The following is a 72,089-nucleotide window of genomic DNA, read 5'->3' as shown; positions in this document are numbered from 1 at the left end:
AGATGTGTCAGAATGGGAGCGTCTCACTCCAGTGGTCTGCTCTAAATGAAAATGAATGACTTTTAAAGAGCGGTAGTAACTCTGTAGACACACCATATGGCATCACCTCTTCCATGGCACTAAAATATTGACTCTTGAGCTGCACAGGGAGGCTTACCCATCTTTTGAGATAGCAGTAAGATGTTTTGTGTGCATGTTTTGTAAACAAGCTCTTTCTCAAACCAATGGGAAGACATTGATTTGAGAAAATTGGTGTTTCTGTTGCTGCTATACTTCCTTGTCATTTGATGCTCATGTCGTAGTATGAGTTGACTGTTAACGACTAAGTCACAAAAATATATTGCATAAACACATTTTAGAATGTAAAAGAGTGGGAAGTGAAACCACCTTTATACTGTTCATTAATAGACCCCAAGTGTTTCTGATTTGCCTCACTGGAATATTGTAAAATTTAAATTTTTACTCAGAATGTCATATTCAATGTTAACCACCTGGTGATTCATTGTTTGGACTCACTGTAATTTATTCCAAGAATAATAAGGTAATATTATTCAGACACTACTAATCTTAGTAAATAAAAAAGAGATTCATTTGGATCAAATGTGGTACCTTTTTTTACTCGCGTCTTAAAAGTTGGTGCTAATTAATTAGAAAAGAATATGTGCCAAGAATGAGGAATAATTGTAGCCTTTTTGTTATTTATGTCCTCACGTTAATTTTCTGTTGTATTAATATTAATTACACATCAGATATAATGTATACATATTGATATACATATGTTATCATTTTTAGATAAAACATTCCTGTTTTAATTAAAAATGTTTAGGATAAAACAAATGAGTGTGTGATGTGCTTTAATCGGTTAAAGCATGGATGTCCAAACGTTTTGACATGGGGGCCATATTGGGCTGAAAAAATTTGGCTGGGGGGCAAAAGCCGACTGCATGTAAAGTAACAATATGTATAGCCTATACATATATGTGTACATAGTATATTAAAATAATAGATGTATAAATAATAATCAATATAATTGAATATCAAGAGTATGTGAAAGTTCAACTCCTACCTTGTTTACTTACTTCCGTGATGACCTCCTTATAGTTTTGTAATCAATCAGAAATATCAAGCAGCTACAATTTGCCAAACATGGATACGCTTGGAGAGAGTGCCTTGCATTTTTCCCATCATGCATTGTAATGGATTTAAACGGGTGTGATTTCAAATTTTTTATGCTGCTTGGACATTTTTTATCATGTCCACAAAATTCAGTGAGCAGGTTGTGTTATGTGTGACCATGTGTTTTGACTTTTTGTGTTGGTTGCATTTTTTTTTGTGCCATGAGTGGGTAAGGTTGTTTGGATAATAAATAAGTAAATAGTGTGCTATAGTCACCTAAATAAAGCACAGTTCATGGTCATTGAACTAATGTACTTGCATTGTCCACAACATGGTGACAAATTTGCAGCAATCAGATATCTAAAATTTTTTTCACTTGGTGCCGCTTGACCGAGGGTGGAAGAGCCAATTTGACAGATACAGGGTTTATGATGGACAAGATGGCAAAAGGACCAACGTAACGTGGTGCCAATTTTCTAGATGGTACCTAGAGGCTGAGGTCCTTTGTGAGTAGCATAACTTGTTGTCCTGGCCGATAGGACGGGGCCGGAATGCGATGACGGTTGGCGTTGCGGCACATTCTCTCGGAGGCCCTCTCTAAGGCCGCACGAGCGGCTCTCCACACCCTCTGACACCGCCTAATATGAGCCCTAGTCGAGGGCACAGCGATTTCCAGTTCCTGTTGGGGAAACAAGGGGGGTTGATAGCCCAACGAGCACTCAAATGGGGACATACCGGTAGCGGAGCTCTTCAAGGAGTTGTAGGAAAATTCCACCCAAGGCAAAAACTTGCTCCAGGACGTGGGTTGACGACTGGCGACACAGCGTAGCATGGTCTCCAAGCTTTGGTTTGCCCTCTCAGCCTGCCCGTTGCTCTGGGGATGGTATCCCGATGTGAGGCTGACCGAGGCCCCGATTCCCTTGCAGAAGGCTCTCCATATTTGTGACGTAAACTGAGGCCCTCGGTCAGAGACGATGTCCACCGGGATACCATGTTGCTTGACGACGTGTAGTGTGAGAAGATCAGACGTCTCTGAGGCAGAAGGTAACTTGCGCAGAGGAATGAAGTGGGCTGCCTTGGAGAAACGGTCAACAATAGTAAGAATGGTGGTGTTACCTCTGGAGGCTGGGAATCCCGTGACAAAATCCAGGGCGATGTGTGACCAGGGACGGGCAGGAATGGAGAGAGGGTGAAGGAGACCAGCAGGAGGCCTGTGTGACGTCTTACTACGGGCAAAAGTAGTACAAGCAGCGATGAACTCACGTGTATCCTTGGCCATGGATGGCCACCAAAAACGTCTTCGCAGCAGCGATAGGGATCGTTGAAAGCCAGGATGGCAAGAGAACAGACTGGAGTGCCCCCAATCCAGGACCCTGGATCGTAGCTCCCGGTGGACATAAAGCTTGTTGGGTGGTCCACCTCCCGGTCCTGGATTGGCGCGCAGCGCAGACTTGACCAGGTCCTCCACCTTCCAAGTCACCATTCCAACGATGCGAGTGGGAGGGAGGATGGGCTCCGCCACTGACGGACAGGTGGTCTCTTTCACGAATAACCGGGATAGTGCGTCAGCCTTAGTGTTCTTAGACCCAGGCCTGAAAGAGAGCACGTAATTGAAGCGGGAGAAAAACTGCTGCCACCTTGCCTGGCGATTGTTGAGTCTTTTGGCAGCTCGGATGTGCAGAAGGTTGCTGTGATCGGTCAGGATCTGGAACTGGTGTCTAGCTCCTTCCAGCCAATGTCTCCATTCAGCCAGGGCCTCGTGGACCGCCAATAATTCCCTATTCCCAGCGTCGTAGTTTAGCTCGGCCTGGGTCAGGCGCCTAGAGAAAAAAGCCACAGGGTGAATCAAATTGTCACTTCTGGACCGTTGTGAGAGAATAGCCCCAATCCCAGAGTCTGAGGCGTCCACCTCCACCAGGAAAGCACTGTCTAAGTCGGGGTGGACGAGAATGGGGGCTGAAACGAAACGCTCTTTTAAGTCCTCAAAGGCCTTTCTAGCCAAAAGTGTCCACACAAAGGGCACGTTAGTTGACGTGAGGGAGTGGAGCGGTGCAGCAACCCTACTGAAGTCCCGAATGAATCGCCGGTAGAAGCCGGCGAAGCCAAGGAACCTCCGAAGTTCCGTCCTAGTAGTAGGTTGAGGCCACTCTACTACGGCCTTAACCTTCTTCGGGTCGGGTCTTATGTGCCCCTTTTCGACCACAAATCCCAGGAACTCCACTGAAGAGGAGTGGAAGCTGCATTTCTCTGCCTTCACGAATAGACGATTCTCCAGGAGACGTTGCAGGACACGTCGGACATGTTGCTGGTGGTCAGAGAGGTTACGGGAGAAAATCAGAATGTCATCCAGGTATACTACCACGAATTGGTCCAACATGTCCCGGAGGATGTCGTTGACAAGTGTTTGGAAAACTGCAGGTGCGTTGGTAAGACCAAAAGGCATTACCCGGTACTCATAATGCCCCATATGGGTGTTGAAGGCCGTTTACCACTCGTCCCCCTCTCTGATCCGTACCAGGTGATAGGCGTTACGGAGATCCAGTTTGGTGAAGACGGTAGCAGGTGCCAAGGACTCGAAAGAAGAGTTGAGTAGCGGAAGAGGGTACTTGTTCTTGATGGTGATGTTATTTAGGTGACGGTAATCAATGCAGGGCCGAAGGGACCCGTCCTTTTTGGCCACGAAAAAGAATCCTGCGGCCAACGGAGACTTGGACGGGGTAATGATGCCCGAGGCAAGGCCCTCCGTAATGTATTCCCTCATAGCCTCCTTCTCTGGAAGAGACAGATTGTAAAGGCGGCTAGAAGGCAGAGTAGCGTCAGGGAGTAACTCAATGGTACAGTCATAGGGTCTATGAGGGGGTAGTCCCTGTGCACGTACCTTGCTGAAGACCTCGGCTAAGTCATGGTAGCAAGCAGGGACCAGGGATAAATCGGCCGGGGGAGTCGTGGTAGTGGAGTGGTGGACCGGAAGGGACGCTGACCTGAGACAGTTAGCCATGCAGGGTGTGCTCCAAGCCAGGATTTTTCCGGAAGTCCAAGAGATATGGGGGTTGTGGAGACGAAGCCAAGATCTTCGAAGAACCAGTGGGGCTACTGGAGGTTCCAGCACCCAAAAGCTGATGGTCTCCCTGTGGTTGCCGGAAATGGTCATGGAGAGGGGCTCCGTGCGGTACTTGATGGGGCCCAACGGCCGTCCATCCAGGGCTTGTGCAGGCAGTGTCTTGTCCAGGGAGATCAGGGGAATGCCCATCTGCCGGGCGAACTCGTAGTCCAAAAGACTCTCGTCTGCTCCAGTCCACAAATGCCTCCACTTGTACGCTCCTCTTGTCCCAGGCCAGAGTAGCGGGTAGCAGAATGTCTGGGTTTTCTTCCTTACGGGGAAATAAAGTATGGCTCACCAGGATTCCCTCCGCCTTGAAAGAGGGAAAAGGTTGGTTTCTAGAAGCTGCTCTCTGGCCTCGCTCAGCTGCACGTTCACAAAGTCTTAGATCAAATTGGAGGGCCAACTCGATGAGGTCTTTGCAGGAAGTAGGTCTGTCTCTCAGCAGACCGTCCTTAATCTCCTCAGAGAGGCCGCGACGGAACGCGCTTTGGAGCGCCCGGTCCTCCCAACCGCTGTCCGCCGCCAGGGTCCGGAATTCCAGGGTGTAGGCTGCCACGGAGCGTGAGCCCTGCGAGATGGAGTGCAGACGTCCGGCCGCATCCCCCCCATCCTTGGGGTGATCGAAGACGGCCCGAAATTCAGCACAGAAAGCACAGTAGTCAGAGTTGAGACCCACGGTCCTGTCGACGGCGGCCGTAGCCCACTCAAGTGCCGGTCCGGAAAGCAAAGCAAAAATGAATGCAATCTTGGCGCCATCGGTGGAATAGCGGGAGGGCTGATGACAAAAAATGAGGTCACATTGTACCAGAAAACCTCTACATAGCTCAAAGTCTCCCTCAAAGGGCCTCGGACTGGAAATCCTGGGTTCCCGTTCCAGACTGCAGTGTTCAGGTCTCCGGACTTGGGACGCATGTGGGGGTACCACGGGCCCGGGAGTGGCCCCAGGGCATAGGCTGTCCAGCCTAGTATACAGTCGGGAAAACGCTCTATCCAGACTGTCCTCAAGGGCAGAAAAACGAACCTGATGCTCGCTCACGACGGAGCTAAGGATAGCCAGGTCAGAAGTTCTGGATGGCCGGGCCTGGGGCTTGCCGTTGTCGCCTGGTTCCAACATGTTGTGGCCAGAACGTACTGTTATGTACAGAGAAGGGAAGGAGGCGACAACCAGGGCACAACTGCGGTTCACAAGGTTTATTCAAACCTTTGATGATTACGTGGCGTGTGTATGCTACTCAAAGTGAATGAGTGTAGACTATGTGTAATATTAATAGTGTAAATGTTACCAGGGGTTGTTGTCTGTGAGTGTTGGTTGTATCTTTCGTCGAGTCCAGAGGGGCAAGGCAAAGAGGCAGTTCGTGAACAGGCAAGAGGTCGAGGGCAGGAGCGAGGCAGCGTGGTCTGGGTCCGAGCAGGGAGGTCGTGGATCGAGGAAGTCAGTCACTGCGGAAGACACAAGGGACATGAACAAGGGAAACACAGAGAGAGAGCAAATAGCAAAGCACAGGGGAGGGAATGCCAGACGTGATGCTTACTGGGAAGATTAGCGACGTTCTGGCAAAGGTTCCTCGGGTCCGCTGGTCTTTATGCCGCTCCCCCTCGTCAAGTCCAGCTGTGCTGATAAGTGATTGTTTGCAGGCTTGTTGCTGTGTGGGTGTGTTGTGCTCAGCGCGAGCAGAGGCGTGTCTGAGCATGCTGCCAGCAGAGGGGTTAGCAGAGGTGCCTGCAGCTCCAGCTGCAGAGGAAACGCGGGTTCGACTCCGCGTCATGTCAAATATGAGGAAATGGAGTGTGACAAAATCCAAAGGTGTGTATGATGTGAGACTATGTGTAGGAATTAATGAGTATGTTACCGGGAGTGTTGTGCGAGAGGCGGTAGATCAGGAAGGACAAGGCAGAGCTCGGAGTTTCGTGATACGTGCGAGTGGTCCGGGGGCTAGAGAGAGATGCGTCAAGGTCCGTGTCCATGCGAGGGGGTCGAGATCCGGGAAGACAGTCGAGATCCAGGGGAAGTCCAAGGGACCGTGACATTGAGGTTAGAAATTCCCAGCTGCACTCGGACGGAAGGTAGGGTACACGCTGGACAAGTCACCAGCCCCCCCCCGCAACCCCTAGAGGTCCAAGCGGTAGAAAATAGATGGAGGTTAGAAATTAATGGTTTGATTATTTAGCCAGTATAAACTTTTTAGATTAACAGACCAGTGGGCCTTACTGGATGCTACATCCTTTTTAATACTACTAAAAATAATGCTTTAATTTTTAAGATAGGGACAGTGCAAATTAATGAACATTGATATTGCATATCTTTGTAAATATGTGTAATTCCAATGTGGTATTTTCCTTAAACCAGCTCTTTGAATCGCTTGTAACAATATTGCCATTGTTCTGTCTGAGACAAATATTGTTCCTCACTCCAACTTACAGAACAAGTCTACTCTGAAGAAAAATTTTCAGGTAATAGTGCCAACAGATCGGTAGGTTGGAGTTCAAATCCCAGCCGAGTCATACCAAAGACTATAAAAATGGGACCCATAACCTCCCTGCTTGGCACTCAGCAACAAAGGGTTGGAGTTGGGGGTTAAATCACCAAAAATGATTGCCGGGCGCGGCGCCGCTGCTGCCCACTACTCCCCAAGGGGATGGGACAAATGCAGAGGACAAATTTCACCACATCTAGTGTGTGTGTGACAATCATTGGTACTTTAATCTTTAATCTTTAAAAGATCAGTTTTGTGGATTGAAAGCCAAAAACAAACATCAAAATTAATGATCCAGTTGGTGGCAGCTGATATCTAAATTAATCAAAAGCAAGGAGCTGCTTATTTCTGTTTTGAATGACACTGGAAGCAACAGCATGTGTCTAACATTCAACGCACAGTTTGTGGTATGCTATTTGGTGAATGAACGCCAAAGGATATGAGTTGCTGTTATTTTTTTAGTCTGTTGTTTGATTTTATAAAAGAGCCAGGGGCCTGAGCATATTATTGCTGACACCGTAAATCAATACCTTTATTGCCTCTGTCTGATGAGTTTGGAGCTTTGGGGTTAGAACTCTGAGACTTTTGGGGTAAACTTGATGTTTCTAAACCCTGCGTTAGGTTCCATGGTTTAGTTAGTGGCTGATGGTGCTGACAGATATGGCTGTATTATTGTTATCCTAACCACCTAGGAAGGAAAGTCTTGTGGTTTTTTCGTGCCAGATACAGTATGTGAGTGAACGTTACAAGCAATAGGAATTAGTTTGATTTGTATCTCTCCCCTGGTAGGCCACAGACCTTGAGCATACGTCTACTAAGTTCATGGCAAGACACAAAGCAACAAACAGCGAGGGAGGTGATTGCTTTCCTCAAGGAAGAGAGGCCAGCATCTCACGGTTGCAACTCTCATGCTATTAATGATTGATTTCAAGATTCTGAGCGCTACAGTCTCCCAAGGTCTTGACAAAATGTGTGGAGTCATGAGTAAAGTATACCTGATTGTAACACCACTGGGATTTTAAGTGGGCTTTTGGGGAAACTTGAGTGTTTTTACTGTTCGTGCTCACTTTTGGGTCGTTGACCTTAGGCCAGGCTTGTGTGCATAGAAAAGACAGCAGGAAAAAGCCTTTTACACTAAATCACATTTTCCCATGCAGCCAAGAAAATAAAAAGCTTAAAGTCAATTAACAGTAAATGTCATCTCTGGGAAGAGGAATGATAAATCCAATACATGGTCCGTCTTTAGTTGGTCTAACTTGGCAAACATAATATTCAAATGCTTTAATTAAAGGACACTGTTAAAAATAATTCAAAGTCAATATAATGGCACTTAGCAGATGGAACCATGACAATATGGCTTCTTAAACAATTATTCGACACCTCTGATGTGGATGACCTGTGTGACGTATGGGGAAATATGACTCTTGAGGGGAATATCAATGCCTTTTTCACACTTAAGCAACATAAAATAATATTTGTTGACCCTCTACTCCCTTTGTATTTGTTAAAAGTAATGAACAGTCATAAATACAAGGACATATTGGTTATTTTTTGTACGGTAAATAACACAAGAGGGATCCAGACTGGTTAAACAATATTAAACCCTGACTAGACTACTAAAGCAGGGCATATATTGAGATCCAACAGGTATAATTTAAGGCAAAGGTTGACATGAGGTTTGAAATCTGAGGCGTTTCTCCCACCAGATTATCTCTGCAGGCTGGCATGGCTCTGCTTGTATCAAGGGCAAACAGGATGGTTTCCAGCACAGGGAAAAAGCTCACAGTATGCTTCTCAATGGAAGCCTGTAGAGCAGGAGTCACCAACGTGGTGCCCGCGGGCACCAGGTCGCCCGTAAGGACCAGATGAGTCGCCCGCTGGCCTGTTCTAAAAATAGCAGCACTTATCAGTGAGCTGCCTCTATTTTTAAAATTTTATTTATTTACTAGTGTGAAAGTCCTAACTGTCGTGCGGGTTCTCAGGACCATCCAGGGAAGACATTGTTGTGAGACGGTTTAGACTTCTTTATTATTTCAATTAGAGTCTTTTGCGTGCTTTTCAGCAGCTGCCTTTTTTTCTCACGTGAGCACATGAATGGTTTCCTACCGTCCGCCGTCTGCTTTTCAGCAGCACGTCGCCGTCGTTTGCGTGTTAGCAGAGGATGGTTTCCTCCCGTCCGCCGTCTTTCTCCGTCTCCTCCCTTGATGTTCACGTCTCTCGCACTTTTATACGGTCCGAGAGGGTGATTGCACTGTCCACAGCTGCGCGCTCCACGCACCTTATGCTGATTGCGGCGTCGCTCCCAGCGCGCCCCACCTTGCCGCTCGCTCGTCCACGCCTCCTCGCCGCCATCTTGGAGCGGGCGCCGTCAGTCCGCCGGCCCCGCCTCCCCACAACTAGCAAGCTGGTCTCGCTTTGCTCGACATTTTTAATTCTAAGAGAGACAAAACTCAAATAGAATTTGAAAATCCAAGAAAATATTTTAAAGATTTGGTCTTCACTTGTTTAAATAAAAACATTTTTTTTTTACTTTGCTTCTTATAACTTTCAGAAAGACAATTTTAGAGAAAAAATACAACCTTAAAAATGATTTTAGGATTTTTAAACACATACACCTTTTTACCTTTTAAATTCCTTCCTCTTCTTTCCTGACAATTTAAATCAATGTTCAAGTACATTTATTTTTTTTGTTGTAAAGAATAATAAATACATTTTATTTTTTTATTTTTATTTTTATTTTTTTATAATGTCCTGCCCAGCTTCTCGGGCAAATCATATAGCAGATGTAGATGCCCATATCGGCTGTTCAGATTTTCTTTACAAAAGAGAAGTGTAGGATACTTCTCTTGTTGCCTTACTTGTATTTTGACTTTATTAAATGTATTTATATTATCATTTGGTGCAGCCGGGCCGGAGCAGGAGGGGATAGAAAGAGAGAAAAAGGAAGACAGAGGGGGGAATTGTGGGGACAAGAGGGGGATTAGACACAATGGTATATACATTTTAATTGAATTCTTCATTTTAGATTCTGTTTTTTCGACGAAGAATATTTGTGAAGTATTTCTTCAAACTTATTATGATTACAATTCAAAAAAAATATTCTGGCAAATCTAGAAAATCTGTAGAATCTGAGGCTTTTGACAAAGTTGCAGAAAAGTACTCTCAGGTCATAAACACAGTTGGGCAAGAGTTTGAGAACAGGTTTTGTGACCTGGATCAGCTTGAGCCATGTATGTCGTTCATTTCTAATCCTTTCATGAACGTGGACATATCATGCATTGCTGAGCAGTTAAGTGCAACATTCAGCCTGGATGCTAAACAGGTGGAGATTGAAATTGTAAGACTGCAAAATGACCTGCACCTCAAAGCCCACCAGGCTGCATCAAACTTTTGGTGCCTTGTTGACACAGAAAAGTACAGTGGTGTATGTGCAGCAGCTATGAAGGTTGCAAGCCTGTTTGGTTCAACTTATCTTTGTGAATCAGCCTCTTCTGGCATGAACTTCATCAAGAACAAACACAGAACACGCCTCACTGTTGCACATCTGCAAGACTCACTCAGAGTTGCAGTGTCAAGTTACACACCAGAGTACAACACACTAGTTAACAGCATGCAATGCCAGGCTTCCCACTAACGGACAAAGAAACAGATAACATATTTCGTGTCCAGTTCAAAGTGTGACATGATTTATTTAAAAATTTGAGAGTTGACTTTTGTATTTTACATGAGTTATTATTTGTACAAACATGGTGCAAAGTAATTCATGATTTGTTAAAAAAAATGTTAGTGGCTAGCTAGTTAAAATGGGATATTGTGATTTCACAAGACTGTCTTAGAAGTGATCATTTGAAAATGTTCAATTTGAAAAATGTGCACTTAGAGAAAATATAAAAATAAAGTGTTGCATATTGATATTTATCTGTTTCTATATATATTTATTGTGAAAAATCATTAAGATGATCAGTGTTTCCACAATGTGAATGTGTGTGTGTGAATGGGTGAATGTGGAAAATAGTGTCAAAGCGCTTTGAGTTCCTTAAAAAAAAGGTAGAAAAGCGCTATACAAGTACGACCCATTTACCATTAATTATTAATAATAACAGAGTTAAAGGTAAATTGAGCAAATTGGCTATTTCTGGCAATTTATTTAAGTGTGTATCAAAATGGTAGCCCTTCGCATTAATCAGTACCCAAGAAGTAGCTCTTGGTTTCAAAAAGGTTGGTGACCCCTGCTGTAGAGTCTCCCAGCATGCACCTGTCCAGCCATGACTTACTCACAGCTTGGTTCCCAGATGCCACCTTCAGGGAGAAAATATGGTAAAGCACTTGCTGTTGTTCCATTTGTTTTCTTTGCAGGTGTATCAGTAAAAGAAAGAGCAGAAAGAAAAAGAAATGAGAGAGAAAATAATCATTTCCTATTAAGAACACTGTATGGAATGAGAGTATTACATAGAAATTGGTACACCAATTAAAACTGGACTTTAGTTTCAGCAAAGCATTAACAATCTGCTAGAATGACTCAAATGAAATATAAAAAAAAATTCCCAGTCAAATTGTTGAATATATTTACATTGACTGCATTACATTAACTGGTTTATATAATTAGCGTCCTTTCATTCTCGGCCTCGACAATAATGCGGTGTAGTGGGACAAGGAACTAATTATTACTTGCCTAAGCTTCTGCACGGCACACATGATAGATACACTCGCATCGTTTCAGCAGATTCTGGGCAATTTGGCTGATCAGCCAGTAAATTGCTTTGTGCAAACTCTATCAAGCCAATTTAGAGGTCGATAAGTGCCAATGCAGTCTAATTGTTATGGTAGCTCACAATGGTATCTGTGTACATACACAGTGGAACCTCTATTGACGGAACTCTCATTGTACAAACTCTTCAATTTACCGACTAAAAATATGCTTTGGTTTACGAACTTTTGTCTGTGTATGATTGTTTCATCAACCCATTGTGTGCCTGCAGCCCAGTCATTTTGTGCCATGCAGCACAACCATTGTGAGCAGGCTGATTGATCTCCGGTGCTCATTCAGTCAGGTAGAGCATTATTGTCTTTGACTTTCAGTGTATTTCAACCTTTTTACAGCATTATTCGAGTTTTGCGAGCTTGACATAACTCCAAAGAAAGCAATGGACAAGCGATGTGTGGTTTGAAACATTCAATAAGTATTCACAGCGTTGTCGACACATTGATATCCTAAAATTGACACTGTATAAGTAAAGTGAATACATATAGTTCATCATGTACAGCAGGGGTCCCCAACCTTTTTTCCACCAGGGACCGGTTTAATGTATGCATTATTTTCACGAACCGGCTTTCCACGTATGGCAGATAAAAACAGCAAAAAAATTTGCACGAAAATTCAACTCATTACAATGCTAAAGTAGGGACGTTGATGACATATACTGTATACCAGTGTTTCTTAACCATAGGGCATGGGCCCAGTGTTGGCCCGCGAGCGCCCCCTAGAATGTACTAAATCTTTTTTTTTTCAGCTGTAGTCTACATAGGCCACAGCGGTACTTAGTTGTAATACACTTTTCTACCACTTGTGGCAGCAATGACAATATATAACAAACAAAAGAAGTATGGCGCTTATGTCATAGAGAAATTTCTTAAGCGCAACAATTATGACTAAAGTGGTGAAGCTGTATTTTTATTTGCACTTTAATTTTATTGACAGTTTAGTTAAGAAACATATTTATTAATAATTTACTTTATTTGTTTTAGCACAACATATTATATATTGTTTGTAAATGTATTTTGTCTAATCAGCCTAACTTAAGCCTAAGGTTTATTTGTTAAATTAATTATATGATTTTTGTGATTAACACATGCTTTTATATCATTTTATGAGGTAGTAAACTTTAAGTAGGTTAGATATTTTGTTTTAATTGAATATGATTAAAATCAAGAGTAAGATTACTAATTTAGTGTTAATATTGGAGTGGTCCCCGGGTCCCTCTGTAGTGGAAAAGTTGGGTCCTGAGGTCAAACAGGTTAAGAACCCCTGCTATAAACAACGACCCTGCAGATGGCAATTAGCTCTTGGCTACAATCTGGCACATTAAAATGTTATATGTTCATTAATGTGCATTAATGTACTATAACAAATGGTGACTTCTATCAGGAGTTGTAGTACACATTTATAAACAAGCTTATTGGTGTGTTTAGGGACAGGCCAAAGTTAAGTTGGAGAAAATGCGTTAGTTTATAAATGAATTAATGTTTATGTGCGGCCCGGTAGAAACTGCGTCACGGACCGGTACCGGTCCACGGACCGGTGGTTGGGGACCACTGATATACAGTATCTTCGGTTTCATACTTTAAAAAATATACAACTCTGGACTGATGAATACAGGTACGATCTTGAATGCACACTACGTTTTAGTAAAAATATGAAAAAGGAGATATTTTTTGTTGCCAGAGGAAATGTTTTTGTTCAAGTCGATAACTCAGTCGTTGACTAATTAAAGCACAGCATCTATACACATTTCCGGCCTGTCAATCATTGTGAGTATTTCAAAAGATGAGACTGCGGGGATTTCACAGTGCCCTCCTACTACAACCAAGCAGCCATTTTGTCCCCCAAACAATTAGACGTGGGCATCGAGACGGACATTGAAAATTAGTACAATTGCCATTTAAATGGTTCTTAGATGTGCATAAAAAAGCACAAAGCTGTTTGTTTGAAGGTTTAAAAAAAAAAAATTGAATATAAAATCAATGTTCAGAGAATCCCTTAGCTACAGCATTACGTCCATAAATACAAAGGATTACACAATTCACCAGTTTTCGGGACAGATTCCCTCTTAAAGGTGCCATATGTAGTAATGTGGCCAGAAATGGTCAACATTCACGGTCAAAATTCTGTAGTTCCCTCCCACTCTTCATGACTGAGGTTGCCAGATACACAGCCGGATCCGAATCCTACTCCAAGGAACTTCAAATGGCAACCTGTAGGTTTCTCTTGTTTATGCTTCTTGCAAGATGGTTTACCAAGTAATTATGCCACATTTTACTGATGTTGATTATCCAAATGTATTTGTAAAGTTTATTATTGTCGGGAATCGGGACAAATAGTTGGCATTACCCTGCTAAAATGTCTAGTTTGACCGCACAGACCACCATCGAAATCAATTCTATATAATAATACTGTATATAATATATTATATATCGCAGAGGCCTACTTTGATGGCAAGGGCCAACAGTAAAATTACCGCCACATTTCGTTCAGCATAACTCCATGTGGTTTACTGAGGGCTGGGGGGCGGGGGAAGTGGGGGCTTGTGTGCACTGACAGTGGAGGGACAGCAATGAGGGAAGATGATAATAGTGTATCGTGTCCTTATTCAGCGGATTTATTCGCTACTGCCGATAATTTTATCAACCCCACCCTTGCTCTCTGTATGCAGAGAATGTGTGCCAAAATCCGACACCCTGCGCTTCATTCAACCAAACTGCAGTAACGCGCCACTTCACATTCTCAGTAACGGCAACGGCGTTCAAACGATGGCAACAGTAATTAATTAGATTACTCGTTACTGAAAAAAATAACGCCGTTATACTCCAACACTGTTTAAGACACCTTTAATTTCCACAGCCAGATTTTGAGCAGAGCTGTCAAAACACTGTGGATTATATATACTTTTTTAACAGCTCAGAATAACACCTTTGAATAGTTCAGTACTTATAATGAGTGATTTGGCAATTATGTAGAACCAAACATTCTTCAATTTAAATCTTATGTCATTTAAAATCCTGGAAGGCTGCGAGTCGCTAGCCGTTGCCCGGATCTCACCCCTTCACAAGTAATTGGGAGACTAATTACCAACGGATGACATTGACAAAGAGTTGTGTTGACTTAGGTTTATCAGAGACACGCCACAAGTTTCAAATACTCCCACTCTCATTCAATTAACAATGACCCGTTTGAGTAGTTAAAGCACCAAGACATTAACCTTCATATTTTGACATTAAAGCCAAAACATATCAACATTAGCCACCCACCCCACGGAAAACATGAGACAGAAAATAGTCCTACTTGACTATGGGTTTTTATAGTTCATTCTGAGGAGACCCAGCCCCCCATTGACTACAAATTGACACAGAAAGACGGCGCCCGTTTGTACTTTGTTTGTGCTCTTTTCTGCCATTTAAACTTCCTTACATGTGCCATTATTTGTATTATAATTTTTAACAATTTTTTCCTTAATTTTCAATCAATTTCATCTGACCGAAGAGAATAAAGCAAGTTATTTGTTCTACAGTGTCCTGGCCTCGCTTGTCTGTGTCGATGAGGTGTCCCAGCATAACCCCCTAAACAACATATTACAGGCTGAAGCTATTGATTATTTTAGTAATCGAGTAAAGTCATCAAGTCCCAAGAATTTTCTTCTTTTGAATCACAGATGGTCAAGGTGGAGTTTTCATCCCCCTTTTATTGTGTTTTGATCTACCGCCCCGCTGCTGTCTTTTTAAAGGATTTTAGTGACTTAATGTCCTCAATAATTAAGTTGGAATCTGTTTTAATCCTTGGGGACTTCAACCTTCCTGTTGATGATTGCTCATCCTTCTCCGCAATGAAACTTCTAACATTGACTGAAGCTTTTAATTTTGAGCAGAATCTTTCTGAACCCACTCACCAAATAGGGTAATTTTAGACTTTTTTTTTCTCAAGAACAGGAACGCTGATGTGTCGCCACTCACGGCGCCCCGCGGAAGGTGGGGAAAAAAGGTAGACGCTTTTTGATCTGCACTTTAGGTGTGATATCACTGCTAATACTGAATACATATTTTCTAAAATAGGTTTGATCCTCTTTTAGTTATGGATTGTCTCGATGTAGACGATCTCATTTGCTGTTTTAACGACCACTGTGTAACAATTCTGGATCAGGTGCCTCCTGTTAAATCAAACTTGTTACATAGAAAAAGTGTGCTCTTGGACAGATGATGATATCCTAAGACTTAAAAGACTACGTCGAAAGACTGAGCGCCTGTGGAAATCCACTAACATTGAGGTGCACAGGCTCAATCTCAGCAGTCTTGTGTCATCCTAGAATGTGACGGTTGAAAATGCCAGATCTGACTATATCCGTCAACATTGAATAACAAAAATCCCAAAGTGTTGTTTGACACGATAAACTTTCTTGTATTTAGTTACTGACAGTGGTTTTCTGAAGTGTTCCTGAGCCCATTTGGTAGAGATGCGCGGATAGGCAATTATTTCATCCGCAACCGCATCAGAAAAGTCGTCATCCACCCGCCATCCACCCGAACCAACATTTTATCAAAACCACACCTGCCCGTTGTTATATATCTAATATAGACGATGCAAGGCATTAGTGAGGTTAGAAAGCTTTTGCCTGTTAAAGAAAGGAGACTGATCCAATGCAGCAGAGACATTCAATGAGTGCCACGCGTTAATATCTCTTGGCCACGCATTAGTGGCTAAAAGATATTAATGCGTGATAATATTATTTATCATTATTATAATATTATTGTCATATCCATTAAGAAAGTGTTTGACTATTGTTGCCAATGCCCTCAGATCAGGAGTGCGTTCCTCACACTTTGTGTGCGCAGTTGCAGCAAGCAGAACAATGCTTTTAAGAAGTTAAAAAAATGTTTTAGAAAGACTAGGCCTATATTTTCGTTAGGTAAAAAAAATGTTCTGAATTTATTTCAATGAATATTAACTTGTTAACGTTATAATGCTCAAATAGGGACAAGGGCGGGGTGCACAGTGAACAATTTCGCGACAAAGATGAACCTTTATTGATTGATCTGCAGCCATGACAAAATATCAGACAATCTCCATTGTCAACGACAGGCAGGAAAATAAAGATAAACACATAGCCTATGTTGTAGGCATAGGCATAGGCTCATACGTTTTTAAGTTGAAATAAAAAAATTAATAAAAAATGTGCCTCATAAGCCTTAGGCTGTCAATCACACGCACAAAATTAAATTATACAATAACATATGTATGTCATCCCTATTTAAACAAAAATAAATAAAATAAATAATAATAATAAATTACCTGCAACTTATTGGCCAAGGCAAATAGCTGAAGGGGGGAAATCAAACCCATCAGACTGCACTCAGACTGTTTCAAAGAGTGCTGCTCGTTTTTCGTATGTGGGTAACAACATTTAACTATGTATATATATTTCCGAATTGGTTCAACCGCCACCTGCCCGAATCTATTTAAAATCTATTTTTTTCATCATGTCACCCGCCCGACTCGCGGTTTATCTGCGGACTCCGCGGTTGTGTCCGCAAACCGCGCATCTCTACCATGTGGTGATATCCTTTATACACTGATGTCGCTTTTTGATGCAGTACCGCATAAGGGATCGAATCATTCAATGGTGGTTTTCGGCCTTGCCGCTTACATGCAGTGATTTCTCCAGATTCTCTGTACCTTTAATGATATTACGAACCGTAAATGGTAAAATCCCTAAATTCCTTGCAATAGCTCGTTGAGGAATGTTGTTCTTAAACTGTTTGACCATTTGCTCACGCATTTGTTCACAAAGTGGTGACCCTCGCCCCATCCTTGTTTGTGAATGACTGAGCATTTCATGGAAGCTGCATTTATACCCAATCATGGCACCCACCTGTTCCCAATTAGCCTGTTCACCTGTGGGATGTTCCAAATAAAGGTTTGATGAGCATTCCTCAACTTTCTAAGTCTTTTTTTGCCACTTGTGCCCGCTTTTTTGATAACATGTTGCAGGCATCAAATTCCAAATTAGTTAATATTTGCAAAACACAACAAAGTTTACCAGTTCGAACATTAAGTATCTTGTCTTTGCAGTCTATTCAATTGAATATAACCGGAAAAGATTTGCAAATCATTGTATTCTGTTTTAATTTACGATTTACACAACATTCACTGGTTTAGGGTTTTGTAGAATATGGGTCCATCCATTGATCCATTTCTTGAAATAAAATCGGACTATTTTGCCTTTTTCGTGCCTACCAGCAAAATGGTACACTGTGTCGGATTGTAAACATTGTTATTGATTTTGTTTTTGTGAGCGTCGACTTGTGTGTCTGCCTTTCAATGTTTTCCTGTATGACAACATCTGGAAATGCTGCATTGTCAGCAACACTTCCTGGTTTGGCCAAAAATATCAAGACAGCTTCAGTTAAGTAATTATGATGCCAGAAACGATATCAAGGCTGATGTGCACACTGACTTGTCCAATACTTGTTTTGTGTATTCGTTTGTTCAGGTCGAAACACATGATTGGGAAAGGATTCAAATTGCCAGTTAAGGCAGTGTGTTCCTTGTCCCTTTGTTTGAGTAAGAAAAAACACTGAAACTTGTTTAAGAGTCTTTTTTATTGTGCCATCTAACTTTTAGTGGAAACATTTTTACTTTTGTGAAAAGAGTCAAAGCAACAATTAAAAGACACTTTGGACACAGTTAATCTTATTATCTTTGCTTTTGTTTTGTTCCAATTAAAGCGATTCAGTGTTTATTTTGTGAGAATGTCAACTGTAGAGTTACAGTGACACATGCAGAGCCGAGTCAGCAAAGTGACGGCAGAGGCTTTAAGTCGTGTATTGTAGCAAGCAAATTTTAATTTCTGTCAGACTAATTATCCCCACTCAAGTACTATTGTGCCTTGAAATCTCATTATTGGGAATGAAAGTTCCTTCGTGGAGGAAAACATAGCTGAAGTAAATGTCTACTTTAAAGCTGAAGTCAAGGATAATTGGGTTTCCTCCTCTCCCCACCCACACCCCTGAAGTAATGTTATTTTATGCCACTATGGTAAAGGCAGCAAAATAGTAGAAGTGCATTTGTTAACTCTCTGGTTTGCATATAGTTAGCTTGAGAGCAAAGTACCAGACAGTCACACATGTATTATGACTGTTTTTTGTACATTTAAAACACTTCTTTGTGGTCTACATAACATGCAATGGTGGTTCTTTGGTCAAAAATGTTGCATAAATGATGTTTTACAGATCATCTTCAAGCCGCTTTCTGACTGTCTCGTCAGGATGTGCCAATTGTTGGCCGGTCTTATTTACGTACCGAAGCTCTCCTCCAAACAAGGCCTCCTTCGACAGCATCTCCACTCTGCCAGCCATGTTGTAGTTTTTAGCGCTTCCATACGGAGTCTACTGACAAATATAAGTCAGAACTATGCGCTACTTTTTATTAGAAATGGCAACATCAGAGGATCTTAGCCTGCATGTGCGTATACGAGCCTGTTTGCCCCACAACAAAAGGATAGAGAAAAATAAGGAACTTAATGACTACAACTTTGAACTACAACTGAATAAAATGGCGGACTCTCGCAAAGTCCTTCAGGTAAATCTCTACCATATATAGAGATATCCGCTGACATAACTATTGCAAAATATGTCACAATCATCTCAAATTCCAAACGGCTCATTTCGAAATAGGCAAAAGTGTTTAATTAATATCTCCACCACACCTCCATGGTTTGGAGTCAAATTTTCGGGAGTTATGGGATCCCAAATACACAAAAACAGGTGAGAAAAGTAGCTTTGACACTATAGCACCCCTTTAGGGTGCGAGAGAGGAAGGTTTACCAAAGTACAATTTAACGTAATCGAACTTCAGAAAATTGGAAAAACATGCAAATATTTAAATTAGCTCATTCCAAGTCATCTGTCCAAGTCATGTCTCAAGTAATAAAGACCAAGTCAAAGTTAAGTCCAGTCATATCAGTATTAGTCAAGTGACTGGAGTCTGACACGAGTCAAGTCATGTGACTAGGGTCCCCCACCTTTACTAAAGAGAAACCGTTGCTTTTTTAGGGCTGCCCCGCCCTAAACACAGAATACGCGCTCTGCGTAGGGCTGGGGCCTCGTTTTGCGCAAAGAAGCCCAGGTAAAATGTCAGTTAATGAATGAAAGGGCACTTCTTATGAAATTTTACAGCAAAAGTATTCCTCGCCACTCCGTCACTGATTTTAATATAATGGCAAATTTCCCCATTTTGTCACTTGTGGCGGAGTGGAAATGTACCGTATTTTCCGGCCTATAAGGCGCACTTAAAAAAATACATTTCCCCTCAAAACTCAACAGTGCGCCTTACAACCCGTTGCGCCTAATGTACGGAATAATTCTGGTTTTGCTTACCAACCTCGAAGCAATTTTATTTGGTACATGGTATAATGATAAGTGTGACCAGTAGATGGCAGTTAAACATAAGAGATATGTGTAGACTGCAATATAATGGCAATATGACTCAAGTAAACAACACCAACATTTTAAATGTTCCATTGAAAATATAGAAAATTACACACGGCACTCATTAATCTATCAAAATGTTTTAGTACGACTTTAGTAAGCTATGAAGCTGCACCGCTTGATGGTTTGTCGGCGCATTCAACATACGAGTATTATTATGGTGTGTGTATAAGGTAAGACATATCATCTAGCGTTTTGTTTTGCAACATTACGCAAAAGCAACTTTTCTTACCTTCTGGTACCTGCTGATCTGTATTTGGGATCTGCATAAATCCTGAAAAATTGCGCCTTTGTAGTCTGTGCCATAGTCGATAAGCTTCTTCTTTTTCTTTATCTTCTTGTTATGTGACATTCATCCTGCACTGTTGCCATTTCTTATATAAAGTAGCGTAAAGTTCTTACTTATATACGTCAGTAAACTTGCCATGAAAGCGCTAAAACATACCGGTGTAGTGAGTTTACATTATTCACCCAAGGAACTTTAGTTATTAGAGTTCCGGGACACATTTCCGATGTTGTTTCCGGATGAGGAGATGCTGCTCCGTTATTGATTTAAGTAAAGTCTGAATGTCAGTAAAACATTTAACTCCATCTTTTGACACTTCTTGCACTCCTGTCCTTGCACGCTACACCACTACAACAAAGATGACGGGGAGAAGACGGTGTCGAAGGTGATTCACGTAAATAAGACCGCCCACAAAATGGTGCATCCAGAAGCGACTGTCAGAAAGTGGCTTGAAGATGATCTGTAAAACATAATCTATGCAACATTTTGACCAAAGCACCACCATTATATGTTATGTAGACCACAAGGAAGTGTTTTACATTTAGAAAAAAAAATTATAATAATATGACTCCTTTAATGCGCCCAATAATCCGGTGCGCCTTTTATATGAAAACAGATCGAAAATAGACCATTCATCGGCAGTGCGCCTTATAATTCGGTGCACCCTATGGTCCAGAAAATACAGTACGGTACATGTTTTGCAAACCAGCAGGCACTGGATTCAAATCCTAGTTGAAGTTAATATTATAAGGTTGGCAATTTTAAGTTAATTATTTTATATAATGTGTATAATATACATACGAGGAATAATGATATCTACTCATCACAAAATATTGAGCAGTGGAATTAATAAAATAAAATAATGAAAGTCTGTATCGAGACGCGTCCTTCAAGGTTTAGCGGGATAAATGGGAGACAGAACCCGGCGAGAGTGGACAGGCATGTGAATTCAAATTAAATTCAAGTTGTATTAAAAAAATATATTAAAAATGTTTCAAATAAATCAAAAAGTGTGAAAAAAATGTTCAATGGGGAGGGGGGGTCTCCAAATAAAATTCTGCTTAGGGCCCCAAGTACGCCCGGGGCAGCCCTGTTCCTGCTATATGTAAAGGCAACAGAGATCACACTACTTTTCAGTAAAGAAGTGTTTCTTTATTGTTATCATTCACAGGTACGATGAATCATACATTTTTGGAGGAATTACATAAAACCACACTGTGTACTGTCAGAGGCAGGCCACCTCAAGGTCTACTGAATTACTCTTTCAAAAACTAACTTTAATATGCACTCAACGGATGAATTGAGAAACAGAAAAACTATGATAAAAGTAGAGGAAGAAAGCATGGTGCTGCTCTTTGTGAACGCTCAGAACTATGGAGGTTAATTTGTGTCTTTATTACGAAAGCTTTTATTTGACACAGAATTTATTCAACTAAATTTTTTCCGTTTGAATTTTGTGAACCAAATATTTTTACAACAAATGATGCTGCAATGGTTAGAATCTGCATTTTTGAGTGACATACAACGCTCTGGGGACGAGCAGAGTGCTCGTTTGAGTCACACATTAAGAGTGTTACTAAAACGGCCTTCTTTCATCTCCGTAATATCGCTAAAATTCGTTCCATTTTGTCCACTAGCGACGCTGAGATCATTATTCATGCGTTCGTTACGTCTCGTCTCGATTACTGTAACGTATTATTTTCGGGTCTCCCTATGTCTAGCATTAAAAGATTACAGTTGGTACAAAATGCGGCTGCTAGACTTTTGACAAGAACAAGAAAGTTTGATCATATTACGCCTATACTGGCTCACCTGCACTGGCTTCCTGTGCACTTAAGATGCGACTTTAAGGTTTTACTACTTATGTATAAAATACTACGTGGTCTAGCTCCATCCTAGCTTGCTGATTGTATTGTACTATATGTCCCGGCAAGAAATCTGTGTTCAAAGAACTCCGGCTTATTAGTGATTCCCAGAGCCCAAAAAAAGTCTGCGGGCTACAGAGCGTTTTCTGTTCGGGCTCCAGTACTATGGAATGCCCTCCCGGTAAAAGTTAGAGATGCTACCTCAGTAGAAGCATTTAAGTCCCATCTTAAAACTCATTTGTATACTCTAGCCTTTAAATAGACCCCCCTTTTTTAGACCAGTTGATCTGCCGTTTCCTTTTCTCCTTTGCCCCCTCGCCGGGTTATTCCGGTTCCGGTGACCATGGATGAGGTGCTGGCTGTCCAGAGTTGGGACCCGGGTTGACCGCTCGCCTGTGCATCGGTTGAGGACGTCTCTGCGCTACTGACCTGTCTCTGCTCGGGATGGTCTCCTGCTGGCCCCACTATGGACTGGACTCTCACTGTTATGTGGATCCACTAGGGACTGTACTTAGAGGGGGGGTTACCCACATATGCGGTCTTCTCCAAGGTTTCTCATAGTCATTCACATCGACGTCCCTTGTGTGGGCTCTGTGCCGAGGATGTCGTTGTGGCTTGTGCAGCCCTTTGAGACTTTTGTGATTTAGGGCTATATAAATAAACATTGATTGATTGATTGATTGTTTACAGAGCAAAAAAGCCATAGAAGTGTCAGATGGAGGCAGAATTCTACAGCAAAGTTCTGCAGAACAGTGATATTATAACAAATATGTGGATGTTTTTTACCCTTGGCGTTTAGGTTTCGCCGTGTTTGTTGCATCTTTGTTGTTCTTGCTAGATTATAAAAGATGTCGATCAAGGAGGTGGTCTGCAGGAGCACAAAGCACATTCTCAACATCCAGTTATTGTTGTTCATAGTTTATATTGTAAATCCCACATTCTATATTTTTATGTACATTCTGACTGTCATATAATTCAGTAAAATAACTAAAGTTAATTCCGTTTTTTGAGATGGTCTGTTTAAGTTTTTACTAGGGATGTCCGATAATGGCTTTTTGCCGATGTCCGATATTCCGATATTGTCCAACTCTTTAATTACCGATACCGATATCAACCGATACCGATATCAACCGATATATGCAGTCGTGGAATTAACACATTATTATGCCTAATTTGGACAACCATGCATGGTGAAGATAAGGTACTTTTTAAAAAATAAAATAAAATAAGATAACTAAATTAAAAACATTTTCTTGAATAAAAAAGAAAGTAAAACAATATAAAAACAGTTACATAGACACTAGTAATTAATGAAAATGAGTAAAGTTAACTGTTAAAGGTTAGTACTATTAGTGGACCAGCAGCACGCACAATCATGTGTGCTTACAGACTGTATCCCTTGCAGACTGTATTGATATATAATGTAGGAACCAGAATATTGATAACAGAAATAAATGGGGGGAGGGAGGTTTTTTGGGTTGGTGCACTAATTGTAAGTGTATCTTGTGTTATTTATGTTGATTTAATAAAAAAAACAAAAAAAACACAAAACGATACAGATAATAAAAAAAACGATACCGATAATTTCCAATATTACATTTTAACGCATTTATTGGCCGATATTATCGGACATCCCTAGTTTTTACTGAAAAAGACACTTGAATGTTCATGAAAATACAGAATGTGGCATTTACAATATTAACTATGAACAATAGAACACTGAATATTTTAAATATATGAACGTTGCTCCTGTACTGCAGACCACAAATACGGTGGAAAATAAAAGCAAAAGATTAAAAAAACATCCGCTATGTGGGGTGCCGTGGCTTGGTTGGTAGAGCGGCCATGCCAGCAACATGAGGGTTACAGGTTCAATCCCCACTTTCGCAAACTGCTGTTTTGTCCTTGGGCAAGACACTTTACCCACCTGCTCCCAGTGCCACCCACACTAGTTTGAATGTAGCTTAAAGATGTAGATAATGGGTTTCACTATGTAAAGATATTTTAGTGTCTAGAGAAAGCACTATATACATATTATTCACTTCACAATTCACTAATCCACTTATTCAATGTAATATCACTGTTCCTATGGTCACCGTAGTGTGTTGTTCAGCTATTAATGACCAAACTTTGTCTTGTGAACAACGAGCTTAAGCTCAAACATTTATTTCTCCCTCCAGTAATGCATCCAAACATAATTAGCTGTGTCTTCTTACGTTTACATTATCCAGCAAAATCTGCTGGTAACATTGTGTATCACAGTCAGCTTAGCTGCATATTATGACACATAGTATGTGACTCATAAGTGCAGATTTTATTCATTGGAATAATTTCTCTTACGCCTGGGCCACATGGTTGCAGTGGTTGTGTCCCCAAGATGCAGAAAGGACGCCAGGAAAGTAGCGTGCAGGTAAGATGCTTATTCATTGTCAATAAGCGAGGGAAAAAATACACATAAATGGCGACATGCCGATGGCACGGGAAACTTCGGCAAAGCTAAATTCAGGAACAATCAAAGGCTAGGGACAAGTCGGAGAAACCAAAAACGCAAGCTGTCACAAAAAGCGAGTGACACTACCAGATAGAGTGCGGTGCGAGGCAGGAATAAATAGCTCTCTGATTAGTGACCAGGAGCAGGTGAGCGTCCCGACCACTAATCAGAGGCAGGTGACGAAAATCAGCACCCATGACAACTAGGAAACCCAACGAGGGTGCTGAAACAGAAATAATCAACTAAGAAATACCAAACAAAACATGACCCGGGCAACGGATCAAGACAATTTCTATAGTGTTTGTTATGTTGTATTATGCTCTTTTGCAAAACCTGTGTCACCTGACTTCAAACTTGACACCTCATTGGCTAGTTCTGAGACAGGATCCATTGCTTAATCTTAATTTACCAGAAGTGAGTCTTTCTTTTTGAAGCAGAACATTTTTCAGCACTGAATTTTTATACACTGAATTGTTTTACACTGCAATTTTTTACACTGAATTTTTTTAAACTGAATTTTAATACGCATATTTTTTTTCACTTAAATTGTCAGCATAATTTTATGTAAAAAAAATTCAGTTAAAAAAAAAGAACATGCCAAAAATTCAGTGACAAAAATTCACTGTCAAAAAAAAGTTCCGTTATAAAGACAACAATTAACCGCCATACAGAACGCTTGCTGATGGCAGTGCTTACTAATTAAAAGCAACATTTAAAAATAATATAGATTAATTGCTTATTAATGTTTGCTTTGTTGGGTTGTTGGTCATTTAAAAAGTTCAGTGCAGTCTGTATTTACAGAATGCTTTCATCGTGTCTTCCATTGAAAGATAACTAGTGTTGGGAAAATGACTATAAAAAAAAGTAATTGTCAGGTGTCATGAGGCATGAACCCTCGATGCAAGGCAGATAGGATGCAAACAATTAGATTAATTATTTCCCAGAAGCAGACAAGGCAAACTGGCAGAACGCATCAACAGAAAATACAAAAACAAAAATACATATTGGAAAATACAAAGTACAACTGAGGCAAAAAAACAAACAAAACTGGGAATAAACAGTAAATAGTCCAAAACAAAAAGCAAAACAACACTGCTTGGGAAAGTGTAACAAAAAAACATGGTGCAAAGCCATATAAAAGTAGCAACAAAAGACTAGAAACAAAAAACAGGCGAGGGAGCAAGAAGCCAGGAGTAACAATATATCATGAAATAGTTGTGATACCAGAAGAGCAATGACAAGAAGGTCAGAAAATCCACGCAAAGATCAACAACAAACAAACGCAGCACACTGCACAGGTAGGCCCAATGGCCTGATCACTTCCTGGTTGTCACTCCTGGCTCCGCCCCCTCATCAGGCCCAGCAAGGTCTACAAAAAGAAAAAACTGAACAATGGCCAAGATGACAGTAACAAAGAAACACTACAAACCCAAAATTCACAAACATAACAGTTATTAGTTATATTTTCTGGTTGCTTTTATAAAAAACATATTTTCTTGAGAAATGTTCCATGTGATCAGAGTAACACAGAAATACCTCAGCTCATAAGTGCTGCAACTTGTACATTTTTTTTTTTACAAATGAGCTGTCTGTCCGCTATTTTTTTATAATTTAAGTATTTTAATTCATTTGTATATTTCATTGTATGCTAAAACACTATCACATAAATAAAACACATAAATTACATAACTAAAACTGAATCAAAATCATGATCTTGGTATATGGCATATAATAAGAGTGGTAGTACTGCACCTTGTCTTATGAGTGCCCCACCTTGTGAATTTTTGGACATACAAGCTTTATTTAGCTATTTTCATGCTAAAGATTTTGAGTTCTGAAACTTCCCCACCGCTAGTTGACATAGCGAAAGCCACAGTGAACCCTTAAGGATCCGGCCAATATCCGGTGTGTCACTCCCTAGAACAAGAACTAGCTACTAACTAGACCAGTGGCTCTCAAAAATGTTTCACCAAGTACCAGCTCAGAAAACACTTGGCTTGCCAAGAACCACCATAATGACCAACATTAAAATAGAGTAGCATAGTAGGCCTTAGGATTAATTAAAAACAAGGCAGCGGTTTTATTTAACAAGTATATTTAATATTTTTGGCCACTGTAACATTACCTACATTTTGAACAGTAACACTCTGTTTGTATATTTAATTTAGTGATGGAGCCCGTGTGTACCACAAGTGAGAATCACTGAACTAGACACACAAAAATGTGTTTTTCCAACCATGGGGATGAAGAAATAGAGTATAAAAGAGAGTGCTGAGAGAAATATGCGAATGATAGTCATTGAATTAAAGAAATAAATCATTCACAAATATGATCGAAATGTGCATGTATCCAACTAGGTGACTTGAGGTCAGAAGGTCAGAAAAAAGTAGCTACATTTACGTCGTTACTACAAAACCCAAATTTATGTAAATCATAAATAAAAACAGAATACAATGATTTGCAAATCCTTTTCAACGTATATTCATTTGACTAGACTGCAAAGACAATATATTTAATGTTCAAACTAAGAAACAATTTTATTTTTTTTGGCAAATAATAATTAACTTAGAACTTAATGGCAGCAACACATTGCAAAAAAGTTTGCACAGGGGCATTTTTACCACTGTGTTACATGGCCTTTCCTTTTAACAACACTCAGTAAACGTTTGGGAACCGAGGAGACCAATTTTTGAAGCTTTTCAGGTGGAATTCTTTCCCATTCTTGCTTGATGTACAATTTATGTCGTTCAACAGTCAGGGGTTTCAGTTGTCGTATTTTAGGCTTCATAATGCGGCACACATTTTCAATGGGAGACAGGTCTGGACTACAGACAGGCCAGTATAGTACCCGCACTCTTTTACTATGAAGCCACGCTGTTGTAACACTTGCAGAATGTGGCTTGGCATTGTCTTGCTGAAAAATACGTTGCTTGGATGGCAACATATGTTGCTCCAAAACCTGTATGTATCTTTCAGCATTAATGGTGCCTTCACAGATGTGTAAGTTACCCATGTCTTGGGCACTAATACACCCCCTTACCATCACAGATGCTGGCTTTTCAACTTTGCACCTATAACAATCCGGATGGTTCTTTTCGTCCACAGTTTCCAAAAACAGTTTGTAATTTGGACTCGTCCGACTGCAGAACAATTTTCCACTTTGCATCAGTCCGTCTTAGATGGGTCCCGGCGAAGCTGGCGGCGTTTCTGGGTGTTGTTGATAAATGGCTTTCGCTTTGCATAGTCAAGGTTTAACTTGCACTTACAGATGTAGTGACAAACTGTAGTTACTGATAGTGGTATTCTGAAGTGTTCCTGAGCCCATGTGGTGATATCTTTTACACACTGATGTCGCTTTTTGATGCAATACCGCATGAGGGATCAAAGATCACGGCATTGCCACTTACGTGCAGTGATTTCTCCAGATTCTCAGACTGTAGATGTTGAAATCCCTAAATTCCTTGCAATAGCTGGTTGAGAAATGTTGTTCTTACACTGTTGGACTTTTTGCTCACACATTTGTTCACAAAGTGGTGACCCTCGCCCCATCCTTGTTTGTGAATGACTGAGCAATCATAGAAGCTGCTTTTACACCCAATCATGGCACCCACCTGTTCCCAATTAGCCTGTTCACCTGTGGGATGTTCCAAATCAGTGTTTGATGAGCATTCCTCAACTTCCTCAGTCTTTTTTGCCACTTGTGTCAGCTTTTTTGAAACATGTTGCAGGCATCAAATTCCAAATGAGCTAACATTTACAAAAAAATGACAAAGTTTACCAGTTCGAACGTTAAAGGCCTACTGAAACCCACTACTACCGACCACGCAGTCTGATAGTTTATATATTAATGATGAAATCTTAACATTGTAACACATGCCAATACGGCCGGGTTAACTTATAAAGTGCAATTTTAAATTTCCCGCTAAACTTCCGGTTGAAAACGCCTTTGGATGATGACGTATGCGCGTGACGTAGCCAGTGAAACAGGAGTATCGGTAGCCCATTGATGCCAATACAAAATAGCTCTGTTTTCATTTCATAATTCAACAGTAATCTGGACATCTGTGTTGGTGAATCTGTTGCAATTTGTTTAATGAACAATGGAGACTGCAAAGAAGAAAGTTGTAGGTGGGATCGGTGTATTGGCGGCTGGCTGTAGCAACACAACAAGGAGGACTTACTTGGATAGCAGATGCGCTAGCCGGCGCTAGCCGACGCTAGCCGCCAACCGCATCTGTGATCGGGTGAAGTCCTTCGTCGCGCCGTCGATCGCTGGAACGCAGGTGAGCACGGGTGTTGATGAGCAGATGAGGGCTGGCTGGCGTAGGTGGAGCGCTAATGTTTTTATCATAGCTCTGTGAGGTCCGGTTGCTCAGTTGCTAAGTTAGCTTCAGCGTCGTTAGCAACAGCATTGTTAAGCTTTGCCAGGCTGAGAATTATTAACCGTGTAGTTACATGTACATGGTTTAATAGTACTGTTGATCTTCTGTCTATCCTTCCAGTCAGGGATTTATTTATTTTGTTTCTATCTGCATTTGAGCCAGATGCTATCACGTTAGCTCAGTAGCTAAAGAGCTTCGCCGATGTATTGTCGTGGAGATAAAAGTCACTGTGAATGTCCATTTTGCGTTCTCGACTCTCATTTTCAAGAGGATATAGTATCCGAGGTGGTTTAAAATACAAATCCGTGATCCACAATAGAAAAAGGAGAGAGTGTGGAATCCAATGAGCCAGCTTGTACCTAAGTTACGATCAGAGCGAAAAAAGATATGTCTTGCACTGCATTCTAGTCCGTCACTCTAACGTTCCTCATCCACAAATCTTTCATACTCGCTCAAACTAATGGGATAATCGTCGCTTTCTCGGTCCGAATCGCTCTAGCTGCGTTGAAAACAATAGGAAAATATGAGGATGCGAACAACTGACTACGTCATGCTACTTCCGGTAGGGGCAAGGCTTCTTTTTATCAGAGACCAAGAGTTGCGAACTTTATCGTCATTGTTCTATACTAAATCCTTTCAGCAAAAATATGGCATTATCGCGAAATGATCAAGTATGACACATAGAATGGATCTGCTATCCCCGTTTAAATAAAAAAAATTCATTTCAGTAGGCCTTTAACTATCTTGTCTTTGCAGTCTATTCAATTGAATATAGGTTGAAAAGGACTTGCAAATCATTGTATTCTGTTTTTATTTACGATTTACACAACGTGCCAACTTCACTGGTTTTGGGTTTTGTATATCAATGACGATAAGTGATGCAGTCTATCACAAAATCGCCGCCATACACTGACCTGACCTGTAAAGGTCAGTCAGAGTCCGAGGTCCAACAAAATTGCTTTGTTTGTACACTCCATTAGAATTCATTTAAATATTTTCAATGCCCGTGATGGAGGCGTAACTCCATGCTGATTACGTTCCTTTTCCCCTCAGTGGAATACGAGTGGCACGGTCTTTACAGACAGCATGGTAGATGACACAAAGCACTGGAACTGTGCAATTGTCTGCAACATCACAAGAGCTCCTCCACCCTCCCCCTCCACTCCCCCCTGATAGCACCTATTCAACTTCCAAGTGTGAGTCAAGCAGACAAACCGACAGCTTGTCAACATGGCTTTTTATCTCCGAGCCCAAACTCTCTTCACAATCAAGCATCATGAAAAAGTGAATGTGAGCTGTCTCCGTAGGTGCTCTGCTAGTTAAACATAGCTCAGAAGTCTCTCACATCCACATTTAGACAACGGCTTGTCGCATGGGAGCAGGTCACTGCGGTGACAGTGACGAGGAGACCCATATGCCAGACATGTTGTCAGCGCTCGTTACGGTCATCTCATTAAAGAATGAGATAAATCAACTGCTAATAGAAAGCATGAGTGAAAAAATAATTGTCGGGAAGTCGCCTCCCTCTCCCGCTCTCCCTCCCCTGGCTTAGAGGAAGGAGATGGCGAAGCAATGGGAACTTGCGTTTTCTCCCACTAATGATGATTCTTTCCAGAATCCAGATCAGAGCTCGAAGAAGTGTCGTCGAGCCATGCTGCCGCTCGGCCCCGCGTTTAGTTCAGAGGCAGCCGCAGATCACGAGGCGGATGGAGGGGAGCGAAGGAGAGATTAAGAGATTTGCTTGCGGTGATGGAGGGTGGGGCAGATGGGGTGGTGATGATGCTGAGTGATCACAGTGTGACTGACTGAAGATGAGAGAGGAGACACATACATGGAGATACGCGGCACACAGGCCTAGAAAAGTTTGATGTATTGCTGTCAGCTGTCAACCACTCAAAACGTTGCAAAAAATGTTTTCCCCTCATGAAACCTGAACATACACCACAGACCCCAAAATTGATTTCCTCTCCAGAGAGCAAACAGTTGTTTATTTTCAGTTTTTTTTAGAAGGGCTTTTAAAAAACGCACACAAGTTGATTTATGTGCCGGCAAACAATTCAAAGAATGGAAGCGATGGCAGCTTATTTTTCTCAGAAAAGTAGATTTAGCTTTTATCCAATAATTTTTTTTCAATCATTAAAGGGGCTGTTTGCAACATTTACTCAGATTGGACTGCTTACGTGTGTGTGCACACCAGTGGCGGGCCGTGCGTTTCCCACCAAAGCTTTCAGTGATGTCCGACTTCAATGATTACCTCTCAAAATACCATAATTTATGTCACCACATGACCAATGCTGGAGAAATACTATATAGGAACACATTTACGCACTCCTGGGCATTGTATAAAATGGGTTATTTTCTGGCGCATTTAAACATCAATAAACCCGCATCAGAAATTAAAACATATCTTATGTAGTACTGTCAAAATTAAAATTGCAAAAAACATTTTAAACGTGAAAAAATAAAGAAATAAAATATCTGAACTCACATTTCATCGACAGCTGGGCTAGCTTCCGGGGTTGGCCGAGATGGTCTCATAAGATGTAATTTCTCTTTAAATATCCTTCTTGAAAATGGCCTTGCAAATATATGTGTTGTCTTGTCTAATCATAAAAGATACAGACGAGGTGTGTTGGCTGACTTCTTAAAGTTTACTCCATAGCGTGCTCATCAAACACATCCCGCTGCCGGCATGTCTACATTAAACCTAAACGGGGTTACTGCCATGTTCTTCACTACTGTGGCATGCTGGGTAATGGAGTTCTTATGTTACCTGGCTCATAACATCTCTATATATCTGCCTTAGGCCATCTAGAAGGCCTGACTGACAACAACGCCTGATCTGATTGGCTATCGCAAATGTCTGTCAACTCTATGTGCCCGTTCAGCATTGTTGATTCTGAAGGCTGGATAAAAACTCTATAAACTAAAAACAACAGCGCTGGAAGGAGCATAATATGACATGTAGAGAATATGAATACTTTTAAAAATGTAGGGAAAGTAAATAAAAAATTACTTTTATCTTTAATTATGATCATGATTTCTGGTTATGGTAGGCCAGCAGAGAAGGCCTTGCTGGCCCTGACGGCACACCACTGGTGAACACACTCCCTGCGCGTACCTGTTGACGAGAACGGGTGAGTGACAGATCATTTTATTTGGGCCGGTAAAAGGAAGGCAGTGTGCAGGTAAGATGCTTCTTTATTAATGATTAAAAATACAAAACAACGGTGACAGGCCAATGGCACAGGAAACTTTGGCAAAGCTTAACTCAGGAACAATCAAGGGCTAGTGACAAATAGGGGGAAACCAAAAACGGAAGCTGTCGCAAAAAGCGAGTGACACTGCCAGACGGAGCGCGAGGCAGGAATAAATAGCTCTCTGATTAGTGACCAGGAGCAGGTGAGCATCCCGACCATTAATCAGAGGCAGGTGACAAAAATCAGCACCCATGGCAACTAGGAAACCCAACGAGGGTGCTAAAACAGAAATAAACACTAAGAAATGCCAAACAAAACATGACCCGGACAATGGATCATGACATTAATCACATTTTTTCATAGTTAAATCAAAATTAATCACGATTAATTTGCGATTGACAATGACAGAGCAACATAGCAGACAGCACCAAAAGAGTTTACAAACAATGCATCCCCGAATATCAAATCTAAAGTGTGGTAAACGTTTTCAGCATGAGAGCCACACAAGTTAACCCTTTCTCAAGCCACACTTGAAATTTCTCAAGCATATATTTTCACTACTTTATATTTTTTGGGCATAATAATTACCTTGCTTCCTCATGGCCTGCCGAAGTTCGAGTAATTCCGATTGACTTACCAAAAGAACCAATCACAGACCAATCCATAAATGATTGTGCCTGAATCCAGGCAACCACTAAGCAATGTAAACCAATCAGAAGCAACGTAAGGCGGGTCTTTGCGTCTTTATATTTCACACACACCAGCGCAATTTTTTAACTTGGACTTTCTTGCTAAATCTAGAATCTTTCCAGCTTCTTAGTGACTTTCATATCTCAAAAGTGACAAGCGACAAATCTCCCAACTTTTTTGGGATGTTTGGAGACATTAAAGCGTGCAACACTCTAATGTCCTCAATGTACAAACAGTGCTGCGGTTGTGCGAGTCCGGCGGGAGCAGAGGGCACGGGCGGGTGGGCTCTAGGAAGCCTGGGAGCTGGCTTTGTGTGTGTGCGCCGCTCGCGCCTTTCTGGACTATTGCCTGCAGGTGGTGTCTTGAGGGGAGGAGAAGCAATGAATTGTGAATGAATGAAATCTGAAATCCGTGCTGCAGTCTGCAGGTGTACCTAATGTTGTGGCCCAGCAGTCATTCACAAATCCTCCAACACGAACATTATTGTTTTTGCACTTTTTGGCTTCTTATTAAATAACTTTTTAAAATAGATTCAATCTTGCACGTGGAAATTTTAAGTGTGGGCTTTAGTTGATATAACACTCCTGTCAGGGGGTGCATTCTACGGGGGGAGTGTATTCTCTACCACCAGGAGGCGGGATTACTGCGAGCCTCAGCCAGTGCGTCTTCGCAGCAGTTTTATGATTGCTCAGCACAAGAAATACGTTACACACATACAGTTGTTGACAAAATACACTGTACATTATATACCTCAGCTAACTAAACTATGGAAATGTATAATATATTTCATATAGCAATACGGTCTCACTGCACAGCAGGCCAGCAGTTAGCCGAGTCCACAATCCATGTTGAGGCACAACGCAGTGACGTGCCTCAACTGGCTGCTGATCACAGCAAGTCTCTTCTCAGTATTTGAACGGCAAATGTGAAAATTCAGCGATTTTGAATAAAAATAATCTAAAACTGGTGAAGTTAAATGGAAAATAACGTCATAGTATAATCACTGGATACATATAACAATTTAATTAATTTGTTTTCTTTTTACATTTTTTTTCGTTCCATGATGGCACGTGAGGCCCCGCCTCACCTGCCTCCCCTGACTGCACGTCACTGCTGCGTACGTCAGCAGCCATATTAGGAGCCTTTGCTTACTTACTACTAAAATAAAAGTTGTCTGGAATATTCACATTTTTATTTTATAACAAAAATCTTATTTGATTGCAATAAGAAACATGTGCTGAATGTATCATATGATATTCTGTTAAAATAAAGCCAATAATAAAAAATGTTTGTGGTCCCCTGTATTTTGAGAAGTATAACAAAGTAACAAAATCCGTTTTGATACGGGTACCAAAATTGTGGTATCGGGACAACCCTACCAGGTACAGATTCACGCAAAATCAAACTGTATCCATATTTCAAAACTTGACGTCACGTCCAGTTATGGACTCGGCACTGGCTCAAGCACTTGGCGGGTAAACCAAGTGACTCAAAAGGACTGCCTACTGGTAAGTTGCACTGTTCGATGCCAACAAAGCAAGTATGTCTGATAGAAAGCACTCGGAAGTAAGGCTTCACTTTTGAAGCTAGATTTACACTGCAGAGAATGATGGTCCAACTCATCTCTTGTGCAGCATAGGCATATTTATTTTTGCAATAACTGAAAAAGAGGAAAATATAGGTTAATAGCACTTCTCAAAGAGAAAGCTCACAAAGTGCTTCGCATACTGTAGTTATAAGACGAACAATCAAACATCAGCATGTAGCACAATGAAACATAGCATTTAAAATAACACAAATTAAAAATGGGAGATTACAAGGATATTACTTGAATGCACGTAAAAAAACCAACGTTTTTTACTGCCTTTTAAAAGTGTCACAAAACAAAACACTTGTACTGTAAAATAAAATAGTACAGTAGTATTGAACCAATTTCTGTCACAATCAGCTTTGCCGGGGTAGGACTCCAACACAGAGATGAAAAAAAATAATAATATAGTGAAGAATAATAATAAAAGCACACTCAAAAAGGAGTGAGAAAAACTAACTAAGGATGCACACAAAAAGTATGGAAAACAGAAATCGCACACGAAAGGTGTGCAGCGGAAACAGTTAACACTACACAGTTGAGAGAGAGGAGATAAACATGACTGGAAGGGTAAACCATCAGGAATCTACTGACACTGATGGTGAGTTAAATTCGCAGTTCTCAGCTTTGACATACAGTATGGCCGATTCTCCAATAACCGCTGTAATACGAGACGGGCCTGGTGGACATGTTCTCGGATATTTCTGGAAAAAGATAAGAATGTCATAAAGGTACACACAACAGAATTGATTGATCATGTCCCTGAGGACGTTGTTAATTAGATTTTGAAAAACCGAGGGCGCATTAGTGTGACCAAAAGACTTAACTAAATATTCAAAATCCCCCATAGGGGAGTTAAAAGCGGCCTTCCACTCATATCCCTCCTTAATTCTCACCAAGTGACAAGTATTGCGTAAGTCTATTTTAGTGAAAACAGCAGCAGAATATAAAGAAGTAAATGCCGAATCCATAAGTGGCAAAGGGTAGCTATTCTTCACAGTTATGTTGTTTAGACCAGTGTTTTTCAACCTTTTTTGAGCCAAGGCACATTTTTTGCGTTGAAAAAATAAATCCGCAGACACATCCAGCAGAAATCATTAAAAAACGAAATTCAGTTGACAGTAAAAAGTTGTTGTCGCAATTGTTGGATTTGACTTTAAACCATAACCAAGCATGCATCACTATAGCTCTTGTCTCAAAGTAGGTGTACTGTCACATCACGCCCTGACTTATTTTGACTTTCTTGCTGTTTCAGTTCTTGTCTTGCGCTCCTATATTGGTGGCTTTTTCTCTTTTTTTGTATTTTCCTGTAGCAGTTTCATGTCTTCCTTTGAGCGATATTTCCCACATCTATTTTGTTTTAGCAATCAAGACTATTTAAGTTGTTTTTATCCTTCTTTGTGGGGACATTGTTGATTGTCATGTCATGTTTGGATGTACATTGTGGACGCCGTCTTTGCTCCACAGTAAGTCTTTGCTGTCGTCCAGCATTCTGTTTTTGATTACTTTGTAGCCAGTTCAGTTTTAGTTTCGTTCTGCATAGACTTCCCTAAGCTTCAATGCCTTTGCTTAGGGGCACTCACCTTTTGTTTATTTTTTGTTTAAGCATTAGATACCTTTTTACCTGCACACTGCCTCCCGCTGTTTCCGACATCTACAAAGCAATTAGCTACCGGCTGCCACCTACTGATATGGAAGAGTATTACACTGTTACTCTGCCGATCTCTAGACAGCACCAACACTCAACAACAACACATCATTTGCAGACTATAATTACTGGTTTGCAAAAAATATTTTTAACCCTCCATCCATCCATTTTCTATCGCTTTCTCCCACGGCACACCCGACTGTATCTCACGGCACAGTGGTTGAAAAACACTCGTTTAGACCACGGTCATCAATACAGGGCAACAAAGGTTGATCTTTTTTCTCTACAAAAAAAAAAGGCCCCCAATGGAGAGGAAGAGGGGCGAATGAGACTTGCCCCAAGAGACAAGGAAATATAATCACTTAATAGAAAAAATGTCCACTGTAGAGACCACTGCTTCTCTGAAAGTAAAAGTTGAGAGACACAGTGGATGGTCCCGCACAATTCTTTGCACTTAAAAATACTTGTTTGTAGTAATAAATATGATTAGAACATTTCAGCATTATGTTTGTGTTCAATTACAGTAAATGTGTTTATCCTAAACATTGCTGCCACTTCATTTTACACACTACGGCATTTTTAAGTATTTTTTTTTTGACATATAACCCCAATAATATCATACCGTGGCTTTAATACCGTAACAATATTGTACTGTGAGATTTCAATATCATTACATCCCTCGTATGAATGGATGGATAACATCAATGGACAACATCACCAACTGAGGCAGCTGACAATGTGCCATCTTTACAAAGTTAGAGGTCTAAATAAGTCAATTTCATGTGCCAAGTGTCATACTAATGGCAGACTTGAAGCCCTTAGAGTGCTAATAATCATGCTGTAATATGTCAATTAATTTCCCATTAAAGGGGCGCTTACCGGACAAGGCACTTTACTTGTCACAGCTGGTACAGCGACATCTTTGAAAATGTGCTTTCTATGGCTCTGCAGGAGCTTTACAATGTCTGAAGATAATAAAGATGATGCAATTGCCCTCAAAGAGGTTTTCCTGTACAGGGAAACGTCTGACATAAATTGGGCGCCAGTGGTTTTAATGATGCGGGCAAAGTTTACAAGCGCTAATGATGTCAAGAAAGCACGTGCCATGAACTAAAAGTCAGGATATGTCTGTTTCTTTTATTGTACGCCCTCAGCTATAAAATATAAAACTTCACATTGCAAACATATTATTTTGAGTAGAGTTTACCAAAAGAGCATCAAAGACGAAATATAGCCCATCCATCCTCGAAATAAGGAATAAAGTGCCATCCATTTTTGTGGTTGCATAAGTGAGAACAATCTACACTGCATAAACTGATATCCAAAATTAAATTTTAGTTTAATTTAACTGCAGTAGAATTGTGACAAGAACACACCAAGAGATGACATTGGCTGATCATCTGAAATACAACTTAATACAGCACATAAAGTCAAGATGTAACTCACAATACAAATATGGCACTTAACTTAGCTTCACCCTCAGGGAGTCCTTCAATGTTAGAAAACATTATAGGGGTTTCAGTCATTAAAGTCTTAAAATGAAGTCTGTCACGGCGCGGACTCGAACACACTTTTCTCCGGCAGCTGGGTCTGCCAGCACATCTGTTGGCAGCGTGCCAAGACACGCCCCTGCTCGCGCTGGCCGCATCACGCCCACATGCCGGCAAGGCTGTGGGCGATCAGCAATCAACACGCCTGGGACTGATGAGGGCGAGCTGTATATGGACCAGTGGACCCAAGGATCCTCGCCGGAACTTAACCATACGTTTCCGTACACCAGGGGTCACCAACCTTTTTGAAACCAAGAGCTACTTCTTGGGTACTGATTAATGCGAAGGGCTACCATTTTGATACACACTTAAATAAATTGCCAGAAATAGCCAATTTGCTCAATTAACCTTTAACTCTATGTTATTATTAATAATTAATTATATTTATCTTTGTGGAAACACAGATCATCTTAATGATTTCTCACAATAAATATATATATAGAAACAGATAAATATCAATATGCAACACTTTATTTTTATATTTTCTCTAAGTGTACATTTTTAAAATTGAACATTTTCAAATGATCACTTCTAAGACAGTCTTGTGAAATCACAATATCCCATTTTAACTAGCTAGCCACTAACATTTTTTTAACAGATCATGAATTACTTTGCAACATGTTTGTACAAATAATAACTCATGTAAAATATAAAAGTCAACTCTCAAATTTTTAAATAAATCATGTCACACTTTGAACTGGACACCAAATCTGTTATCTGTTTCTTTGTCAGTTAGTGGGAAGCCTGGCATTGCATGCTGTTAATTAGTGTGTTGTACTCTGGTGTGTAACTTGACACTGCAACTCTGAGTGAGTCTTGCAGATGTGCAACAGTGAGGCGTGTTCTGTGTTTGTTCTTGATGAAGTTCATGTCAGAAAAGGCTGATTCACAAAAATAAGTTGAACCAAACAGGCTTGCAACCTTCATAGCTGCTGCACATACACCACTGTACTTTTCTGTGTCAACAAGGCACCAAAAGTTTGGTGCAGCCTGGTGGGCTTTGAGGTGGAGGTCATTTTGCAGTGTTACAATTTCAATCTCCACCTGTTTAGCATCCAGGCTGAATGTTGCACTTAACTGCTCAGCAATGCATGATATGTCCACGTTCATGAAAGGATTAGAAATGAACGACATACATGGCTCAAGCTGATCCAGGTCACAAAACCTGTTCTCAAACTCTTGCCCAACTGTGTTTATGACCTGAGAGTACTTTTCTGCAACTTTGTCAAAAGCCTCAGATTCTACAGATTTTCTAGATTTGCCAGAATATTTTTTTTGAATTTTAATCATAATAAGTTTGAAGAAATATTTCACAAATATTATTCGTCGAAAAAACAGAAGCTAAAATGAAGAATTCAATTAAAATGTATTTATTATTCTTTACAATAATAATAATAAAAAAAATACTTGAACATTGAATTAAATTGTCAGGAATGAAGAGGAAGGAATTTAAAAGGTAAAAAGGTATATGTGTTTAAAAATCCTAAAATTGTTTTTAAGGTTGTATTTTTTCTCTAAAATTGTCTTTCTGAAAGTTATAAGAAGCAAAGTAAAAAAATAAATGAATTTATTTAAACAAGTGAAGACCAAGTCTTTAAAATATTCTAAGTCTAAACCGTCTCACGACAATGTCTTCCCTGGATGGTCCTGAGAACCTACACGACAGTTAGACTGTCACACTAGCAAATAAATAAAATTTAAAAAATAGAGGCAGCTCACTGATAAGTGCTGCTATTTTTAGAACAGGCCAGCGGGCGACTCATCTGGTCCTTACGGGCGACCTGGTGCCCGCGGGCACCGCGTTGGTGACTCCTGCCGTACAAAGATCCCCGTTCCTGTTTTCGAGCTGTGTGTCTCGTCTCAACCCCGCGTTTCCTTTGCTTCCCTGACTGCCTGTTGGATCTCGACCACCCGCTTGGACACGGACCTCCTACGCCTCGCGATTCACCCTGACCATCTGCTTGCCCCCACGGACTACCTTCATGTCTTGTCCCTCCTCTCCAGTCAACACTATGTAAAACAGTCAGGTAATTACCCACACCTAGTCTAACACCACACACTTTTGGATTTTGGTCACACTCCATTTTCTAGCCTAGTTTATTTATAATATTATTGTTGATTATTATATATATTATTATATACATAATACAATTCATAGAGCTATACCGCCCCCTTGTGTCTGTGCCGTCAACTCCCTCCTGCAATATATAACAGTATATTCCGGCCAAATTAAATATAAGGACCTGGCACAGTTTTTTTTTCTCTTAGCCCCGCTCCCAGTGACTATAGCCCCTCCCCAGTGACTTTTTTTGGGGGTTTTTTTGCCACTCAAGATGTCTTTTTCTTTTTTTCACTCCACCTAGGGAAATTTTTCTTGTCCTGATAACCTATCTTGGAGGGGAATGTTTAGTGGTGATATTGGCAAGGAAGAATTTACTCGCCGCCTGGACCCCCTCCTTCCACCTTCCTTCCACCCTCAGTGTTTGTCCCCCAGTCTACAGGAAGCATCTGGCATCCGCTGTCGGAGGAGGGGGATGGTACTGACGGCTGTGCTGGTGGGGTAGCACAGCTGCGGCCAGCAAGACCGCTACCACCGGTTTTTCGGTTTGCCTGGCCGCACCCACCAACCACACTACCAGCACCAGCACCCAGCCTGTCCCTCGAGTCAGCACCAGCTCCCAGGCTGGCGCCTGCGTCAGCACCAGCTCCCAGGCTGGCCCCCGTGTCAGCACCAGCTCCCAGGCTGGCCCCCGCGTCAGCACCAGCATCTCGGCCAGCAGCGCCGGCTTCTGCACCTCGGCCAGCAGCGCCGGCTTCAGCACCTCGGCCAGCACATGCTTCTGCACATCAGCCAGCTCCTCAGCCGTCCTACACGTCTACGGCTTCAACGACATCGTCCTCCACGTCTCCGGTTCGACGATATAGTCCTCCACGTCTCCGGCTTCGACGACATCGTCCTCCACGTCTCCGGCTTCAACGACATCGTCCTCCACGTCTCTGGCTTCGACAACATCATCCTCCACATCTGCGGCTTCGACGACATTGTCCTCCACGTTTCTGGCGGACATCTCCACAGCCACGCCAGCCTCCTCGTCTCCTGCATTTTTGCTCCTGTGACTTCCGGCTGGCTGGCCGCGCAGGCGGACATCTGGCGCCCGCACGCGGCGCCCTCTGTGGCCAGGGCATAGACGCTTTCTGCACCAACAGCAGCGGCGCTCAGGACTTAGATCTCGTTGGCTGCTGTGGGTCTGGTGCCACTCGTACTTGCCTTCCCGACGGCCAAGAAAGTGGCCGTTCCTTGGCCGTCCGACTCACTGGTTGCAGCAGCGGTCTACTCGCCGCCGCCACCAGACTTAAGTGTCCCCGAATCCATCGGGGACACTTAGGCCGGCGACCCACCACCAGTTCCCCCCTCCGCCCTCTCTTGATCTCGTTTTTCTGCTGTCAGTCCAAGGACATCTGGAATCTGTCCATATAAAGGGGGGTACTGTCATGGCGCGGGCTCGAACCCGCTTTTCTCCGGCAGCTAGGTCTGCCAGCACATCCGTTGGCAGCGTGCCGAGACACGCCCCTGCTCGCGCTGGCTGCATCACGCCCACATGCCGGCAAGGCTGTGGGTGATCAGCAATCAACACACCTGGGACTGATGAGGGCAAGCTGTATATGGACCAGTGGACCCAAGGATCCTCGCCGGAACTTAACCGTCCGTTCCCGTACACAGATCCCCATTCCTGTTTTCAAGCTATATGTGTCTCGTCTCAACCCCGCATTTTCTTTGCTTCCTTGACTGCCTGTTGGATCTCGACCACCCGCTTGGACACGGACCTCCTACGCCTCACCATTCGCCCTGACCGTCTGCATTCCCCCACATACTGCCTTCATGTCTTGTCCCTCCTCTCCAGTCAACACTAGGTAAAACACTCAGGTATTTACCCACACCTAGTCTAACACCACACACTCTTGGCGTCAAGGGGTCCGTGTGCAAAGTGTGGGATCCAGGATCGAGATTGGGAGTCTAAAGTCCAAAAGGGGAAGTCGAGGCGCACAGCTCGATCACGCAGGGACGAAGGCAGACTGCTGGGGAGGACGACAAGGAAGAACTATGAAACACGGAGGGGAAACAGAGAGAGAGAGAGAGAGAGAGAGAGAGAGAGAGAGAGAGAGAGCGAGCGAGCATAAAGCTGGGTAGTCGGCTTACGGTACACGACAGAAGATTAAGTTCCGGCCAGGATCCTTGGGTTCACTGGTCTTTATACAGCTCGCCCTCATCAGTCCCAGGTGTGCAGATTGATAATCGCCCACAGCTGCCGGAGAAAAGTGGGTCGAGCCCGCACCGTGACAGTACTCCCCTTCTTATGGACAGATACCAGATGTCCTTGGACTGAAAGCAGAAAAACAAGATCAAGAGACAAGGCAGGGCAGAGGGGGGAACTGGTGGTGGGTCGCCGGCCTAAGTGTCCCCGAATCCATCGGGCACGAGTCTGGTGGCGGCGGCGAGTAGACTATTGCTGCAGCCGGTGAGTCGGATGGCCACCGGACGCGAGTGGCACCAGACCCACAGCAGCCAACGAGATCTACGTCCACGTCCTGGGCGTCGCGACATGAGCGGCCGGCCAGCCGGAGGCCGCGGGGGCGACGATGCTGGAGACGTGGAGGATGATGTCGTCGGTGCCAGAGATGTAAAGGACGATGTCGTCAGAGCCGGAGACGTGGAGGACAATGTCGTCGGAGCCAGAGACGTAGAGGACGATGTTGTCGGAGCCGGAGATGTGGAGGACGATATCGTCGGAGCCGGAGATATGGAGGACGATGTCGTCTGAGCCGGAGACGTGGAGGAGCTTGCTGAGGTGTTGAAGCATTTGCTAGCTGAGGTGCAGAAGCCGGTGCTGCTGGTTGTGGTGCTGAAGCCTGCGCTGCTGGCCGTGGTGCTGAAACCAGCGCTGCTGGCCGTGGTGCTGAAGCCGGCGCTGCTTCCCGTGGTGCTGACTCGGGAACCAGCCTGGGTGCAGGTGCTGGTACTGGTTCGAGGACAATTTTAGGAGCGAGTGCTGGTACTGGTATGGGCACCAGCCTGGGAGCGGGTGCTGGTCTGGGATCCAGCCTGGGAGCGGGTGCTGGTCTGGGATCCAGCCGGGGAGCGGGTGCTGCTCTGGGATCCAGCCTGGGAGCAGGTGCTGGTCTGATATCCAGCCTGGGAGAGGGTGCTGGCTCGGGGGGCAGCCTTGGAACGGGTGCTGGGGCGGGGACAAGTCCTGGAGCGTGTGCTGGGTTGGGGAACATTTCTGGAGCATGTGCTGGGTCGGGGACCAGTTCTGGAGTGTGTGCTGGTAGTGTGGTTGTTGGTTGCGGCCAGGCAAACCGAAAGACCGGTGGTAGTGGTCTTGCTGGCCGCAGCTGTGCTACCCCACCAGCACAGCCGTCAGTACCATCCCCCCCTCCGACAGCGGATGCCAGACGCTTCCTGCACACTGAGGAACAGTTAATAAGGGTGGGAGGCTGGAGGCGGGCGGTCAGGTGACGGGTAAATTCCTCCATCCCCATATCGGGGCTAAACTTTCCCTTAAAAAAATGAGGGGTAGAAAACTTCTCCAGGGTGGAGTGAAAAGAAAAAGACATGGTGAGTGGGGGTAAAAAATCACTGGGGGCAGGACTAAAATCACTTGGGAGCTGGGCTAAGGAAAAACTGTGCTGTCAGGTCCTTATAATTAATTTGGGCAGAACTTACTGCTATGTATGCTGGAAGGAGTTGACGTCACAGACACAAGGGAGTGATGTTGCTCTATGTATTTATTATATATATTAATATATATATATATATATATATATATATATATATATATATATATATATATATATATATATATATATATATAATAACAAACAATACTAAGAATATAAACTAAACAAGATAATGGAGTGTGACTAATCCAAAAGGGGTGTATGTTTGTGTGACTATGTGTGTAATTAATTGTTGCGTATTACCTAATTGTTGGATGAGGAAGCAGACAAGTCCAAAGGGGCTAAGCAGAAGAAGGTCCTTGAGACAAGCGGGAGGTCCGTGGGGCTGAAAGAGGCGTCAAGGGGTCCGTGTGCAAAGCGGGGGATCGATGATCGAGGGAGGCAGTCCAAAGTCCAAAGGGGAAGTCGAGGCGCACAGCTCGATCGCGGGGACGAAGGCAGACTGCTGGGGAGGACAACAAGGAAGAACAATGAAACACGGAGGGGAAACACAGAGAGAGAGAGAGAGAGAGAGCATAAAAGCTGGGTAGTCTGCTTATGGTACACGACAGAAGATTAAGTTCCGGCCAGGATCCTTGGGTCCACTGGTCTTTATACAGCTTGCCCTCATCAGTCCCAGGTGTGCAGATTGCTGATCGCCCACATGTGGGCGTGACGTGGCAGGGGCGTGTCTCGCCGCGCTGCCAACGGAGGTGCTGGCAGACCCAGCTGCTGGAGAAAAGCGGGTTCGAGCCCGCGCCGTGACAAAAATGACATGAAGAGAATATGAATGCTTTTAGATATTTAGGAAAAGTAAATAAAACATTACTTTATCTTTCATTATGATCATGATTCTGGTTATGCTAGGCCAGCAGAGAAGGCCTTGCTGGCCCTGACGGCCCACCACTGCATAACAATGATATAAGAAAACAATTTGTTAGTCAATTGAAAAGAATACTTCATTTTAGACATGTAATATTAATTGGATTTGTTCGAAAAAAAATCATTTGATTGAGAGAAAAGTATATTATCAAAGGCCTACTGAAACCCACTACTACTGACCACACAGTCTGATAGTTTATATATCAATGATGAAATCTTAACATTGCAACACATGCCAATACGGCCGGGTTAACTTATAAAGTGCAATTTTAAATTTCCCGGGAAACTTCCGGTTGAAATCGTGTATGTATGATGAGGTATGCCCGTGACGTCAATCGTTGAACCGGAAGTATTGGTACACCACTGAATCCACTACAAAAAGCTCTGTTTTCATCCCAAAATTCCACAGTATTCTGGATTTATGTGTTGGTGAATCTTTTGCAATTTGTTTAATGAACAATGAAGACTGCAAAGAAGAAAGTTGTAAGTGGGATCGGTGTATTAGCGGCGGACTACAGCAACACAACCAGGAGGTCTTTGAGATGGATAGCAGACGCGCTAGCCGCCGACCTCACCTTGACTTCCTCCGTCTCCGGGCCGCCGACCGCATCTATGATCGTCGCTCCGTCGATCGCTGGAACGCAGGTGAGCACGGGTGTTGATGAACAGATGAGGGCTGGCGTAGTTGGATAGTTAATGTTTTTAGCATAGCTCTGTAGAAGTCCCGTTGCTAAGTTAGCTTCAATGGCGTCGTTAGCAACAGCATTGTTAAGCTTCGCCAGCCAGCCTGGAAAGCATTAACCGTGTATTTACATGTCCATGGTTTAATAGTATTGTTGATTTTCTGTCTATCCTTCCAGTCAGGGGTTTATTATTTTTTTTCTATCTGCATTTAAGCCCGATGTGCTATCACGTTAGCGCCGTAGCTAAAGAGCTTCGCCGATGTATTGTCGTGGAGATAAAAGTCACTGTGAATGTCCATTTCGCGTTCTCGTTTCTCATTTTCAAGAGGATATAGTATCCGAGGTGGTTTAAAATACAAATTCGTGATTTACAATAGAAAAAGGAGAAAGTGTGGAATCCAATGAACCTTTGTACCTAAGTTACGGTCAGAACGAAAAAAGATACGTACTGCACTACACTCTAGTCCTTCACTCTCACGTTCCTCATCCACAAATCTTTCATCCTCGCTCAAATTAATGGGATAATCGTCGCTTTCTCGGTCTGAATCGCTCTGGTTGCATTGTAAACAATGGGGAAATGTGAGTAGCCTTTCAACCTGTGACGTCACGCTACTTCCGGTACAGGCAAGGCTTTTTTTATCAGCGACCAAAAGTTGCGAACTTTATCGTCGATGTTCCCCAGGTAACAAGGGAACGTTATGTGAACGTTATGTGAACGTTAGGAGAACGTTGTGGCATTGTTCTGGGAACGTTCGTTTATAACGTTCAAAGAACGTTTGGTTGTGGAGTTCTTGCTTGGTTAGCAGAACGTTAGCCAAGAACGTTTGGCTAGAACGTTTAGGGAACTGTTTAGGAACATGCTATTTACATCTGTTTTTATGCTATATTATCAGGAATAACACTCAAACAGAAATTTCAACAGAATTAATTCTTTATTTGTGATAGTGATTTCAACAGAAATAATTCTTTATTAGTGATATAATACAAAAATGGGGATGGCGTGGCGAAGTTGGTAGAGTGGCCGTGCCAGCAATCGGAGGGTTGCTGGTTACTGGGGTTCAATCCCCACCTTCTTCCAGGCACGTCCGTTGTGTCCTTGGGCAAGACACTTCACCCTTGCTCCTGATGGGTGCTGGTAGCGCCTTGCATGGCAGCTCCCTCCATCAGTGTGTGAATGTGTGTGTGAATGGGTGAATGTGGAAATACTGTCAAAGCGCTTTGAGTACCTTGAAGTTAGAAAAGCGCTATACAAGTATATACTTGTGTAGCGCTTTTCTACCTTCAAGGTACTCAAAGCGCTTTGACATATAACCCATTTATCATTTATAAATGGAATGGAATGCAGTGGTCTTGGTCGTGCGCGTCAGTGTATCCTGCCCCTTCTTGGTTCTCTTCCTGGAAGTAAATCAATCCATCCATCCATCCATCTTCTTCCGCTTATCCGAGGTCGGGTCGCGGGGGCACCAGCCCAAGCAGGGAAACCCAAATCCTGGAAGTAAATAATTATCACAAATACAACAAAGACAGCACTGGAATGTAGATTAATTGAATTGAATTAAAACATTGGCATAATTACTTTATCATTTACCTCTCATCTCACTCTGTTCTTTTGCTTGTTTCTTTTTCCTTTTTTGTCCTCCCTCTTAATTCCTCCTCTTCTCCTGCAAGTAGTTATAATTGCAAATTCAAAAGACATGCAGTGGAACTTCAATAAAATGGAATTCAAAATTGGGATATCTTCTCTTCTCCGTACCTCAAATTTTGAACCTCCCTTTCGAAAAGTGGCCAGTTTCAGGACCTCTCCAAGCTCACAATCCACTTCAGCTGTGGTCGTCTGCTTGTTAACACCCCTGCATGCCTCTGCAATCACCAGCACAATTTAGAATTCCCTTTAGAATAAATACTGTAATAATAACAGCTAGATCGACCTTGTGAGCATACATGCAACATATGTTCAAAGATGCAACCTATTATTAACACTTACTATTTATTATTCTGTAAAGGGGCAAGTCCTCAAACGCCACTTTTCCTGACAGGCCAAGCTGCTCCAGGACTTTGTTTTCCTCAGCATTGTCCTCACCGTGTCTGCCAAATTCTGCCCACCAAGAGCAGTAAGAGCTTTCACCTATACAAATAAATAAACAACAATATTGTACTTGATTAGAAATTGTTTTTTGATAACTGAGCAAGATATTTTTGCAGTGGGGAATTAAAACTAATTACCAGCTGCTTTCTGAGCAGACGATCAGTGTCGAGCCGTTCACAGAAGGCCTTCAGCTGCTCAAGAGTCTCGAAAGGCTTATCAATGAGATCTTGAACATCCACAGATTCTGGCCCCACAGACTGTGCTGCCAGCCCTCTCAGCATGCGCATCATTTCTCCCTGGTTCTCAAGTAGATTTTGAACTTTCATGTTCAACTGGAAAACTGCAAAGACAACACAAGTCAAAGAGGTAATTCGTATTACTGCCCGTTGTAACAGCCTGTTTAACACCACCTATCAACAGTTAAATAGCCAACTAACGTTCACTGTCAAGGGCATTCCTGCTGCTTCTTGGAGCGGTCTGGTACTGACTCGTACTGGCTGGAGTGGTCTGGTACTGGCTTGAGCTGGATGCATTCCTGTCTGGACTGAGCCTGGAAGTGCTGCTTCTCGCTGGGCTGTGAGGTCGGCCTGGATGCCTTGGAGTGGTCTGGTATTGGCTGGTACTGGCTGAAGTGGTCTGGTACTCGCTGGAGATTTGAAAGTTAAAGTTTGGGAGCTCTGGCAGTGGGGGTGCCTGGACGAAGATCTGTGTTTTCTCCTTTCTGCACTTCTTTTTTGGCCGAATTTCCTCTTCATCTAAACCAACGAAGACAAAAAAATTTATGCACCACTAAGTAGTATTTGAGTATTGTAAGTAAACAGTTTCTGAAAAGTGACTATACCGTCAGCTTCAAACACATCTTCCTCATCGTTTCTATAACGTTCAGGGGTGATGTGGCTCCGTTTGGTTAACACTTCTTCTTCTGGGCTCGAAAACATTTCAGCTTGTTTTTCGTACTGAAGGGCCTTGTCAAAGTCTTCTGCAAAATTTCAAAGTATGCCAATGACTCAAGATGAATTTAACTTATGTTGTTTAAAATATACATGATATGACTTAGACAATATTCCCTTACCAGTCAATGTTTTCCTGAAAACCCGAATTGGCAGCCTCTCCCAGTATTGTTTGTCAGGAATCTCAGCTTTACGGATTCTGGAGTGGTTAGGATTTGGCCTTGGCCAATAGCAGAAGGTATTCTGAAGATAAAATAATCATGATGAATGACATAATAATTAATAATAAGCTACAATATTATGCCTATGCACAGTACTTTTCAGAAAAAGTAATAACCTTTCCATCATCTTCTGTCCATTTGGTTGGGACAACAGCGACTGAACGTTCACCAAGGAACTCAACGACCACAAAAGAAGGAGCCATCTGGAAAACAATCAGATAATATTACCATTTCAATACTGCATCAAAGAGTTATTTATGAATCCTGATACAGATAGTCAGTTATTCTTAGTCTGCACACACTTTTCTGGTTAGACATGCTCCAAGCAGACCTTCTATACTTACTACTGGTTATTGATCTGTTCAAAATTCATGCAGTATCCCCATGAATATGCTATGGCCCGTTTCATCTTCGTCCAGTTTGATGGCACTGGTTCTGAGGCGTTCTGCCGAAAGGACTCGCATGCGTGTGTACCTCCTATGTACTCTGTACACTTTAAGGACCCTAGAGTCACAGGGTTCAATGAAGAGAGCTTCAGGACGTTCATAGACTCGGCACAAGAAGAAGTCCCTTTGTTCAGCAGAAGTCACTTCACAACATGTCCCATCTTCCAGTACATAAGCATTATTTGGTGGTTTCGTACACACTTTTGGACTGTCCTTCAGTTCAAGCTCTGTTTTCTTGCTCCTTTCACTAAGCCGTTTGACAACTTGTGCCAAGGGCCTTTTTCCTGATCTCACAGGTTTCTTCATTTTGTGCATGAAGTTCTCGAAAGGGAAAGCTGCACATGCATCCAATGATCCATGCTCCCTCACTTCATCAGCTAAGTGAAGTGAAGAGTGCACATTGTATACTAGAAACTCAACGCCATACATATTGCGAGCTTGTGTAACAAAGTGGACAAGGAGTTGGTGAGCATAATCTATCATGTGAGTTTCAGCAAGCTTGGGTGCCACAAGTATTGACACAGCAACACTCAGTGTCATGAAATTATCATAAAGATCTGGTCTAAGAATTCCACGAAGTACCACTTTTCCTGTGTACAACAGAAACTGTCTATACTCAGTGGCTTTCCATCTGTCAATTTCTTTTAGTGACCGTGGTTTCCTGGTGAATGTAGATGGGAATGTGGTTTTCATTCCTTCCAGCCTATCACTAATTTGTTGAATTTGAGCTGCTGAATGTTTAACCTCTCTTTTACCTCTAATCCAGACAAGGAGAAGCCTCTTCATGGTGCCTAAGCACACCTGGTGCATGTAATCTACTGGGAAGGTTTTCACCATATCAATAGGTAACTGGCAGAATGGGGATAGATCACTATCATGGTGGTGTTCCGCATAAGTCTGACTGCGAAATGAGGCATCTGTCCGTGGAACCAGGTTCTCGATTTCTTGGTAGGTAATCCTCCCAAAATATTCGCCTCGCTGACAACATTTGTCACAGCCAGAGTAGCCTGCAAACAGTTTAGTTTTTTTTACCATGGCCCTCGCAGGAGCATCACACACTATGCATCTCAGAGTGACTTGGAATGTTTCATCACCATCATGTAGGCCATGCTGCAAAACCGTCTTAATATCAAGAATGGTATCCATCAGAAAGTCTAAGTCAATGGGCTTTGAAGTTCCGCAGGTCAACGCCACTGGAAAGACGACAGTTGGCTTCATGTTAACAATAGCACAGAGTACTGGCCATAGTGTCTTACTGGAGCTTCTGAAGAGTGGCAGGCCATCTATGTTCAACGATATTTCGAGTGCATTGACTTGAGTCCTCTTGTGCAGCGGGTACAACTTGAAATGTTTTAGTAGTTCACTGCCCAGTCCTAAGTAGTAATATTCCATTCCAGATTTAACCTGTGTGTCTACCTCTCTAGCTGTGTTCAGTATGGTGCGTGCAGTGCTGGGTAAATCAGGGTGGCCAAATTTCTTGAGTAGCTTCAAAAGGCTGTCCAATGCATTATGTTTGACATTATATTCGGTTGCCCACAAACTCAAATGATCTTCAAAGCAGTCACCATCACTCTCATTTTCTGAATCAGATGACAAGGTGACATGATGGTTGATTAGTCTCCAATCAGCATCATTTTCATCAGGCTCATCACTATCAGGGCCACTGTAGGTGGCATTGTCAGCACCCACGGCACTGCAGGAAGCAGTCTCTGCAGCATCCATGTACTTTGTCACTGTTTCTGGAGTTGATGTCGTATTCTCTTGCTCGCTATCATCACTCTCTAATTCTAAAGTTGACTGTGGGCATTGCTTCTTCAAATGCCTAGTTGTGGCAGCCCATCTACGCTTATAAGCCCTCTGTTGAAACTTCTTCATACAGTGTTTATTCTATAAAAAAAACCCCAAGGAAAATGCGTTGCCCTATTACCGCACACACGGAACTATAACGTTCACGGAAAGTTCAGGAAGCATTCAAACCATATCACTGACGGGGCAAATTATTGTTTAACTAGGCTACAGATAAATCCACCCTTCTTCAGAAGTCATTCGTTGGTCTTTGGTCAGTTTGGAAACTTTATAACAGCCAACCTGCACGAGAAATGTATGCTAGCTAGCGCCGGCGCATGGCGCGCATTTATACACAACGCTAAAACCGTAAAATGGTCTGAAATTATTCATGTAGGTTGGAAATTGTTTTACAAAAACGTGATTCGTATTTAACTCTTTCTACACTTACTTGTGATAAATGGATGGCGCACCAAATTGCTTCAAAATCGGGATTCTGGAAGTAGTATAGCCTTCGTCCTTTGTCTCACGGAGCAGCTTCAATTGTGCATGCGTGCAGAATTCTTCTTCTTCTCCTTCTTCTTTTGATTTTTGGCGGTTGGCAAGCAACCTTGTGTGTGCATTACCGCCACCTAGTGTGCGTGCAGCCTTGACTCAGCCGGCGTCAGATTGTTCACAAAACACAACACTTTCGCAGAAAGTTAGGGAAACGTTACAACATACTGTATAAAAAGTACATTTGTTCTAAGACCGTTCTTAGAACGTTCTTAGAACATATCAAAAACTTTATTTTTTTGATATTGTTCTAAGAACGTTCTTAGAACGTTCTTAGAACGTTCTCATCTTGCGTAACCAAAAGAGAACCATAAGGGAACGTTACGTTAACGTTAGGTGTTACCTGGGTCTCTACTAAATCCTTTCAGCAAAAATATGGCAATATCACGAAGTGATCAAGTATGACACATAAAATGGATCTGCTATCCCCGTTTAAATAAATAAAAAATCATTTCAGTAGGCCTTTAAGTGTTTTCATTATTGTAAACATAACTCAAATCGTTCTTAATGGATGTAATACAAAAACTATTGTTTTGAACATGTGTCCTCCGGCCTCTCCTGGTTGGATTTGGGTACTCCAGATAATCTCAGGTTTCAATGTGGCATGTATATCTCAAGCTCATCCATTGATCTCATCCGCCTGCTTTGCCAGCTGCTTCACCGGCGGCACCTTCTTCTTTAAATCAGTCATCAATTAGCTCAAAGTTATGCACTGACCAAATATACAGTACATATATAGCACTCCACACAAGATAATAACATTAAAGGTCACCTTTGTGCATTTACACATTTAACATTAGGCAAACAAGGACGAGGCACCAAAGGAGTGGGAAAAAACGTCTTTCTGTGGCTGGAGAACATTAAACATATAAGCCAAACTAATGCGCCCAGGACACACCACCTCACCCCAGTGGTGTAGCGCTTCTTGAAAAAGGTAATTATCCTTCCACTGGTTCACATACAGAAACTAATTTGCTTCCTCTATTTTGTCAAGTTTGATTTCCTGTTGTTGCTGCGCTAGAGCGGATGGCCTCACAAAATGTGGTACAGCCTTTTTTGAGGTAAAAATTATAATCGCAAATGAAATTTTTGTTTTCTTCACTTTAATGTAGGACAGTATTTCTTTTGTAAGTATCTTTTAATTAACTTGGAAAAATTCCTGTTTTAGAGCACATACTCAGATTACTTGGTGGCCGCGGTAGGCAGAGTCTGGGTGAGGCTGGGCCGCATCAGGTATTCCACAAGAAAAGCTTTGTTGAATAAATTAAAATTTTCTCAAATGTCTTTATTTTTATTTTTTAACACAACACATCACAATACGAAGGTCCTGCATTTGATCCTGCGCTCGGGATCTTTCTGTGTGGAAATGCATGTTCTCCCCGTGACTGCGTGGGTTCCCTCCGGGTACTCCGGCTTCCTCCCACCTCCAAAGACATGCACCTGGGGATAGGTTGATCGGCAACACTAAATTGGCCCTAGTGTGTGAATGTGAGTGTGAATGTTGTCTGTCTATCTGTGTTGGCCCTGCGATGAGGTGGCGACTTGTCCAGGGTGTACCCCGCCTTCCGCCCGAATGCAGCTGAGATAGGCTCCAGCACCCCCGTGACCCCGAACGGGACAAGCTGTAGAAAATGGATGGCTGGATGGATAAGATTAAACATAAATAAAGAAATAAAGAATTAAATGAGTAACACGTTTTGAGATGTGGAATATATATGATTCCACTAGGTGTCACTGTCGTGTTTAGCCGCCGCACGGAGAACGTCTCGATGCATGCCGATAAAACGGCATTTAGGCTTTTTCCTTTTCAGTAACACGGCGGTCGGCAAATATTAGCCCTGTAGCAGTGTCCTTTGTTTTTGCGCCGTTCATGTCTTTCACGATGATATGAACACCATAGCATTCGTAGATGTACAAAGTACCGTGACAGCGAGCGCAAAAAGGCTCGCAAATGTCACTGTGCCGCTGTTGTTGTAAAACTAGTCATGGAAACAAAAAAAAACAATTGCAATCAAATAGAAATATATATATACACATTAAAAAAATTGACTAAACGCGAATATAAAATAATAATTCATAAATAAGTTATTGGGGACTGTTATTGCCGACAGACAGTATGTGACTGCAAACTACATTAGGTCACATTGACATCCTTACTTTTCTTTTACCCGCCGTGAACGCATCATTTTTATTTTGTCAGAGAGAGACATACAGTCGTGTCATACCCGCTGTGACACAGGTTGGGTAGTTTCATTGTTTTGAGGTATATTTCCTGTTCCGCTTGTGTCTTTGTATTTCTGCCAAGGCTGGAGGCGGAGCTGCTGGACACCCACAGCTGATTCTAATCAACCCTTCCTACAATGTCACATTTCAGCGGAGCCACTGCAAAACACGTCCTATATAGTCCCTGCTCAGCAGCGCCCCCCACTCCCTCAAATAGTGGACTTTCTAACACAAACACTCTAGACTTAGAATTAAGCCGGATAACTCCTTAAACCAGCGTTTCTCAAAGTGTGGGGCGCGCCCCACTGGTGGGGAATAGAGACATGACAGGTGGGACGCGAGGAACGGGAGGAAATTTCACTTTCCTTTTTTAAAAAAAAAAATTATATTCTTAGATTGTTTTTTTTACTATGCTTTCATTTTACATACACACTGTAAATCACTTTGTGATTCTGTCTGTGGAATCCGCTATATAAATAAATGTAAATTACTTATTTTTCCTGTAGACTTTAAATTTCTAGGTAGGAGCGCAAGTTTGACAGAGATAGCAACAGTAACTAATGGGGGCGGGGCTAAGCGGAAGCTCTGTGAATGGCGAGTCACTGTGCGAGGATTTGCTGTTTTGCAAATACATAAAAAATAGAGCCACTGCTGATGAGCTGTTCGAGATAATGGACAGTTTCCTCAAAGAACACAACCTTAAATGGGAAAACTGTGTGGGCTTTTGCTCTGATGGCGCACCGACCATGGCAGGGTAAAGAAACGGGCTGCAGGCTCTAATAAAGAGGGTTGCGCCAAATGCGCATTGGACACACTGTGTCATTCACCGGGAAGCACTCGCGTCAAGCCAGCTCAGCCCCGAACTCAATGAGGTTTTAACAGTGGCAGTGTCAAGCCTGCAACCCCGATTTGAAAAGCTGTGCAGTGCAAAACAGGCTCATTGCAGCCACTAATGCTGGAGTACTGTAAAACTCATGTTCACTTGCAGGGGCGCCGAAAAGGGGGGGTAAAGGAGACGGATTCTAGGGGCCCATGATGGAGGGGGGCCCAGAGAGGCCCCTAATGATGATGAAATTATAATACAGAAAAAATAATGACACTAAGTTATTAACTAACATATAATCACACATGTTCTATTTTCCATGTCCTGGTAACAATACCTTTATTTGTTTTGGAAGCATCAACACCTGCAGGGCCCTTCCCCCCCTCTATTTACGTAAAATGGTTCAGTCCGACTGGATCAGCTGCAGGTAGAGCACCGGCTATTTGTCACAGACAGACAGCGCCACAGCGGGCAAAGCGGAGGAGACAGCAGTATGCCTCAAAAATCAGGCAGCCAAAAAAGAAAGGAAAATAAAATAAGAGAGAAGAAGTTGAAGGGTCGACAATATGTCACCCAATATTTCCCCAAAAAAGGTGGGTTTGTTAGTTGTGGTGGAAAGTTATGCATATTAACTTTGTCCCTGTCTGTGGTAATAAGCTAGCTCACTTTTCTCACCATGTTAGCTCAAGAAAACTCTGGATTTTTACATTTTACTGCTATATTAGTTAAATAATCAATCCAAGCTGTTCTTATTCAATAATAGTTGATCTCCCCTCTGTCAAAATGATGCCTCATTCTGAACAGAGTCAAGTGCACCAGCAGCAGCAGCAGCTGTCTGTCAGCCCCCAAGTCCCCCTGCCCCTGAATCAGCCCCAGTGCCCCCACATGAGGAAGAAGGTGAGCAGCTGTGTGTGTTGAAATAATAATAATAATAATAATAATATAATACAAAATATAATACATTTTACCACAGTCTCAAGAATCAGTGGTGCAGCAAATAAATGACTCAAAATTAATTCCATTGTATTCAGAATTCCATTAAAATGCATAATTGTATGTAAAATAGCATCAAAAAATGTTGCCGCTGTGTTGGGGGCCCTGTAAAGATTCTTTTCATGGGGCCCAAAATCCCTAGCGGCGCCCCTGTTCACTCGCTCTGTCTTGCCAAAATGCATAGCTCCTCCTTTTTTTTTGCAAAGATTGCAAAGTGGCACTTTTATTTTATTTATTATTATGCATCAAGTTATTTGATTTATTATTGAACTTAAAGCAAGTTATAACTCTTTTATTTTATTTATTATTGAACTTGATGCAAGTTATAGCACTTTTATTTGATTTATTATTGAACTTGATGCAAGTTATAACAATTTTTTTGATTTATTATTGAACTTGATGAAAGTTATAACACTTTTGATTTAATATTGAACTTGATGCAAGTTATAACACTTTTGTTTTATTTATTATTGAACTTGATGCAAGTTATTTGATTTATTATTGAACTTGATGCAAGTTATAACACTTTTGTTTTATTTATTATTGAACTTGATGCAAGTTATTTGATTTATTATTGAACTTGATGCAAGTTATTTGATTTATTATTGAACTTGATGCAAGTTATACCACAGCTGCAGTTATTTTATTTATTATTGAACTTGATGTTATTTTATGTTATTGAGTTTGAATGTATACAACTTGATGTTACTTGATGTTCAATAAATTTGAAAATGTTAAGCTTGGCATTAGCGTTCTGTTGGGGCGATGGGGGCAGGTGAGGCTTGAAAACTCCCCCTTGTCCAAAGTGGGGGATGACAAAAAAAGTTTGAGAACCACTGCCTTAAACGAATAATTATTTAGCCTGAGCCCTGTGTCACCATCGTTTAAGGTTCCTCTCCTTGGATAATTTTTTACACGGGTAAATGCGCCGTGTATTTTTTGAATCTCCGGCTCTTAGCTTTGTATGGACTCATTGATCGTTTACAAACTGAGTTCGGAGAAGGAGTGACGCCAGAAAGACCGCGGCCCACACAGGAAGTGAGGTCAGAAAGAACGCGCCCCACACAAGAAGTGAAGTCAGAAAGAACGCGCCCCACACAGGAAGTGAAGTCAGAAAGAATGCGCCCCACACAAGAAGTGACGTCAGAAAGAACGCGCCCCAGCCAGCTTCATTCATAACAAGCGGTATCGAAACGCGCGATTGCAGCTATTTCAGATACAACACATCTCAGATGGCAACATAGCAGTTGAGCGACTGTTTTTGATAAGGCCTGGAAGAACGGCAGCCTGGTGGGATATGTTTGTCACCGAGTGTGTTGAGCCACAGGAACGGCAAGAGAACTTTCGAATGTCCAGGTCAGCTGTGATTCTACTAAGCGAAAAACTTTGTCCATTTGTCGAAGGGGAGACAACGAGAATGCGGGCTCCCGTGGACGAGGGAGTACTACGGAAAACAGCGAATGCATTTGGACTGGCAAAGCAGACTGTCAGTTATTGTCCGCAATGTATGTCGAGCGATTACTCAACGTCTAGTTGTGTACTCCATGAAGTGGTTGCGGCCATCAAGTATGCCCGCCAATTTCAGCCTACAAGCACAGTGACCTGACCAGATATCTAGATCAGTTGTTGTAAAATGTTCTTTATCACATTGTTTACTTTCACACGTCCATTATCAATCAATCAATCAATCAATGTTTATTTATATAGCCCTAAATCACAAGTGTCTCAAAGGGCTGCACAAGCCACAACGACATCCTCGGTACAGAGCCCACATACGGGCAAGGAAAAACTCACCCCAGTGGGACGTCGATGTGAATGACTATGAGAAACCTTGGAGAGGACCGCATATGTGGGTAACCCCCCCACCCCCCTCTAAGGGAGACCAAAAGCAATGGATGTCGAGTGGGTCTGACATAATATTGTGAAAGTCCAGTCCACAGTGGATCCAACACATCAGCGAAAGTCCAGTCCATAGTCCATTAAAGATATGATTCATGTATGATGGCTCAGGTGTGATAGTCTAACAGCTGCTGATGGTAAGGCGAGCAAGGTTTACTGTTAAAAGAAATGTGGCAATAAGCTACATTGAAACACAGGGTAAGAATACACTTCTACTAAGAAGTAGAAATGTATTCTAGTGGGTAGAATACACTTCTACTAAGAAGTAGAAGCTTATTCTACCTACTCAGTGGCCTACTTGTTAGAGTGTCCGCCCTGAGATCGGTAGGTTGTGAGTTCAAACCCCGGCCGAGTCATACCAAAGACTATAAAAATAGGACCCATTACCTCCCTGCTTGGCACTCAGCATCAAGGGTTGGAATTGGGGGTTAAATCACCAAAAATGATTCCCGGGCACGGCACTGCTGCTGCCCACTGCTGCTGCCCACTGCTCCCCTCACTTCCCAGGGGGTGAACAAGGGGATGGATCAAATGCAGAGGACACATTTCATCACACTTAGTGTGTGTGTGACAATCATTGGTATTTTAACTTAACTTTAACTTAACTTTATTTTTTTGCGCATGCGTGCTAGGTCGCGTTGCGCCGGCGGACGGAGAGGGAGGGGGTCTTAAACGGTGCCATTGTATGTGTGTGTGGACAAGGATAAGGTTAGGTGGGATATAGCCTGGATAACCTTAGCCGGCTTAGTGTAGAAGGGGCCTTATATGCACAGACAATCGAATCTGAGGAAGAAAGGCTACACAAGTTGGACAAAGAAAGTTTTTTCTGTCTCGTTAGGTAATGCTGGCGCATTTGAGACAATCTTACAGGGCTCACTGTGGTATTCGCTATGCCAACTAACAATAGGGAGGCATTTGAAACCGGCTTGCTTTATATTTTTGCTCGCAGCTTAAAGCAAACAAATAGCAAAGAGACAGCTTGTATCTCAAAAGATTTGTAACGTGGGGCACTTGTAAGCCAAGGTGCCACTGTATTGGCCTGGGGTCTCCAAGACAATAACACGTGTTATTCTTTTTTTAATTATACACCATATATCAGGAACAGGATTTTGAAGTGGTTTTAGTTATAAAATGTATGTGACAGTATTTAAGGATAAAATGAGCATATCCTCTTGCTTTAATTTGTTATCTGCAAGGCAATAGATGTAGCAATATATCCATCAGGCCCTGCCTTTGAGACTTTTCTTGTCCCTGCCCTATTTCTAGCTCATCCTCATCACCACTTCTATCAGTGCATCTCCTATTTCCCTTCAAGCTGGATATCTGTCAATACTCCCTCCACCACAGCCCCATGACAAGAGGAAGGCTGAGTGAACAGTGATCAATTTCAGATATGGCCCGGAGCCCCAGGTTTACTAACAAAAGAGATTTCATGCACTGTTAGAGGTATTGAGTGGCCAGTGGATTAGCTCACACTTCACATTAACCCTGGAACTGGACAACAACGGCCCACTTAACAAACTGCCTCACTTTGGCTCCTGATAGCATCACTGATAATTGAGATGCTTCAAATGTGACAAACAGCATATAAGAAAGGTAGGTGTTTAAATACATTATCATTCATACACGTGCAACCATTGCAGGGCTTGGAAGAGACTCTAAAGTCAATTTAGGCCATGTCTACACTTAGTCGTTTAACCCCTTAAACATTTTTTTTTTAATCTAAGCCACACTAAACCATCGTTTAAGGTCCCCCTCCTCGGGCAAATTTTTACACGGGTAAGTGCACCGTGTATTTCTTGAATCTCCGGCACTTAGCTTTGTATGGACTCATTGATCGTTTACAAACTGAGTTCAGAGAGGATGTGAAGTCAGAAAGACAGCGCCCCACACAGGAAGTGACGTCAGAAAGAACGCGCTACAGCCAGCTTCATTATAAAGTGGTTTCGTAACTCGGAGCTAACCACTGGAAATATGAAGGCGAGACATCCCGACATGCCTGTGTTTCTCCTTCCATCTGTACAGACGCCTGTGGAAATCACACATGAATACCTTAAGAGAAAGCGATTGCAGCTATTTGGGATACAACACATCTCAGACGGCAAAATAACTTTCCAATGTCCAGGTCAGCTGTGATTGTACTTACCGAAAAACTTTGTCCATTTGTCGAAGGAGAGACAACGAGAATGCAAGCTCCCGTAGATGTGATAAAAAAGGTAGTGTGTGCTTTGTATTACCTGGCCGTCGAGGGAAAACTACGGAAAACAGCAAATGCTTTTGGACTGGCAAAGCAGACTGTATCAGTTATTGTCCACCATGTATGTCGCGGACTCAACGTCTAGGTCCAGAGTATATAAAGTCACCAAAAAGGATGGACAATGAAGGTGAAGGCAAAAGAGTGAGGAGTGTCCTGACCAGATATCTAGATCCCTAGTTTGATTGATGTAAAATGTTCTTTATCACATTGTTTACACGTCTTATAAAGATTTGTTTACTAATTTATGATGGCTGAGGTGTGATTCCCTACAATAGGGCCCCACAGCACACTGGATTCCAGTTTTTTGAAATACCACAACACTGGATATTGTTCAGATAAGTTCAATTTAAGAACTTGCACACAAAGCAAAACTGGAGGTGACTATGACGTGCGCATTTTTCACGCATGCGTATTAGGTCGCGTTGCGCCAGCGGACAAAGGGGGGCGGGGGTCTTAAACGGTGGCCTTGTTGTGTGTGGACATGGATAAGGTTATGTGTGATTTACCCTGGATAACCTTATCCTGCTTAGTGTAAACGGGGCCTTAAGGGACACTAATAATTTCCTAAAATTTTTGTGGAATATTTATAACTGCATCTTAGGCTTTTCTGTCAATGTTGAAAAAAAATTACCCATAAGTTATTAAGTTAATTTAATCGTTTTTTCTGAATGAAGAATGAGCTAATGTGGCAAACCGAGCTCACATCAATCACATTAGTGCATCTCCAGTCGATTTGCAAGATTTGTTTAACTGTTGTGTTGCCTGTCATTTTCTTCCCCATAATGAAAAGAAAATTAAAGAATTAACTTTGATATATTACATCCAGATTGTTTTGTGTATGATAACAAAACAAGTCCAAAAACATTCCTACTATTTGAAAGAGCAGCACTTCCAAAAAGCAAACATATTTCTTACAATGTTTTCAGGGCACATCATCATCCATCAGTGCTCTTTCACAATGAGGTCTGACTGCGTAATTTGTTTGCTTTGTTTGCTGACAGACGTTTTTTGTGGAAACTCGTGTTCCAAGACAAAAAAAGAGCATAAGAAAAAAAGAAGCTGAAAGCTATTCAGAAATTCGACATTGCCTTCATCTTGTTTTCTACGACTTGCTTTTCTTTTGTTTTAATATTCACTGAAGTGCTACCAAATGCAATAGGGTAAAAATATGTTGTGTTATTTTTACTCTGTATTGTCCTGCTAAATTCAAATGAGTGTGAATAAAGAAGCAACTCTCAATCAATCTTCATCAAACCTATTTAGTGGAACCTTAATTTACAAATTCCTCGTTATACGAACCTGTCAATTTACGACCCGCAGACCGAATATAAATATGCTTTGGTGTACTAAACGAACCATGTCTCAGTTTCCTTTGACCATCGTGTGCCTACAGCACAGCTATTTTATGCCCGGCAGCACATCCATTTTGGGCGGCGTGATCGATCTCCGGTGTTCATTCGGTCAGTGCTGCCATAACTACTGTGCTAAGTGATAACTTGTATACTTTTTAAGAAAAGAAAAAAGACCAGAAAGCAATGGATAAGCGATGTGTGGGTTGAAACATTCAGGAAGTCTCCACTGCATTGTCGACACTGCCTCTCTCCACCTTCTGCTGCAAGTAAAGAAGATTAACAAACAAGATAAAGTGGATCTTTTTTTAAATTCCTAATCATATTAACGACTTTGTTGGTTATGTTAAGGAGTTTTGTGATTTCAAACTTTGAGTGGACCACAGGGCTAGTGACAGCGTGCGTGTCCCTGTAGGGTGGCTGCATAAGAGGACAGTTCAGCTAGTTGCTGTTTGAGCTTTTTTTTAAAAAAAAACACACAGTTGATCCATCACCACATGGTTATGTTTGTTTGATACAAAGTAGTACTTTATATTGTGTTCAAAGTGTACAGACCTTTACTAAAATATGGACTTTTGTCAAGGCTGGAATCCATTATTCATGTTTACATTGTGTCTAATGGAGAACTGTGTTTCAAACTATGGACTTTTATATTACAAAACCTGTTCAATTTAAAATTCATAAATGGTTCTCTTGTATCAAAAAGAAACCCTAGATTGCTGGCTGAGATTCAAGGTCAGACCTTTACTGTATGTACCATCTTATATACAAACACTACTTCCCTCCTGTCCTTGATTTCTTCTTTGTATGGTTGTTTCATCAGTAAAATTCATTTTTCTAATTTATTATGGCCTTAATAATCAAGTTGGAATGTATATGTTTCACAGTCCTGAGGTTCTGAATTCAAATCTTAGCACTGACCTCTCTTTGTGGAGTCCCAAAGGTTTTCTTTGAATCCAAAAACATGCATGTTAGGTTAATTCAGTGATTCCCAAACTTTTTCACTGTGCCCACCATGGTTTCATATTAATGGCAGTGAATTGACCTGTAAGGACGAGTGCCTGTGGACGAGGCTTACAAAAAATGTATCCAGAAGCAGTTTTACTAGACTTGGGCATGCAGGTAAAACACTGTAGAAGCAGACAGGAGAACCGAAGGGGGTCTAAATCAAATGAGATATACAGCATAGGATAGATTTCTGTAAATCAGTGCTCAATATGTCGGTGTAGAGCGGGGGTGTCAAAATCATTTTAGCTCAAGGGCCACATTGAGGAAATGTATTCCCACACGGTAAAATCATGGCATAATAACTTACAATCACAACTACGACAACTTCAGATTGTTTTGTTTGCTTTAATTTGGCCTAAAATTTAAATAAGCACATTCTGAAAATGAACATATCACAAACGATCCTTTTGACAAAACACTTCAAGTTAGTTTAAACTTCTAAGTAAAAAAATGGTGCAGTTTCAAAAACACCATGAATAACACAATGAACTTAGACTTAATCTCAGTGTATTTAAAAAGCAATTAAACTTTAAGTCACAGCCCATCTAGGATGGAACTAAACACAAAATAAAGCATACATTTTAAAATTATATGTATCAGTTACCACATTTGTCATATCCAAATATTAATCCTGTGCTAACTCAACTCATACAATTCATGCAAACTGAGGTAGAAACTATTCAAGATGGTTGAGTTACTCCCTGCCTTTGCGGCTGCGGTGGACGGCGACCCAGACATCGGTGATTGCGGGGAACTGCACGAGATGGCGGGGGTCCACGCGGCCTCTCCCCGGGTCCCAGGCGGTCGAGGACGCGGCATACACAGGATTTAGAGGCGCCTTTACACAAACATTTTCGTTATTCTCTTTCTCTTTGTCTTCAAAAAAGACCGCCAAAAGGAAACCCAACCCCACCCCCAGCAACCCTACCTGGCCTCCCCCTCTCCCCCTCTCCAACTCCGCCCCTCCCCCTCCCTCTCCCTCCCCCTTCACCTGGAGGACGATCAATATGCCTCTCTCTCTCTCTCCTTGCTCTTCAACTTCAACAGCAATAATAACCAACAATTTTTCTGGTCAGTACCACAACACAGCGGACTCTGATGCTCTTTTTGGTTCCAGTGGACTACACATCATCCACCTTAATGTGAACAGCCTCTCTGGAGCCAAACTTGACCAAATCAGAGAAATGTTCCTCAACACGAAGGTAAAAATCTTGTGTTTCTCTGAAACCAAATTTGATCAAAATATTTCTGACTCAGAGATAGAAATACAAAACTTTTCGGTTATCAGAAAGGATAGGAAAAAACACAGTGGGGGCGTTTGTATGTATATTCACCAGGATATTAAATACATAACTCGCACTGATCTTAACCACAATGACCTGGAATCTGTGTGGGCGAAAATCAAATTTAAAAACGCTAAGCCGGTACTAATAGGGACTGTTTATAGACCCCCTAACAGAGTGATTTCTATGGGGCTTTGGAAGAATGCTTGGCAGGGACAGACAACATGGAGAAAATTATAACTGGGGATCTGAACACAGATATTCAACGCAAAGATGCGCCTGTCTTCAGATCCTTCAGCAAGTTTTGTAATCTGCACGGTCTTTCCCAGCTAATAGCGCTACCCACAAGGGTGTGTGATTCCACCCAATCAACCATAGATCTCATTCTCACTTCAGACCGGCCTAAAATAAAAAATAGTGGGGTCATGATCTGTGGTCTTAGCGACCACTATCTAACCTTCTGCACCCGTAAAATAGCTAAACCTAAAGCCAATGGCCACATAACAGCCCAATCCAGATCCCTCAAAAAATACTCCAATGACAATTGTGATATTTAGATATACGCTGGCTGCGTGATGACGTCATCACGCACTAGTGGACAATGTGAGAACAGTTACGCCTGATCCATGAGACAGGTGCATGCAAGCGAGGTTGATGATTAAAGCATCTAAATCAATCTAACCGTCTCAATATTGAACCAGCAACAAAGCACACCTACAAACATTACAGTGGCGACGAGGACTCAAATGGGTATTCGCGTGAAGACTGTTCAAAAGGAAAGGAGGAAGTTCCGATGCTGAACATTCACAACTCGCAACGTGAGTTATAAATCTAAAAGCTAACCAGTTAGCACATACAGTGGATGCTAAGAAACTAGCAAGGTAAAAATAAAAATGCTGAACTCTGCCATAGCAAGCCATGCCGCTATTCTGCCGTTTGACACGGAGATGGATCCAACTTCTGTCGGGACAAGATGGAGTAAATGGATCCAACGATTTGACAACTTTCTAGTTGCAATGAACATTGTGAATGATGGAAGAAAAAGGGCTTTGCTTCTGCACTTAGCTGGGGAACGTGTGTATGACATATATGACACGCTTGCTGGCGAAGATGATGATTTTGAAACAACAAAAACGAAACTTGATGGATACTTCACCCCTAAGAAAAACACTCAATATCTTGTGTACAAGTTTAGGAAAGCCACACAACAACCGGGAGAAAATCTGGACACATATCACACGAGGTTACGCATGCTATCCAAAGACATGGACAGTGAAATAAAAGCACAGCTCATTCAGAGCTGCACTTCCTCGAAAATCCGCAGGAGGGCGCTCAGAGACCATGAAATGACGCTGGAAGCGCTGCTGAATTTTGGGGAGAACGTTAGAAATATCAGAACAGCAAGCAGAGAGCATAGAACAAGGTGCATCCACTGCTGTTAACGCACTTGAACACAAGTATAAACCACAAGTAAGTGATCAGAGGGGAAATACAAATTATAACAAAGACACTGAATGCAGAAACTGTGGGGGGAGATATCCTCACAGAGGAGACTGTCCAGCAAAAGGCAAGGACTGCAATGCATGTGGAAAACCAAACCATTTTGCAAAGGTATGCCGCTCAAATCAAAGAAAATCAGCTCAAGACAGAAATATACGTCATGATCACAATAGATACACTACATTTGGACAACAGGAAAACACAAGACGTGTAAATCGAGTGACTGCATCAGACTGTGCTACACGCAGGGATTCATCAAGCAGTGATGATCAGTATGTATTTTCAGTAAATGGTGAAGCCTGCCCCAAACACCCCAGAACACACATACTGCTCAATGATGTGCAAGTTGAAGTGTTGATTGACTCTGGAGCAGCAGTTAACATTATTAGTGAAAACATATACAATATGCTCAAGCCACAGCCAAAAATGAGTGCGGCCAAAATCAAGATTTTTTCATATGGGTCCAAACATGCTTTGCCTATTATTGGTGTTTTTGAGTGTTGTGTGAAAGTAAAGGGCAGAAACATGCAAACAACCTTTTATGTGCTGAAGGGCAGTGGACACTCTCTTTTGAGCTATGACACAGCAAGTAAGCTTGAATTAATCCATATTGTAAATTCTGTGGACCCCACCATCAGGAGTGTGTCAGATCACCTGATTGACAGTTATCCAAAACTGTTCACTGGGATAGGAAAGCTCAAAGATTTCAGTGTGAAGCTACACATTAACCCAGATGTACAGCCAACATGTCAACCACACAGAAGGGTGCCACTCCACATCCGACAGAAGGTCGAAAAGGAATTACGAAAGCTGGAAGAGGACGACATAATCGAAAGAGTGACCGGACCGACACCTTGGGTCTCTCCAATAGTTACCCCACCTAAGCCTAAAGACCCGGATCAAGTAAGGATCTGTGTTGACATGCGTCAAGCAAATGTGGCAATACAACGTGAACGTCACCTCACGCCCACGATGGACGACGTGATGAATGAACTAAACGGTGCACGTATCTTTTCAAAATTGGACCTCAACAAAGGCTACCATCAGCTAGAGCTACATCCGGATAGCCGTTACATCACCACCTTTACAACTCACCTAGGCCTGAGACGGTACAAAAGACTGAGCTTTGGCATATCGTCGGCTGCTGAAGTCTTCCAGAACACCATCTGTCAGGTATTGCACGTCATCCCTGGTGTCAAGAATTTAAGTGATGACATCATTGTGTACGGCTCATCCCAGAAAGCCCATGACAATGCTTTGCGAGCAGTTTTTTGCAGACTCAAAGAAAGCGGCCTCACACTGAATCGCAACAAGTGTGAATTTAACAAGCAAAGACTGGAATTCTTCGGCTTCATCTTCTCAGCTGACGGCATCTCAGCTGACCCTCGCAAAGTGGCAGCTATACATCGAGCATCAGACCCCAAAGACCCTGCCGAGATCAGAAGCCTTCTCGGCACAGCAAACTATTGCTCCAGGTTTATCAAAGACTTCTCTACCATTACTGCACCGCTCAGAGAGCTCACCAAGAAAGGAGCACCTTGGACTTGGGGTTCTGAGCATTCAGCTGTGCTACAAGCATTCAAAGAGCGCCTCACTAGTGACACTACCATGTCTTACTTTGATCAAAATAAGGACACTGAACCTGTTGTGGACGCAAGCCCATGTGGTTTGGGTGCGATTCTTTTTCAGACAGACAAGGGAGAGAAGCATGTCATAGCGTATGCCAGTCGGGCACTGACGGAGGTCGAAAGGCGCTACTCGCAGACGGAACGAGAGGCCCTAGCGATTATCTGGAGCTGTGAGCATTTCCACCTATACCTCTACGGTAATCAGTTTACCCTTGTGACTGACCACAAACCCTTGAAGCTGATATGGAACAACCCAAAGTCAAAGCCACCTGCCCGGATAGAGCGATGGGGACTTCGACTTCAACCCTACGACTTTAAGATTGTCTACAGGAAGGGAGCTGACAATCCTGCTGATTATATGTCTCGACATCCGCTTACATCTCAGACTTCCGGAAGCACGAGAGCTTCCAAGATTGCAGAGGAATATGTCAACTTCATATCGCAGTTGGCTACGCCCAAGGCAATGATGCTGGACCACATCAAAGCAGAGACACTGAAAGATGACATTCTGCAACAGGTCGGTGCACATATTAAGAACAATTCATGGCACACAATCACTGACAAAGTGCCGCATGCTGTTACACTTTAGCCGTACAGACATGTCAGAAATGAACTCACACTGTCAGCAAGCGAGGACCTCATACTCAGAGGCTGTATAATTGTAATTCCATCATCTCTACAACGCCATGTCCTTGAACTTGCTCACGAAGGCCATCAAGGCATTGCCAAGACAAAGGTATTGCTCAGAGAAAAAGTGTGGTTTCCAGGCATTGATCAACAAGCAGAGACAATTATCAAAACCTGTCTAGCCTGTCAGGCTAACACTCCAGTCACCAGGACTAAGCCACTCAAAATGTCCAAGCTACTGGAGTCACCATGGCATTCAGTAAGTGCAGATTTCAATGGACCTCTCCCATCCGGAGAATACCTGATGGTGATTGTAGATGACCACACACGGTATCCAGTAGTGGACATTCTACATGCAATTTCGTCTAGTGTGGTGATACCCCGCATGGACAACATCTTCTCAATGTTTGGGATACCACGTGTCGTGAAGACAGACAATGGACCTCCATTTAATGGTTCCCAGTTTTCCCAGTTTGCTCAACACATGGGATTCCATCACAGAAAAATAACACTACTTTGGCCACAAGCAAATGCGACAGCAGAAAGATTCATGCGTACGATTGGGAAGGTGATTCGTATCACTCCGATGCAAGGCATCCCATGGAAGCAACAAATAAACATCTTCTTACGTGAGTACCGAGCTACACCACACTGCACGACAGGAAGATCTCCGGCCGAGTTGATGTTCCAACGACGCATGAATACAAAGATACCGTCAGCCTGCTCAGCAACCATTAGCGCTGATGAAGAAGTGTGTAAAAGGGACACTGAGGAAAAAGCCAAAATGAAGTACCGTTCTGATGAGCAACGACATGCAGCACCATCTTACATCAAGCCAGGTGACATTGTGCTTTGTCGTCAAGTGAAACAGAACAAGTTCACAACACCGTACAGCAAGGAACCACTCACAGTCACTAACGTGAAAGGCTCCATGGTGACAGCTGAACGGAATGGCCATACCATCACTAGGAACAGTTCGTTCTTCAAGAAGATCCATCCCATGGCGCAGCAAGACCAACTGCCACCACTCGACTACGACCTGGATCCTGATCCTAATGATGGCAATGATCACCCAGAACCAGCACCTACATCGCCTAGATATCCAGTCAGGCAGCACAGGCATCCTCCAGCCTATCTGCATGACTATGAATGGACTGTTTAGAGTTACGGAGACTCGCAAAGAAAATATATCCTTTCAATATCTTGTTTAGCCAGGTAGTGTTTATGAATTTTTAGCATATGTTCTGCATCAACAAGTGTATACAATGTGAAATGTGATGTTGATATTTTGAGTGTCCACACTTGTGATTTCAAGGCAGTAATTTTAAGTGTACAAGAATAACTTAAGTTGTATGAGAACCTGTGTTAGTGTCTAGTTGATAGACAGGTTGTCCTTAAAAAAAAAAAAAAGAAAAAAAAAGAGTGATGTGATATTTAGATATACGCTGGCTGCGTGATGACGCCATCACGCACTAGTGGACAATGTGAGAACAGTTACGCCTGATCCATGAGACAGGTGCATGCAAGCGAGGTTGATGATTAAAGCATCTAAATCAATCTAACCGTCTCAATATTGAACCAGCAACAAAGCACACCTACAAAGATTACAACAATTTCAATTTAAAATTAGATGAGTGGGACTGGTCCCCTGTGCTCCCGAGCAACCTGGTCGATGTTGCTTGGGATCGCTTCAAAACGGCGTTCCTAAAGATACTAAATGACATGGCTCCCGTGAAAACAGTCAGGATCAAAGCCCGCTCGGAACCATGGATGAATCCGGACCTATTAGCTGCCATAAAAGACAGAGACAGGAAATACTCTGAATACCAAAAATGTAAAACAGAAGTAGATAAACAACCCAATAATATCAACCTCAAATTACTCCTTTCAACTCTCAAAAAGCAATGCAATAAATTAAGAAATAAGTCAACCAACCTGACTAAATCCTTAAAAAAAAATTACATTAACGACAAAATAGAGTAAAACACAAATAAGCCACGTGAGCTCTGGAAAATTCTCAACAACCAGCTTCCTGGTTGCAGCCAGAAACTTAAAACAAGACTCACCAACATCAGCATAAGGAGGGTGACTCCCTCATTACAGACAAAATGGAGGTAGCTAGCAGACTTAACATCTTTTTCACCAGCATAGCCGCAACTTTTGTCAACAAGCTGTCCCACCACTCTGGTCGCTTTGGTGTAGAACACATTAAAGCCTTCTACAGAAAGCTAGGAGTATCCAACGATAATTTCAAGTTAGAAATGGTCACAGCTGATGAGGTGTTTAAAAAATTGAGCGCACTCCACCCTAACAAGGCCACCGGCCTTGATAATATTCCCTCCAGATTCCTCAGGGACTCTGCCTCCATCATTGCCCCGATCATCACGCACATAATAAACCTATCAATTACACAAGGCCAAGTACCAAAAGATTTTAAGATAGCAAGAGTAACTCCCCTCTTTAAAAAAGGAAGCAAATTGGAACCTAGCAACTACCGACCTGTTTCTATTCTCAGTTCCGTTTCGAAAGTAATGGAGAAAATAGTTTATGAACAGGTCGATAGTTACCTTGCCACTAATAAACTCATGTACAAATTCCAATCCGGCTCCAGAACTAACCACTCCACTGACACATGCCTTCTCTATCTGACCGACCACATCAAACATGAGGTGGACGCGGGCAAATACTGCGGCATGGTCATGCTGGACCTTCAGAAGGCCTTTGACACCGTTAACCACGCTATACTGTTGGATAAGCTCAGAGCAATCGGATTTAACAAAACCTCATGGAGCTGGATGCAATCTTACTTGGAGGGGAGGGAGCAGGTGGTAGAGGTGAACGGCACCGTGTCCCCCCCCCCCCCCCTCTCGGTGAGCTGTGGAGTCCCCCAAGGCAGTATATTGGGACCTTTACTGTTCCTAATATACATAAACGACATGTCATCAGCATGCGACTGTGAATTGTTTTTGTTTGCGGATGACTCTGCCTTGCTAGTATCCGGCAAGGACAAGTCACAGGTGGAGAAAATCCTCAGTGCTGAGCTCTGTAGAACTTGCACCTGGCTCGCTGACAACAAGCTATCCATACACTTGGGTAAAACAGAATCCATCCTGTTTGGGTCCCACATCAAACTTAAGCAAGTCAATGACTTCATCATAAAAGTAGGTGACATTGTTATCACCAGGAAAGATGAGGTCACCTACCTAGGTTCCATTCTAGAGGCTAACCTTTCCTGTGATAAAATGGCAACCAAGGTAATCAAAAAGGTTAACCAACGAACGAGATTTCTCTACAGAATTTCCTCTCTGGTCAACAAAAGCACCTTGAGGATTCTGGCGGGAACTCTCGTTCAACCCTTTTTCGATTACGCATGCACCTCCTGGTACCCTAGCACCTCCAAAACCCTCAAATCTAAACTCCAAACATCCCAGAACAAGCTAGTCAGGTTACTTCTAGACCTCCACCCCAGATACCACCTCACTCCTACCCACTTCTCTAAAGTGGGCTGGCTCAAGGTGGAGGACAGAGTTAAACAACTTGCACTGAGCCTAGTCTATAAAATCCGCTACACCTCCCTGATACCGAAGTACATGTCAAACTACTTCCTTAACGTAAATGACCGCCATAACCACAACACCAGGGGGTGCTCCACTAACCACGTTAAACCCAGATTCCGAACTAACAAAGGTCTTAACTCATTCTCTTTCTATGCCACATCAATGTGGAATGCGCTCCCAACAGGTATAAAAGAAAGGGCATCTCTATCCTCCTTCAAAACCGCAATAAAAGTTCACCTCCAGGCAGCTACAACCCTAAACTAACACCCTCCCCGGATTGCTAATAATCAAATGTAAACAATCAAATGCAGATACTTTTTCTTTTTCTTATGCCTTCTGATCTCTCTCTCTCTCTCTCTCTCTCTATGTCCACTACTTGATGTCCATATCCCCCCCCCCCCTCCACACCCCTGATTGTAAATAATGTAAATAATTCAATGTGACTATCTTATGTGATGACTGTATTATGATGATAGTATATATGATAGTATATATCTATATCATGAATCAATTTAAGTGGACCCCGACTTAAACAAGTTGAAAAACTTATTCGGGTGTTACCATTTAGTGGTCAATTGTACGGAATATGTACTTCACTGTGCAACCTACTAATAAAAGTCTCAATCAATCAATCAAAAGGCATCACTGTATACTGATAGAAAAATAAAACCTGTGCAATGTGTGAATAATTTCAACAAATCAAAACATTTTAACTTAAAAGACTGACAGTATTGCAGTAAAACAGTGTTCACTTTCTTTAAATTTGCACAGAAGACAATTTTCACAGAACAATATCAATGTGCAGTGTCTCATGCAGCATTTTAAGTGGGGTTACCAATTGTTTGTTTTACGTTGGGTCGAGGGGGAGTGTACCTCTGGCTTGGTATAATTACTACCTCTTGCTTGGTACAGTTGCTCCCCCGATATAAACTAGTTGCTGGCCTGACAGAACTACTCTTGCGACATCCAGTGGACATATTTAGAACTGAAGTTTCCTAATGTAAAAATGCAGCTCAATTTTACACTCAGCAAACGTATCTCACGGGCTGGGTTCAACCTGTTCACGGGCCTGATTTGACCTGGGACGTCAAACATGCGGCCCGCGGGCTGACATCACAGGTGTAAAGCGTAGTATTTAGTAGTATGAGAAAGAGACAGGTTCACGGACTACAGGTTCATCCCAGTCATGTTTGGACAAACCTGTAGTCAATTTGTCTCTTTCTCAATATATATACTGTATATATAGATATAAAATATGTTATAGCGATCTGTTGTTTTTATGAGGACATTGTTTATGCTGCGACTTGAAACAGCATATAATCAACAGTCAAATTTATTGTAAATTTTTCACATGTACAAGACATACAAGGAATCAAAATTACATTTTCAGCACAGTCCTACTCAACAGAACAGGACCGCTGATGGGTCAGCCAACTTTTGGCGCCCTTTGGCCTGACAGATGTGTGGTTTATTGTTTGAATAAAAAGTTTCAAAATATGAAATTATGAGGCAAAAGTTGTTTTTTACATGTATCTTGACTAGGCGTATGTGTGTTGCTGTTGGTAGATTTATCTCAAGCTCAGAGAGAATGGCCTGACAGATGTGTGGTTTATTGTTTGAATAAAAAGTTTCAAAATATGAAATTATGAGGCAAAAGTTGTTTTTTACATTTATCTTGACTAGGCGTATGTGTGTTGCTGTTGGTAGATTTATCTCAAGCTCAGAGAGAAATCTTGCATTTTTAAACATAATGAGGAAATGGAGGCACTGACAGGAGGGCGCCACAGAGCCTTATATCATCTACACCAGCGGTGGGCAAACTACGGCCCGTGGGACACATCCGGCCTGTTGGTCCCTTTAATCCGGCCCGCCAAAAATTAAAACAGAATTGAGCAAAGATCTGTTTAGAGAATTGCCACAACAAAATACTACTAGACTTCGACGCACTGGCAAAAAAGGGTGATCAACA

The 72,089-nt window shown here is 42.3% G+C and overlaps 2 long non-coding RNA genes across 2 annotated transcripts; both read right to left on the bottom strand.

Moving 5' to 3' along the window:
• Window positions 1-46,517: 46,517 nt before the first annotated feature.
• On the bottom strand, window positions 46,518-46,964 carry LOC133653113 (uncharacterized). The gene is made up of 3 exons (XR_009826662.1): window positions 46,915-46,964; window positions 46,684-46,790; window positions 46,518-46,591 (listed from the first exon to the last, which is right to left on the bottom strand). It is a non-coding gene; the product is annotated as an uncharacterized LOC133653113 (long non-coding RNA).
• Window positions 46,965-47,984: 1,020 nt separating this feature from the next.
• Window positions 47,985-50,954, bottom strand: LOC133653112 (uncharacterized). The gene is made up of 3 exons (XR_009826661.1): window positions 50,870-50,954; window positions 48,304-48,390; window positions 47,985-48,209 (listed from the first exon to the last, which is right to left on the bottom strand). It is a non-coding gene; the product is annotated as an uncharacterized LOC133653112 (long non-coding RNA).
• Between the last annotated feature and the right edge of the window lie 21,135 nt (window positions 50,955-72,089).

This window comes from Entelurus aequoreus, linkage group LG07 (assembly GCF_033978785.1).
Source record: "Entelurus aequoreus isolate RoL-2023_Sb linkage group LG07, RoL_Eaeq_v1.1, whole genome shotgun sequence".
Taxonomy (NCBI): Eukaryota; Metazoa; Chordata; class Actinopteri; order Syngnathiformes; family Syngnathidae; genus Entelurus; species Entelurus aequoreus.
The sequence above is the reverse complement of the archived record's forward strand: the minus strand, read 5'-3'. Positions and strand labels throughout refer to the sequence as shown.